At 56.4% G+C, this 68,879-nt stretch overlaps 1 protein-coding gene and 1 long non-coding RNA gene across 3 annotated transcripts; both read left to right on the plus strand.

The window, feature by feature from the left end:
* The first annotated feature begins 11,868 nt into the window (after nt 1-11,868).
* Nucleotides 11,869-18,076, plus strand: LOC105856319 (uncharacterized). 2 transcript variants are annotated; one of them, XR_001147075.3, is made up of 4 exons: nt 11,869-12,003; nt 12,083-12,145; nt 17,612-17,738; nt 17,963-18,076. It is a non-coding gene; the product is annotated as an uncharacterized LOC105856319 (long non-coding RNA). The 2 variants fall into 2 exon arrangements; XR_002221482.2 differs by having other exon boundaries at nt 17,960-18,066.
* A 388-nt stretch (nt 18,077-18,464) lies between these two features.
* Nucleotides 18,465-43,751, plus strand: MAP2K3 (mitogen-activated protein kinase kinase 3). Its single transcript, XM_012737920.3, has 12 exons — nt 18,465-18,708; nt 29,992-30,058; nt 30,371-30,419; nt 31,093-31,206; nt 31,477-31,596; nt 32,772-32,888; nt 33,749-33,800; nt 34,913-35,040; nt 35,534-35,611; nt 41,046-41,185; nt 42,176-42,221; nt 42,760-43,751. The coding sequence occupies exons 1-12, from the start codon at nt 18,660-18,662 to the stop codon at nt 42,841-42,843; spliced, it is 1,044 nt and encodes a 347-aa protein (XP_012593374.2). The 5' UTR covers nt 18,465-18,659; the 3' UTR covers nt 42,844-43,751.
* The last annotated feature ends 25,128 nt before the right edge of the window (nt 43,752-68,879 follow it).

Raw genomic sequence — 68,879 nt, forward strand, 5'->3', positions numbered from 1 at the left:
GCTCCCCTCCTGTGTGCACTGCTCCCCTCTTTTGTGCGCTGGGCCCTCCTGTGTGCACTGCTCCCCTCCTGTGTGCACTGCTCCCCTCCTGTGTGCACTGCTCCCCTCTTTTGTGCGCTGGGCCCTCCTGTGTGCACTGCTCCCCTCCTGTGTGCACTGCTCCCCTCCTGTGTGCACTGCTCCCCTCTTTTGTGCGCTGGGCCCTCCTGTGTGCACTGCTCCCCTCCTGTGTGCACTGCTCCCCTCTTTTGTGCGCTGGGCCCTCCTGTGTGCACTGCTCCCCTCCTGTGTGCACTGCTCCCCTCTTTTGTGCGCTGGGCCCTCCTGTGTGCACTGCTCCCCTCCTGTGTGCACTGCTCCCCTCTTTTGTGCACTGGGCCCTCCCGTGTGCACTGCGGCTGCCAAGGAGGAGTTATCCTGACACTTGTTTTGGAGAGGGTTGAACTGCCACCTTTCCCTAAGAGAGGTAGAAGTGCGGGAAGAGACCTTGGGGATATCTGGACCCATTTCACAGATGGGGAGGCTGAGTCCCAGAAATGGGCAGGGACTTGCTGAGAACACACAGGATTCTTGGGGCCCAAACTTCTTTGAAAGGAGACTTAACTAAGTCCCTCCTCACTCCCCCCACAAAGCTCAACCTCCTATCCAAACTCTTCCCTCTTGATCACCTGAAGCTGTCCCCCCCCCGCCCCCCCCTTGCCCATAGCTGCGCACTGAATCACATGACTACAGGTTACTTTTTTTTTTTTTTTTTTTTTTTTTGAGACAGAGTCTCGCTTTGTTGTCCAGGCTAGAGTGAGTGCCATGGCGTCAGCCTAGCTCACAGCAACCTCAGACTCCTGGGCTCGAGCGATCCTTCTGCCTCAGCCTCCCGAGTAGCTGGGACTACAGGCATGCGCCACCATGCCCGGCTAATTTTTTATACTTATATCAGTTGGCCAATTAATTTCTTTCTATTTATAGTAGAGACGGGGTCTCGCTCTTGCTCAGGCTGGTTTTGAACTCCTGACCTTGAGCAATCCGCCCGCCTCGGCCTCCCGAGAGCTAGGATTACAGGCATGAGCCACCTCGCCCGGCCTGACTACAGGTTACTTTTAACATTCTGTTAATTATGGTGTAAATTTGCTATTCACACCCATTTGACCACCAAGCAAATCGAGATACAGGACCTTAGGGCCCTCTTCCCACCAGGGCCCCACCCTTTGGGGCAACCACTGTCCCTGACTTGTAGCATATTGACTAACTGGGTTTTTCTGGAAAGTCGTATAAATGCTATCATGCAGTATGTGCTTTTTGGTGTCATTTCTTTTGCTCCATGCTGTCTATTGCTTGTATCTTTTTCATCACTAATTTATTCCATTGTGTGCATGTATCATAATTTATTTGTCCATTCACCTGTTGGTGGGCATTTGGGCTGTCTTTGGTTTGGGACTACCAGGAACAAGTCTGCTTGCAGGCATTCCTGGATGTGCCTCTCAGCATCTGCGCTGTGGCACTCCTCCTGGGTAGCTGCCAGGGGTGGACTGCTGCATCGTGCAGTCTGCGTGTATTTAGTTTTGTGAGAAACTGCCCAGACCTTTTCCCAAAGTGGTGCCGTCTCACACTCCTGCCTATAATTTTGAGAGTGTGGTTCACTGTTCAGGCCTTTTCAGTTCAGCCACTCTGATGAACGCCAAGTGACGTCTCGCGGTGGCTTTGATTGGCGTTGGCCTGATGACCGGTGACACTGAGCCTCTTTTTATAGCTCCTTGGCCACTTGGACATTCATTTTTGGGGACACTCCTGCCTGTTTTTGTGCCCATTAATTTTTTGCTTCGTATTAGAATTCTTTTTGTTTGGTTATGAGTCCTTTGTCAGATATATTTACTGTGAATATCCTCGCCTACCAGATTATTATTCTTTTTAACAAGTATGTCTTGTATCAAGGAGTTGTGAACAAAACAAGGCTGGCGAGTGAGTCATCACATACAAGGAGACAGAAAGGGATTCTGGGGTCAAAGAGAGCCTAGATCTCCGTTGAGTCACGGCTGGCTGTAACCCTGAGCAAGCAAGACGTGACTCTGTGTGTGTCTCAGGTGACTCCTCTGTCTCCAAAGCACAGAGGCCAGCACATGTTCCTGGAAATTTCATGAACAGGCCATGCCATTTCCCACCTCTGGGCCTCTGCACACACTATTGCTGAAACATCACTTCCTCTGGGAAGCCCTCATGTCTGCAGTCACACTTATTTATTTAGTGTCTGTCCCCCAGCCAGCCTGGGTCCAGGGGAGCTTCCTCTCTGATAAGTCCCTGGCAGCACCCAGCACACGCCAGGCCCAGATGAGAGCCAGGATCATCCTTTCTTTCTCCCTTGCTTGTGTGTGTGTGTTTTGTTTTTTGAGACAGGCTCTTGCTCTGTCACCCAGACTGGAGTGTAGTGGTGCAATCATAGCTCACTGCAACCTTGAACTCTTGAACTCAAGTGATCCTCCTGCCTCAGCCTCCTGAGTAGCTGGGACTATAAGTGTGTGCTACCACACCCAGCTAATTATTTTCTGTAGCGACAGAGTCTTGCTACATTGCCCAGGCAGGTTTTGAACTCTTGGCCTCAAGTGATCCTCCTGCTTCAGCCTCCCAAAGTACTGGGATGTACAGGCATGAGATACCACGCCATCCTCTGCTTTTAAATGTCTTTAGCTTGTTGGGGTTTTTAAACCTTGCAGATATCCTTTCAGGAACTAGGATAAATAAAAGAGTAAAGTGAGCAATTAACATTCGAGTGCATTTGCTCTGTCTGCGGCCCCCAGCGCTGGTCGTGGAGGAGACCTTGGGGAGGGGTTGCTGAACCAATATGTGCTGGGGCCTGTTGGAGCCACGTGGAGACCAGGTCATGGATTTGGATATCATTTATTCAGTCAGTTACTAATTCACTTAGCAAATATTGAGCACATATTATGTGTCAGGTACTGTTCTAAGAAGACAGCTATGAGCAAAACACAGACCTCCACCTCCCTGCCCTTCAGGAGCTAATGTTCTACTGGAGGGTGAGATATAAGCAAAAAAGGAAATAAATGCCTGGTGCATCAGATGGAGAGAAGCCCCCGGAGGGAGAGTCGGCTGGGAGGGGAGGAGGTTTCAGATAGGGTGGTCCAGACGGACCACAGCTGCTGTGGATCTTTTTATGGAAAACCTGAAGGAGGAGAAGGGTGGCTCAGGAGAGGTGGGGGAGGAGCAGTCCAGGCAGAGAGAGCAGCCCGTTCAAAGGCTCTGGGGTATGTTTAAAGAACACAGGGGGCCCGTGTGGCTGGGGCAGAGAGATCCCAGGGAGATAGGACAAAGCCAGAGGCCCTGGAGGAAGATTGAGGAGACTTTGGCTTTCCCTCCGAGCTGGGAGGGAGCCATGGAATAGTTTGGGGGCCTGATTTTTTTTTAATTGTGGAAAATTTCAAACATATATGTAAATAGACAAAATAGTTCAATGAAGTCCCATGTACCCGTATCATAGCTGAGGGTTTTATTTATTTATTTTTTTCATTAAAAAAACATTAAGGTAGTGGTTACCATACATCCCCCTGAAGGTTTTGTCATGTTCTACAAGTTTTAACAAACATATCTGGTCATGTAACCTCTGCCACTACTGAGTTATAAAATAGTTTGATACCCTAGGTCCCCCATGCCCGTTTTAACTGCGGTTTTGAGGACCCTCTGTTCACTGCGTGGGGTGTGGACCAGGAGGGAAGTGGAGAAGAGGGACTTACCTGACCTCTCCGAGCTGCTCTGGGGGTGCAGAGCTAATTCATTGGGTGACCAGAAGGCTCCCGCCCTGCTGCCCTGCATCCAGGGATTCCGTCACATGTCCCTCTGTCCCTGAAGCCCCTGAAATCTCAGAATCTCTAGCTGCGGCCCTGTCCCAGGCCCACCTCATTACTTTCTCCTCCTCCAGCCTCACCATGGGTCTTTGGGTGTCCTCTCCTGTCAGAGCATCACAAGCTAGACTCTGGCCCTGGGGAATGGCATACTTGTTGCAGAACTCTAGGCAGCAAGAGGTAGTGCACCTGAGGAGATATATGGGACATTGTCATCTCTTATCTGAATATCTTTTTTCCATATTCCTGTTGGCAAACTCTTATTCATCCTTTAAAGCCCAGGTCAAATATCCCCCACTCTGAGAGGCTTTCCCCCATCCCAGTCCAGGTTGGGTCAGGCACCCCCCTTGGCTCCCACAGCCCCTCTGAGTATCACCAGTATGTCGGTGGGGGGTTTGCCTGCCCCGTTGTCTGGGAAAGCTTGGGTCTTGTCCATCTCCACGTATTGTACAGAATGGGCAGCTGAGAGCACCTGCAGTCACACAGCAAGTGCAGGGCAAGAGTCCGGAGGGTGAGCGCACAGGCCTCGGAGCAGCCAAACATCTCTTCCACCCTGGGCTTCCTCCCCGACCTTGGCCCCATCATGTCACGCTCTGAGCCTCAGTCTCCTCATCTGTAATGTGGCAGTAAAGGCCTGACTGCTTATGGTTTTTCCTTCATTGAATGGGCTTCTCTCCTCTTCCTCCATCTTTAATGAGGTTTAATTTACATACAATAAAATTCATCCATTTAAGTGTCTAGTTTGATGATTTTTGACAAATGGATACAATCAGCTGCCCCTTTGCAGCTGATCCCCACTCCCCATCCCCAGTCCCTTGCCACCACTGACCTGTTCTGTTGTCACTCCCGTTTTGCCTTTTCCAGGATGTCCTATAGATGGAACCATGTTGAATGTAGCCCCCCCACTGCTGTTACCCAGCAGAATGCATCTGAGACCCCCATGCTGTTGCCTGTTGATGCACGTGGCTCACTCCTCTCTTGCCACTGAGTCGTATTCCACTGATGGATATAGCAGAATTTGCTCATCCATTCCCAACTTCATAGACATTTGGGTTCTTTTCAGGTTTTAGATGCTATGAATAAAGCTGCTATTAGCATTTGCATACAGGTGGGGGTTTTTTGGTGTGTGTAAACGTAGTTATAATTTCTTTTGGGAGCTAAATGGCAGAGTCCTAAGGAAGTGTGTATTTAAGTTTATAAGAAACTGCCAAACTCTTTTCCCGAGTGGTCAGACCATTTCACATTCCCATGGCAATGTGTGAGAATTCCAGTTTCTACACATCCTTGCCAAATCTGACAATTTGGAATTGTCAGTCATTTTAATTTTCGACAGTTTAATAGGTGTGTAGTGGAATCTTACTGTGGTTTTAATTTGCATTTCCCCGATGACGAGTGGCGTTGAGCTTCTATCCATGTGTTTGTTTGCTGTCGATATATTTTCTTTGGGGAGGTGTCTGTTCAGATCTTTTGCACATTTTTTATTGGGTTGTTTTCTTACTATTGAGTTGTAGGAGTTCTTTGTATATTCTGGGTACAAACTCTTTGAGGTTTTTTTTTTTTTTTTTTTTTTTTGCGAAGATCTTCTCTCAGGGTTTTTTTTTTTTTTCTTTTTTTGAAACAGAGTCTCACTTTGTTGCCCAGGCTAGAGTGAGTGCTGTGGCATCAACCTAGCTCACAGCAACCTTAGTCTCCTGGGCTCAAGCGATCCTAACTGCCTCAGCCTCCTGAGTAGCGGGGACTACAGGCATGCACCACCATGCCCGGCTAATTTTTTCTATACATATATTTTAGTTGGTCAATTAATTTCTATTTTTAGTAGAGACAAGGTCTTGCTCAGGCTGGTTTCGAACTCCTGACCTCGAGCAATCCGCCTGCCTCGGCCTCCCAGTGTGCTAGGATTACAGGCATGAGCCACCACGACCAGCCTCTCAGGGTTGTTTTGAGCATTAAATGACATCATAAACATTCACTACGTGGGAGCTGTTACTATTGTGATTACTGCTATTACCCTGTGACTCCATTTTGGTATCGTGGACAGGACAATCTGCCTTCCAGCCCAGAACAGCCAGGAGCACCTGCCTACGGAGCCTCCGAGGTACCCCACACCCACCACTCAGGTCACCTGCAGGTGGACTGCCCTGAGGGAGCCACAGCCTCCATCAGAGCCCCGGGACACACTCTCTGGGTTGTGTGTTGTTTATAATATTCGTTTATCAAAACCAGCCAGCTGGCTTAGGCTGCTCCTGGGAGGGGCAGTGAGGCCTGGGAGGTGGCCTTACCCTTCCTGCCCTGCCCAGGGGACAAAGTCACAGCCCTCCCCATCTCCTGGCCCACATCCACAACTCAGCATGCTGGGTACGTGCCAACATGTCCCTTGCCTGGAGCCACACCATGGCACCTGGGTCTAGATTCTGGTTCCCATTTGCCAGATGAGACAACTGAGGCTCAAAGAGGCCACATGGCTGCCCATAGTCCCACAGCCCAGAAGGGGTGGCACTGAGGTACATCTGCAGGTTCTCTTGCATTGACTTGGTCACTTGCACACACTCATTCAGCAAACGATCGTCCAGCTCTCACGTGCTGGTAGGCCAGGTACGGGACAGCCAGAGGCAAACGGCAGCCCTTCAGCACCTGGTGGGAGCCAGGCACCAGACTCTGCACAAATCATCTCACATTAGCAAAGGAGTCCTTATTGTGTTGTCCCATTTTACAGGTGAGAAAACAGGCTTAATGAGACCAACTGACTCACTCAATAAACTGAGCAGAATTCAAACCCAGGCATGCCATCTCTTCAGCTTGAGTGCCTGACTGCCCGACCAACCGAACCCAAGGTCTCTGACCCTTCCATGGGAACTGCCCCCCCACCCTGGCGCACAGTTCTGGGGGCACCTAGGCATGGTGTGTGTGCGCCTTTGGGTAGGTCTTGTCATTCCCATTTCACCCCCAATGTCCTCTTTCCTTCCTCCCTTCAAGCTCATGTGGTCTCATCTCTGCACCTTGTCCACACAGGGCTGCTTCCTGCACCACCCTCCTGCCTCAGCAGCCTCCAGGGCACACAAGCTGTCACAGACACTTCACTGGGCCAGCATGTGCAGGGCCATTGGCGAGATCTGTCGTGTTGAGATGCACATGCTCTCTGCCCTAACTGTCCCCTCCTAGGGCCATCTTCCTTGGATACAGAGTACGTGTAAGAGATGTCTGCACGAGGTGTCCGCAGGAATTGCCAAAGCTGGAGTGATCCAAATGCCTCCTCCAGGGCACTGGCTAAGTGCCCTTGGGACAGCCTTCCATGACCACGCTCTCCCAGTGCTGAAGTGGAAGGGGCTGCGGGATGGAAGGGAAGGTCAGGTGAATGGGAAAAAGAAAAAGGATATTTACTGGTCTCTGTCAGGACGCACAAGGAGCTGATGACACTGGCTGCACAGGGGCACCACAGGGGCTGGGGACAGAGGTGGGAGACTGCTTACTCTATAGCTTATCACCTTTTGAATTACAACTGCAAATTTCCCCTCCTCCAGGAAGCCTCCTCTGATGTCACTGCCTGAGGTGTCCCACTGCTCAAGTAATTGGAGCGACTCCAAGGAGGGTCTGCAGCCTCACTGTACTGGGGGTGCCCACAGCAGCCCTTACTGTGTACTCCTCTGTGTCATTCTGGACACCCTCGAGGAAGGGCCTGGCTGAGGCTTGTCCTCCAGGGGAACCCACACATCCAGCTTCAGACCGCAGCAGGCCAGCGAGCCTCATCCTGCCCTGGCCTCGGGACCCGGCTGCCTGAATGGTCAGCCACCGAGCTCTGGCCACATGCCAGCACCGTCCCATCCTCAACCTAATTCTCCAAAGTAAGTGTGATTAAAACCCCCATTTTACAGATAGGAAACTGAGCCTCAGAGCACTTAAATTCCATAGCTCGCTGGGGCTACACACTAGTAAATGGAGGAGCCAAAACTTGATCCAGAGGCTAGTAGTGGCCCCCAAGGGAGACTGGCCAAGGGAGCCCTGTCCTTCCACCTGCTGGGAGTCTGGAGGTGCCTTACTCTTGCTCTGAATGAAGCTGGGAACCCAAAGATGGATCTAACCTGGGCCTGCAGACTTCAAGGGCAGCATAGGGTTTGAAGGAGCCCAGAGGAGGAGTGGTGACCCCACCTGGCACACCAGGGAGGGCTGCCAGCGTAGGTGCTGGCAAGGTGGCATCAAACTCTCAACTCAACACGCCCCCACCAAGCTTACCTCGTCCTCCCACCCTGTTGCTCTGCCTGCTTTTATCTTTGTGACTGATAGGCTCCACACCCCTAATCTAGAAAAGGCTCCATGCCTCCCACTGCCTGGCCTCCTCCTTCAGTTTCCATCCCTCTCCCACCAGCCCTATGGCCTCTGAATCTGTTTCAGGCCCTGCCTCCACACTCCATCCCCACACCCGTCTGTCCCATCCGGACTTGCTCCAGCCTCCCCACTGGAGGAAGCCTCTCCAGACCCCAATCTAGGAGACACGCTGACAGGCTGGGAGCACGGTGGACAGCTCCGTGCGTGGCCACTGGCCAGTACAAACTCCAGAAGGTGTGTGGATGTTTAAAAAAATGGCCGCAAATTCTGCCATTCCTCCATCAAGAGGTGGGGGGCCACATCTCTTCCCCTTAAATCTGGGTGGGTGACGCCAACTGCAAGGTCAGGCCAAAGTCACAGTGCCACAGGACAGTGCCTGATGCAGTGCCACACAGCGTGGCCAGTGCTGTGGGACACTCGTGCTTGGTGCCTGTTGCCATGCTGTGGGGAAGCCTGGCCATGTGCAGAGGCCAGGTGGAGGTGCCCAGGTGCCAGACATGCAGGTAAAGGAGCCATAACCTCACCAGGCAGAGGTAGGCCATCCTGCTGTGCCAGCTGTTTTATGCCCCTGAGTTTAGGGTGGTTTGTGGTACAGCAAGAGATAAGCAAAGAGGGGATTCTGTGGCTTTCCCCATCGCCCGCATCACCCCTTTCTCAACAGTGCCTGCTGGAGCCTGTGCGGGCTGGGCCTGCGGAGGCATCGCCGGGCTTGGACTCAGCGCAGGGCCCAGCCCCAGATCCACTGTTTATGTGAATCCCTGTAAAACAGAAGGGCAGGATTAGAAGCAGGAACAGTTGATATGACTGCTCTGCCACATTCCCAAGCCACCGCATGCACCCAGCCCCAGACTCCATTTGGGTCTGGGCTCTCAGCTCACTCTACGGTATCGAGTCCCTTCTGGCCGTGGTGTCCAGTGAGGACCTCAGTTTGGGTAATCCAGGAAGCCTGCATGTAAGAGGCAGGCAGAGTTAAAATAATTATATTATTTTGTTTATTTATATTAAAATATCATATTAATTTATATTGATTATATCAACATTAAAATACTATGTTCTTAATACATACGGAAAATAATACTTCTTGAAGAAATGTCTGACAGAAAAAGCATACAGAAAAAGAACACATTCTTTGAAATCTCAGTGTCCACAAATCACCATGGCTGACGACGTGGTGCATTCCCTACATTTCCACCAAGAAACTCAGACCAGGCCGTGACCTTTGGCAAACTCTCCTGACAGCTCAGGCAGGGCAGAGAGCGGCTGGCCGACGGGAGAGATCCCACCTCCCGCACAAGAGCCCGCATTTGGGGCACGGCCCCTGAGGAGTGCCCCGCGTGCGTCCGAGCGACAGGCGCCCGCAGAGCGCCCGCCCGCCCCCAAGCCATCGCCCTTGAAGCCGCCCGCGGGCTCCCAGGCCGCGCACGAGGGCGGCCTGCACCCCGGGGCAGCGCGCGTCTGTCCGCAGGAGGGCGGCCTGCACCCCGGGGCAGCGCGCGTCTGTCCGCACGAGGGCGGCCTGCACCCCGGGGCAGCGCGCGTCTGTCCGCACGAGGGCGGCCTGCACCCCGGGGCAGCGCGCGTCTGTCCGCACGAGGGCGGCCTGCACCCCGGGGCAGCGCGCGTCTGTCCGCACGAGGGCGGCCTGCACCCCGGGGCAGCGCGCGTCTGTCCGCACGAGGGCGGCCTGCACCCCGGGGCAGCGCGCGTCTGTCCGCACGAGGGCGGCCTGCACCCCGGGGCAGCGCGCGTCTGTCCGCACGAGGGCGGCCTGCACCCCGGGGCAGCGCGCGTCTGTCCGCACGAGGGCGGCCTGCACCCCGGGGCAGCGCGCGTCTGTCCGCACGAGGGCGGCCTGCACCCCGGGGCAGCGCGCGTCTGTCCGCACGAGGGCGGCCTGCACCCCGGGGCAGCGCGCGTCTGTCCGCACGAGGGCGGCCTGCACCCCGGGGCAGCGCGCGTCTGTCCGCACGAGGGCGGCCTGCACCCCGGGGCAGCGCGCGTCTGTCCGCACGAGGGCGGCCTGCACCCCGGGGCAGCGCGCGTCTGTCCGCACGAGGGCGGCCTGCACCCCGGGGCAGCGCGCGTCTGTCCGCACGAGGGCGGCCTGCACCCCGGGGCAGCGCGCGTCTGTCCGCACGAGGGCGGCCTGCACCCCGGGGCAGCGCGCGTCTGTCCGCAGGAGGCGGGGCGCCGCCTCCCCCAGCGCGCGGCCCGGCTGCCCGCCAAAGGCGTCCGAATCGGGCAGAGGCGCCGAGCCCCTGCGCCCCCGGCCTCGAGCGGCCCTCCGACCGCAGTGCCGGGGCCGCCCGCGGGAAAGGCGGCCGGAGCAGCGGGCGGCGGCCAGGGCGCTTCCCGAGGCCCGTCCCGCCGGCCGGGCTGGCGCGGCGCTCCCCGGGGCGCGGGCGGCGCGCAGCCTGTGCTCGCACCGCGCGCTTAAAAGCGTCTGCCGGGCTCTGAAGCCTGACTCCGGGCCCCGCGGCCCTCTGCGGGCCTGGCCAGCGCGGCTGCCGCTCGGACCTCGGCCCGCGCCCGGCGGCCGGAGCGCTGACCGAGAGCCCGGGCCAGGGCCCGGTCCCGCCGGCTCCCAGCCTGCATTGCGGCCAACCGGGCGCTCGCCCGGGCCGGCGGGGCAGGGCTGGCGTGGCGGCGGGGCGCGGCCGGGTCGGCGGGGCTAGCGGGCCGGGGTGGCGGAGCGGGGCCCGGTCGGCGGGGCTGGGGTGGCGGGCCAGGGTGGCAGGGCTGGCGGGCCGGGGTGGCGGGCCAGGGTGGCAGGGCTGGCGGGCCGGGGTGGCGGGGCGGGGCCGGGGTGGCGGGGCTGGGGGGCCGGGGTGGCGGGGCTGGCGGGCCGGGGTGGCGGGGCGGGGCCGGGGTGGAGGGGCTGGCGGGCCGGGGTGGCGGGGCGGGGCCGGGGTGGAGGGGCTGGCGGGCCGGGGTGGCGGGGCTGGCGGGCCGGGGTGGCGGGGCTGGCGGGCCGGGGTGGCGGGGCGGGGCCGGGGTGGCGGGGCGGGGCCGGGGTGGCGGGGCGGGGCCGGGGTGGCGGGGCTGGCGGGCCGGGTTGGCGGGGCGGGGCCGGGGTGGCGGGGCTGGCGGGCCGGGGTGGCGGGGCTGGCGGGCCGGGGTGGCGGGGCTGGCGGGCCGGGGTGGAGGGGCTGGCGGGCCGGGGTGGCGGGGCGGGGCCGGGGTGGAGGGGCTGGCGGGCCGGGGTGGCGGGGCGGGGCCGGGGTGGCGGGGCTGGCGGGCGGGGCCGGGGTGGCGCGGCCGGGTCCGCGGAGGGGCTGGTGGGCCGAGAGCCCACGAAGGGTTGAAGGTTCTCTAAAATTATGCCATGTTTGGCCTGGGCTGACCTCAGAACCTCCTCTGCTTCACTCGTGCGTCCCGTGCCTGTACTGTGCTCTGGACACATTTCCTTTTGAGTTTTCCTTACGATTCACTGAATGTTTCTATTAAAGCCGTGCACCGCATAGTGCTAAATGCCAAACAGCACTGCCGGGCTCGTAGCAACGCCACGGAGACACGGCAGCAGCGCCCGCTCCCCGGGCCTGTCCCGGCAAGCAGAGCTGAGCGCCTGCTGTGGGGCCGGCCTGGGCCTGGCTCCGTGACAGGGGCAACCCCAACAGACCGAGTCCCACAGCTGACGTCCTAGTGTCACCTCCTCAGCCCTTGGAGCCCCCACGTCCTTCTTTCTCAGTCACATGCCATACTGCTATTTCTTTTTACTGTCTTTTCAATCGTAGACGGTGCCCAATGGCTTCCCGCCGTAGAAGATGAATAGTTCTCTTAGGAAACCCTTTACTTTGCCTCCTGCAAGCTCCCAATCGCATTTCATCACAATTTTTAGGTATATCAGTATTTGGTGTTTACAGTATTGTTATTACAGTTGAGCTTGCAGTACCTTATGACAACATTTTCTATTTCAGGTTATTTGTTTTCCTGGGAGTTCATAATTGCCTGTTCTGTTCTTGCATCAAGCCCGGCACTCGGTAAGTAGATCCTTTTGATCTTTGGCTCTGGAAAGCTGCAAGGCACAGGCGCTCTTCTTGCAAACTCCCAACTTACTTTGTTTCCTTTCCCACCTTCCCCTCCACTTCCAGATGGACTCAGAGGCCTCCCAAGCTGTGTTTCTGGGGTCTGTCATGTTGGTGGTCTGGCCTTGGATTGGCCCCTCTTCCTGAATAATTTAGTTCCAGCTTCCTCCACTCTGCCTAGTTGGTTACTTACTATTCATTTTCCAGCTTCAACAGTTTTGTAGACTTCTCTTGTCCCTGTCATTGACTTGCCTGTTTACTTTGTGGGTTTGTGACTTATAAATTTTTCATTTTACCATCAATTTTAATGGGGTTTTGAGAAGGATGGGAGAAAACTATGTTGTTTTTTGTTGTTGTTGTTGAGACAGAGTCTCACTCTATTGCCCAGGCTAGAGTGAGTGCCGTGGCGTCAGCCTCGCTCACAGCAACCTCAAACTCCTGGGCTCAAGCGATCCTCCTGCCTCAGCCTCCCGAGTAGCTGGGACTACAGGCATGCGCCATCATGCCCGGCTCATTTTTTCTATATATATCTTAGTTGGCCAATTAATTTCTTTCTATTTATAGTAGAGACGGGGTCTCGCTCTTGCTCAGGCTGGTTTCGAACTCCTGACCTTGAGCAATCCACCCGCCTCAGCCTCCCAGAGAGCTAGGATTACAGGCGTGAAAACTATGTTTAATCCATGGTTCACTAGAAGTCCCTCTCACCTTCTGTCCCTGAGTACCTACTATGTGCCACAGTCTCTTTTAAGCCAATCCCATCCCCAGTTTCACATGGCTCTTTCTTGTCACCCCAGTCTGAGTGCATCGCCTGTAGGAAGGCCTCCCTGACCACCCAGTGCTTCTCTGCAACATCACCCTGCTTTATTTTTGTTCATAGCCTTTACTGCTATTTGAAATGATTTTATATATTTACATTCACTGATGACATACTTGCCTTCTTTCTCAAGCTCCCGTAGAACGTTGCTCCACGAAGGCAGGGACCTGTCTTGCCCCTCACTGTGTCCTCCGTGCTTCCCAGTGCCAGGCAAAAACAGATGCTCAGGAAGTATGTGCTGAATCAATGGGTGGGTGTGAGCATAGGATTTCCATGAGGCAAACTTCAGCATAGCCTAAAAAGTGGCTGGTAATGTCTGTACTTCCTGGGAATGAAAGGCCCTGCCATGAGGATGAGAGCCCCAGCACAGGATGGGTGCAGGCCTGGGCTCGGGATGGCTGAAAAGGGACAGAAGCACCGACAGGACGGCCCACACGGTCTGGCTGAGACAAGTCATTGCCTCAAGGTCACTCAACTACTTCCTGGCTCAGATTAGAAAACAGCCCTTTGCAGGCAGATGTACGTTGCAGGGATGTGCCCATGTTGTGGTGTCGACCCCATCCGGAGGTGCTTCTGCCTCTCTTCTCCCTGGTGGTGTAATATCGTGGCATGGTGCTTTATCTCTCCATGTTTGCAGTACTTCTCACCTGTAATGTGATAAGAACACCCCTCCAGTCTTGGGTTCTAGATAACAAGCACAAGCCTTCTAGTGAAAAGCCCTGATGCACAGTAAGCTGCTATGATCATGGTCTTGGTTAAAAATCAGGCTTTGTCCTTCCTGGCAGTGGGAGCTTGGCATGCTGCTTGAAGCCCAAGGCTTCAGTTTCCTGATCTATAAGATGAAGGTCTAATCACACCAGCTTCACCTGGCTGCATGTCAAGTCACCAGGGCTGGCGTGAAACAGGTGCCAATAAATGCTTGGGCAGGAAGTGTCATACCTGAGGACCCCAGGGGCAGAGAAGCACCATGCTGAGACTCTCGGACTCCTGGACTGGTGTCTGGGGCAGCCACAGGGCTATTGTGCAACCACACTGGGAATCAGGGAGCCCAGACCTAAGGACTCTGTTAGAAGCAAAGAGCTGGCATCTTTCCAGAAGGCAGTGGAGGGAGCTCAAGAACAGCTTGTTTTGCACAGCAGGGTGGTTCAAACCATTTTAGGGGAAGTGTGGGCAGGAAAAGGCAGGGAAAACTGTCTCCATCAGACAGACCGGAATTCAAACAAAAGCTCTGCCATTACCAGCAACCTTGGACACATTCAGGCTCCTCTCTCAGTCTTGGTCTTCTCATCTGTTAAATATAGATAATAATATGCACCTTGCTGGGGTGTTGTGAGCTTTCTTCCATTCCATGAGTTTGCTGAGCACCTACTGTGTGCCTGGGACACTGCAGTAATTAAAGCAAAGGCAGCGTTCCCATGCAGCTTGCATCACAGTGAGTCCACATAGGAGCTGTGAAAATGGGACTTGCTGTTTTGCTAGTGGAGCCACGTCACTTGTGTGAATTCATCCTTTGATACTCAAGAGTGAGGAAAATTTCTTACACATACAGCAGTTGAGCCTCTCTCAAGGTTTCCTGCTCTGTACATCATGGCTTCAGAACCTGATCCTGCCTGAGGGATGCTCAGGAAGTTCTTGTTGCCTGCTGCCTGGCTTCCCAAGCAGAAATCCTCACTTTTCCAAGTGCCACCTCCAGCCTGGCCAGATGCTGGGCCAGGAGGAGCCAGCCCGGCCCCTGCTTTGTGGCGGCTGCGTCCCCAGGGAGAGGCAGACAGGGTCACAGCCACCGGCAGAGCGTGTGACCTGTGACAGAGCAGCAGGCAGAGGCCCTGGGCAGGGGCAGTGTCAGGGGACTCCCATCCTGGTGTCAGAACTGCGCCTTGAAGGAGCGGGGAAGACATCAGGCGGGAAGCCAGGGAAGGACCTTCCTGGCTGAGGGAACAGCCTTTACAAAGAAAGGTCCCAGGAGGAAAAGCTTGGGCTGGGACTGGCTGGACTGGGGGATATCTGGAGCAGCCGCAAGTACCAGGGTGTTGGAGGTTCCCCACCTAGGGGGCTGTGGCAAGGTGTGGCGTGGCCAGCCCTGTTTTGGAAGGCTGCAGTCTCTGGCTGCAGTGTGAAGGGCTGGGGGCAGGAAGCACAGAGAGGAGGTGGCCCGACCGCTGTCAAAGCAGATGGTAGTGGATCCTGTGCTCGCCCGGCACCGCCATGCCCAGCATGGTCACCAGAGGGCGCTGTGGGCTAGCAGTCCGTGATGCCCACCTGTGCAGAGCTGCGCGTGGCTGTGTATGTGAATGTACCCGTGCGGCCACTCTGCGTGATGTACACACTTATGCACTCCGTTTGTGATCGTGTGCGTGCATGTGTATTTTGGGTGTGTGGACTTGCACAGATGTAAAGGGGAAACACGGGGTTGAGATTGTGCAAGGACGTGTGGCAAGGATGTCCCAGAGCTACATAGAGAAGAGGCCCCTTGCCTCCCACCACTGAGCCACACTGGCCTCCCAGTTACTGCCCTACAGGCTCTCTGCTTCAGGGCCTTCGCTCATGGTGTTCCCTCTGCCTGGAGTGCTCCTCCCCCCAGGAATCTCTGTGGCTCCCTCTCATTCCCTCACCTCCCTGGGTCTCTGTTTACACGACACCTTCCAGGGAGGCTGTTCCTGGCCTTCTCTTTAATATTACAGCTCTCACCTCCAGACACATTCCTCCCCCCTCTTGCTTTTCAAAATTTAACTTGGGCATTTTGCTTGTCTGGCTTGCCCGCTAGGTCATCACTTCCCCAAGGACAGGGAGCTCTGTCTGTTCAGTGTTCGGTCATCAGTGCTAGGCACACAGTAAGTGCTCAAATGAGTATGAACAGGCTGCCCCATTCTGGCTTTAGATCAGCCCCTCTCTCCAGCATACTGTCACCCCAGGCCCCGCCCCACTCAGCTCACACATCTTGCCTTTGGCTGCACTCCTTCCCAGCCTGAGCCTCAGTTTCCCTGTGTCTGTAGAGAAGGGGATTTGGGCTTTTCTCCTAGGACTCAGGGTAAGAGGCAGCCTCCTGTGACCCATGCCAAATGCCCCTTCTGGTTTTCGAGTGGTCATGGAGTTTCCGAGCCAGACTATGCTGTTTAGAAAAGTTGCTCCAACAAGCCAGGAAGAGACAAGGATCTGACAGCTCCCTGGTGGGGCTCGCCCTCGCCTGACCCTCACCTGTGGCCCTTTTTACACCCTGAAGAACCCTTTGCCTCTGCTGTTCTTTTCTCAGGATGCTCTTCTTGCTTCTCTGCCTGGCAAGCTGCTACTGGCCCTTTAAAGCTCCCAGTCTCAAAGTCTCCTCCTCGAGAAGCCTTCCCTGACCCACCCAGGTGGAGTCCAGCACCCTCCTGAGACTCTTGCTCATGTATCTATTTATAATAGCCGCATGGCGTGTGTGATTCTTGGGCTGTTTATCAGGCTCCCTGACTAACCCATAAACTCCTCATATGCGAGGGCCTGAGTCATCTGGCTGCCTAGGGGGCTGGCACGGGACAGGAGTCACTTCATCTATGTCCCAGGCATGCTTTCCTCCTTCTTTTGCTCATTCCTCAAACATTTATTAGGCACCTACTGTGTGTCTGACTCTGGGTTATGCATTGGGAATGCAGCAGGGAATGAGGGACAGAGAACTGCGTTAAAAACAGTAACAAAGGCCTCATGGCATAAGTGCTGTGCTCAGAATTAAGGCTATTTGGGGGCTGTGAAGAGGAAGGCCTCTAAGGGAAACTCATTTAGGAGGAGGTCTGAGGCATGAGAAGGAACCAGCTCCAGAAGGCTTGGTGGGGAAACAGGGGCCTGGGGAAAGACGCTCTGGGCAGAGGGAGCAGCAAGGCCAAGGCTCTGAGGCATGACCACTGCTGGCACAAAGACAGCACTAAGGCCCTTGAGCATACCAGCGAGCAGAGGGGTAAGGGGGACTACAGGAGTGGTCAGAGTGCTCCACTGGGGCCAGAACCCAGAATGCCCGTGGGACCAGGCCTGTGGTTCTGGTAGAGAGGCAGCTGCTGCTGGGGACCCATTTTACAAATGGATAAGTGCAGGTCACCCGGGTGGTATGGGCAGGATGGAGGTGGCCCACGGTGTTTACAAACTCACATTTCCTCAGCTAGGCACTTCTAAGCCTAAGCTCATGAAACACAGAGGCCTCGTTGTCCCCACTGTAGGTAAGTAAACTGAGGCACAGAGCTGCTTGCTGACTTCTCTGAGATCATCCGGCTAGTAAGTGGCAGAGTTGGCATTTGAACTCATACCTATCTGAGCCCATAACTCATGATTTTCTTTCCCACTGCCTGGAAAGGGTGAGCAAGGACCCAGGAAGGCAATGATAGTTACAAGGTCTTCCCCTCTTATCTCCCCGGCTTCCCCCCACCGTGGGGGCGGGGCCCTGCGGGGATCGGCCTCATTTCGCACACCAGCAAGCAGAGGTCAGCCCCTTGCTCCAAGCGTTTCTAGCAGGTGGTGGAGTCTGCTTCCCTCACGTGAGGTCCCTGACAGGGCACACACTCATGCTGCCTGGAGGACAGGGGCTGACCCCTTGACCTTTGCCGGGTGCCTCCTGTCCTCATTAGCCCTGGCTTTCCACGCAGGGTCACCTGATCCCAGCGCCAGACTGGTCAGAGTTCCTGAAATCTCCCGGGGCTCCACGTGGGAGCAGAGGAGCATCCGCCATCCCGCCATTGTGCAGATGGGCTGACTGAGGCACCAAGAAGACAGGTGGGAACTGAGGCCCAGGAGAGAGCCAGGCTGGGACCTCGGGGCTTGTGGGAGGGAGGAAAATGCAGCGGGATGCCACCTCACTCCCTCTGAGACTCAGTTTCTCCCTGTGTAGGACAGGGGTGGTAACAACCCACCATGCATGCTACCTGTCCTGACTTGTTCCCAGGCACCGCCTGGTTCTCGGCCGAATCGGCCGACGCCTTGTCCGGTCCTCACAGCAGGGCTGCCATGCCGCTCTTTACCCGAGAAGGAAACCGAGGCTCCGGGTGTCACCGACGTGCCCAAGGTCACCCACTGCAGAGCTGCCGAGTCCGATCCGACCGCAGTCTCGCCCGGGAGCGCACCCTTAGTCCCGCCGCGGCACTCGGCCGGCCCGCCCAGCTGGCCCCCGCCGGGCCCCCGGGGACCTCGGCGGGACTTTTCAAGACGGCGCCGACCGGCCGGCGCAGCGCACCCGCGGGCTGCGAGGCGCGGGCTGCGAGGCGCGGGCGGCCCGGCCCGGCGGGAGGCGGGGCCTGCGCGGCGGGCGCGGCGCGGCCGGGAGGCGGGGCTGGCTGCGCCTGGCTCTCGCGGCGGCGGCGGGCGGGCGCGGGCGGGGCCGCGTCCTGGGCGAGGCTTACGCTTGACAGGCAGGGCCAGGCCGGCGTCTGATAGGTAGGGGACGGGCCTGGAGACGGGCGGGCCAATCGGCACGCGGGGCGGGGCCTGCGTCGGCGCCGTGCGGCGGGGCCCCTGCGGCGCTGCCCAGTCTGGCTCCGGCGCCGCCTGTTGCGGACGCGTCTCGGCGCTGCCCCCGCCGCCGCCTCTGCCCCGTCGCCGTGCTCTGGCGTCTGCCCGCAGCCATGAGCTCGTTGGGCCCCGGTGGAGCCCGCCGTCCTCTAGATTAGTCCCCGCCGCCGCCCCGGACCTGCCTGCAGCATGGAGTCTCCTGCCTCGAGCCAGCCCGCCGGCATGCCCCAGTCCAAAGGTAGGTGCGCCGGGCCGGAACCTCGGCCTGACCCCCGCGCCCAGTCCGGGTCCGGGCTGCGAACCCCGACCTCTGTGTGGTTCCACCCCATCCTGTTCCGACCTGGCAGCAGCTCCCGGTCCCAGAACCTCCTCCTGTTCGAGTCCTGTGTCTGATCCCAGCCTTTGGGACTGTACCCAGGCCCGGGACTGTACCCAGGCCCAGGATCTCCCAGGCTTGACCCAGGCTAGGACCTCTCCAGGTCAAGAACCTGACTCTGACCTCATTTAGGTCTTAGGGCTGTAGCCTGGACAGGAACTCTCCCAGTGTTCGGCCCTCGGCTGGCGCCAGGTGGGATTCATGATCATCCCCACCTGGGTCCTTGGGCAGCACCCTTCCAGTCTTGGGCCCCAGGGCTGTATCCAGGCTGGGATATGACTCTGACTATCTGGGCCCCAGAGGTGCTCCTGTTGGGGACCTTACTGTACCCCGTGCGGTGGCCCTGACTGCACCCCACTTCACAACTCCCTGTCCTCTCCCACAACTCTCTCCAATCCTGTAGGCCCTACGTTGCTCTTTCCCTGGCAGGGCTGCACCCTATCCTGCAGCCTTGTCCCCTGGGAACCTCTCTAGGCTTCCCACCTTTCTCTAATGCACAGCCCCCTCTCTGCTGGCTCCTCTTTGTCTGGTGTTTCGAGCTTCCCTGTGCACTTGGGGAGCTCACCCCATCTCGTGCCTCCGTGTCTTCAGGGCTGATTGCCCCCAGGCCTGTCCTTGCTGCTTGGGGTCTGGGCCAGCCGCCAGGGCAGGGTGCTGGCTGTGCAAGGGACTTGCCTGCGTCTTCCCCAGGTTACCAGCCTTCCTGGAAATTTCTGTGTGGTGGCAGAGGTGGCAGCAGCATCTGTCATGTGGAGGGGGAGGATGAGACTTGGAGGGCAAAAGGGGGATTTTTTTTTTTTTTTCAGGAAGAGGAAAGGATGTTTTTGGTGTGTCAGAGTCTCAGTAGGCTGGGTTGTGTGAGAGATTTCCAGACTTGACATAGCTGTGATGAATGGGCTACCCCTGGCTCTCTGAACACGCTGCTGCCTCACCCAGCAAGCCCCTTGATGTTTGTGGTCTCTGTGCCTCAGTTTCCTTATCTGTAAAATGGGAGTAATCACACCTACTTCTGTGGACATTAAGAGTGTGACATGAGATAGTGAATACTAAAGAGCTTTAATTTAATCAAGTGTGGGCGAAGTGGTGAAGAGCTCGGCTTTGCACCTGGCACATAGTAGGTGCTCAGGAAGAGATACTCACTGCATATCCTGTTCCATTTTTCCTGCTGGAAAGGCCTCTGCAGTGCAGGGTCAGGATCTTGCCTCTGTTGGGACTGCAGCTGCAGAGAGAGCAGGAGAAAGCTAGCAGTGGCATCTAGCAGGCCCCTAATCAGGCATCAGCCCCTCCTTCCTGGAAGGCTGCAGGCAGGGAAGCACTTGTGGGGGCCTGGGAAGGGCATTGGTCCTCTCTGGCCCTGCTGCTGGTGGCTGCAGTAGCTGGTGCTGTGGGCTGGAGCCAGGTGGGCAGGGAAATTATGTCTTACATAAGTGGGAGGCCGGATCCCTGACCATTGCCCAACCACTGTGAGTAACTCAGGAGGCACTCGCTGGGGGAGGTGGCTGGGGAGGGACTTGCACTGCACAGACCTCGTGGAGCTTGGGAACTGGGAAATTGGATACTTCTCCACTCTGGAGAGCTTGGGGAAGGGGTTGGAAGCAATGTCTGGTTTTGGAGGCATTTCAGGGGAATGCCTCATCAAAATAAAAGCTTGATTTGCAGTCTTGTGAAGGGAGGGGGGTCATGGATGTGGTAGGGAAGCACAGTGGGGTGCTCTGTGGCTTGTGCCCTGCTGTTGCCCCCTCTGGGCTTCTCTGCAGAGAGGGCCAAGATGAATTTCCAGCTTATAGATCCAGGTCCCAGATGATGTTGTGTGGGCTGGATGGACGGTCAATGGCCTCCTCAAGACCCAGGGACCCTGTAGCTTCTTTGGGGTCTGGGGAAGGATGTGGTGGGAGTGCCACAGTGCCCCTCATCAAAATTCCTAAGGCCTCCCACTTCCCAAGCTTTTCCCCATATGTCATGCACTCTCTTATTTATTTTTCATAGCCCCATTTACAGATGAGGAGACTGGGGTTCAGAGGCATTTAGGTGCCTTGTGTGAGGCCACACAGCTGTGACACATGGAGCCAGGGTACCAGCCAGGACTGTGTCCCCCACAGTGGTCTCTCCGGTGCTACCCTGTGTTTCACTGCTGTGCAGGATGCTTGAGCTGAGCTGGTGGCATTCCCTCCACCCAGCGCCACCCTAGAGGATGCACTGAGGCCTTGTGTGCACACCCATTTACAGTTGGTACATTGCATACTCATTACAGTCTGACGCATTTGACAGATGCAAAACTGAGGTCAGACAGGGGAGTAGCTGGACTGAATCCACAGGTGGGGGTCCTCACCCTGTGCCCTCCCATCCTGGGTGCTGGGCCCCCAGCATTGAGCTCTTCTCTACCTTCTCAAAGGAATTTGGACAAAGCAGGGAGTGGCTGGCACTTGACCTTACTGGAGCTTTACCTTTGAGCTTCCTGCCTTGCAGCGGGTGCCCTGCCCCGTCCTCTGTGCTGCCGGCCTGGGGGATTCTCTGTGGGTGCATGAGGTCCCAGGCCCACAGCCCTGCTGGTCCCCCAGCCTTCCCACCCACATGTCATCTCTGGCTGGAGTCAGAGGCTAAGGGCAGGGGCACGTGTGCTCAGCATGATCCAGGTCTGCAAGCCACATGTATCCTGTTGCTATTCACAGTGTGGCCACTGACCCTGCTGCCCTGGGAGTGCCACCTGTGGGGGCATTTCACGGTAATCTTCACACAGCTCAGACAGTGGTTGGATGGCTCCTGACTGCCCAGCGGGGACGCTGAGGCTGCAGGAAGCACTGTTGTGTCCTGGCCCTGCCTGTTGTGGCTGCTTCCCTCCACCCCGACCCCAGCGGCTGTCGGAAAGACTGGAGGGTGACACCTCAGGGACTTCCCCCACCCTGGCGTGACGCACAGGAAACTCTCTATCAGCCAACCCGTGGCTCAAGGCCCAAAGGGAGCAAAGTTCTCAGTTGGCCCGTGTGAGGAGAGGACCGGGGCAGTGGAGGCTTCCGGAGGGTGAGTCAGCGGGCACTGGGCGCTGACTCACCCGCTGGGCATGCCAGCCGGCTGCTCGCAGCTTAAAGGGGCAATGCCCGTGGGCCTAGTGAGTGGGAGGGGGCTACGTGCCCTGGCCCCACAGGCAGCACCTGGCCCTGAGCTGGGGCACTGGAGGTGGCTCCTTCCTGGACCTCAGGCTGGGCTGGGACCCCTGGGCAGGCTCTCTTGGCCTTCCGCACCCAACCTAGGAACTTCCTCTATTAGGCAAGGAGCTCAGCTCTGCTTCCTCTTACTCACGGAGAAGGAGCAGGTGGCAGTGGCTGTTTACTGTCCTTGGCCCAGGGGACTCCTCAGGCTCAGATGTGTAGCTGGGGACTCAGGGAGGGCGAGGAGCAGAGACAGTGCAAGGTCAGCCTGGTGGGACTGGCCCGGGCTCCTGGAAGGCAGTGATGTTCAGGAGTTAAGGACTCAGGCTCTGCAGCCTGCCTGGCTTCAAATCTCAGCTCAGTCCCCCTTTCTTTTTTTTTTTTTTTGAGATAGTCTCACTCTATTGCCCGGGCTAGAGTGCCGTGGCGTCAGCCTAGCTCACAGCAACCTCACACTCCTGGGCTCAAGCGATCTCCTGCCTCAGCCTCCTGAGTAGCTGGGTCGGTCCCTTTTTTTGAAGTCACATCAGACAAGTTGCGTCTGGTCCATTCTCTGCACTGTGTAAGTGATTTCAGTCCCCTGGGCATGTCCTAGCTTTCAGAGGAGAAACCTCAGTTTCCTGATCTGCCAAATGGGAATGGGGGCCCTGCCTGTCTGGATGCAGACACTCTCATTCCATACTTGCTAAGTGTTGAGTACTGGTCCCAGCAGGCTACCCTCTGTCCAAAAGAATCCAGCCAGCGAACACCTTGGCAAGGGTGGATGGAGCCTGGGCTCTGAAGGGATGGGCCTGGGTTTGAATCCTGGCTCTAGTGTTTCCTTACCTGGGGCAAGTCACATGCCCTCTCTGACCCTCAGTCTCCTCTTCTGTAAGTGGCAGTAAACACTCCTCCCTTGCAGGGTGGTGGTAAAGATCGGAGATAGTGTTTGTCAAAGGAATGGCATCTGTTATTATTTTATCATTGTTATGGTTGTGGCTGTTGTTTGTTGGTAGGTGAACAAACAGGTCCTGGACTTGTAGGCTCTGTTACATGAGGCTGTAGGGTCCTTTAATGCTGGCCGGAATTTACCAGGCATTAGGACCCCTTGCCCCACTGCTCCCCAGACTGGAGCCTGGGGGCTGCCCGTTGCCTCCAGGACCTTCCCGCAGAGGGTGAGTGGGGAACTGAGAACTGGGGTGCCTGACTCTTCAGGTCTGCTCCGCCCCCCAGCTTGGACACGAGGAGAAGCATGGGACAGGGAATCAGGGCCAGCCTCCCAGGCCAGCCCCTCACCTGCAGAGCCGTGTCAGTGCCAGGCAGGGCGCTGGCTGTGGGGAGCGACGTGTTCGGCCTTCCATGAGGCGCTCCACCCAAGGAGCAGGGGGAGGGCCTGGCGTTGTGGTTCTGGGGCTCGGGCCTGAGTCAGGGGTGTCAGTGGATGGCAGGGCCGAGCTGAGGGGCACTGCCGGGTGCAGGGCAAGGCTGGACACAGGGCTTTGGGGCCAGTGTTTCAGGAGGGCCCCGAGGAAGAACCTGGGTTGCAGAGTGCAGGACGCTGTGCGGTGGCAGAGAGCTGCACGACGTAGAAAGGCCCACCCAGGCCCACCGTGCCCCTTGGCTGGGCCTCCCAGTGTTGCCCACTTAAGTCAGGCCTGCTTGCCCGCCAGCTCTGTAGATGCCACCTCCCAGCAGTGGCCCTGGAAGCCCCAGAGAGATTCACGTCAAGGGCGTGACATCCCGACGGGGCCGGACAGAGGCAACAGCAGCTTTCTGGGCCCCTCTGTAACTCGCACACACCAAGCTGGGCCACAGCCGACTCCAGAGAGGGTCACCAGGCTTTCCTCCCTCACCGCTAGTCCCAGGCACAGCTCCCTGTCACCCTCTCCCTGCCCTGGGGGTTCCTCTCTGGGGGTCATGGCTGAGCTGGCATGCAGGGGCCGCCATGGCTTCTCTGGGGAGGCTGTGTCCAGCTGCCCCCCCAGCCAGTCCCCTGTCCCGGGCACTGCCCTCTGCCATCTAGGCCCATGGCTGGGCCTGTATCCGGCTCTGCTGACACCTCCTGGTCAAGCCCCATCTGGGCAGGTGGGCCTTCCATCTCTCTCCTTTTTTAAAAAAATTGTGAATGTATCCACAGACCCCAAAAGGAATGTACATGTAGAATGTACTTTCATGTTTTAAAAAATAGAAGCAAAATGAGTTCAGGGTGGCGCAGTCAGACCCACAGAAATCAAACGTTACTGTGGCCCAGAGCCCCTGGGATTGTCCCTCTCTTTTCTCCTGCAACAAAATCATTCTTGCTTTTTGTTATTTTTACAAACTGAGCTTTAATGGACACAAGGTATCTTTATCTCAGTGCAGACCCCCCAGGCCGGTGTCCACCTCGTGGTCCACGTGGCAGCCCTGGCACGTGGTGGGGGTGAGGCTGGAGCTAGCTGGCAAAGTTGAGGCACGTCTGTTCAACCCACAAGCTGTGTGGCCTCAGTTTCCTCACCTGCGTGGGAGGGAGGTACTAGGACTTGCACTGCAGGGTTGTCACAAGGATTCAGCGTGTTAATGCATGGAAGTGCGAGTGTAGGGCTGGCTCAGAGTTGGTGCGTGGCACTGTGTGCTGTGCTGCTGTTATTAAGTGCATGTGCCCCGTGTTCCTGAGTTGTGCAGTGCTCAGCCTGTGTGGCTGTACCGACAGCCCTGACTTTCCTCATCTGCATCACTGTGCTGATGCCACCAGCTTTGAAGGCTTGTCCTAAGGTTCACCTGTGCCTATGGATGTGAGTTGGCAGGCCAGGCTCCTTGGGGCAGGGCTGCAAAGGGCCTTGGATGTCAGTGGAGGGGTTTGGTTTGGGCGTGATCAGGAGACGTGAAGGGAGCCAAGGAGCGTGCTGCCCCGCTGGCGAGGAGGGCTTTGTTGGGCCGTCTGCTGCTGAAGCGTGCACAGGAGGCCAGCAGGTCAGCTTTGGGCATGGGGCTGGAGACTGTCCCCTGCACCATTGTCTTTTTGTGTGTCTGAGAACTGGCTTGGCCTTCTGGGCAACCCATAGCTTTCTGCTGCTGGCACAGCCCACCACATCCCAGGTTGGGGCAGACCCCTAAGTGGTTTGGTCAGACCCCCGCTGGGCAAGCCTGCAGGGACTGCCAGACCCAGCTCTGCCCTCCTGCCCCCGGGTGACCTCCCCAGCCTCAGTGTCCTCTGAAGGAAGGGATGGATTGCTCCCACCCTCAGGGCTGCTGTTGAGGGTGAGGAGCAGTGAGACTGGGCAGTGCTGAACTTGAACCTGAGCGGTGCACTAGCGTTTGTATCACCAAGAACCCCTTTGAGGTATCTCTCCCTTGACCCCATGCTTTGTATGACTGTTGAATAGTAATGATGATGCTAAAAGCGGAAATGGAATCTGTTAAGCAGAGGTGCCCTGTCCTTGTGCACGGGCAGCAGTGTGGGCCTGCCAGCAGACCCAGGTGGCCTGGGATGGCCTGGCCGGCTCGTGCTGGCCCCATGTGGGGAGCTGTGGGCGCCCTGCCCGCCAGCCCGGCACGCGGAGTGCCCTGCTCTCCTGAGGCTCTGGGAGAGCTGGGCGTTGCTCACGGGGCCGCCCCTGTCATGGGGGCCAACCCACAGACGGACCTCGGTGGCAGCACACCATAACTTACCTGATGGGTCTTGGACTTCTCCAGGAGAAGCACCTGAAATACCCAAAAGTTGGAGTGGGGACAGTAAACTAGGAGCAGGCATCGATCTTGTCATGGATGCCATGTGGTGCGCTGAGTGGGTGGAGTGTGGGGCTCCCTGTGTGAGGGAGGCACGGGGGCCGCACGCAGGGGCTGCCCGCCCCGTGGGTAGGCCGAGGGGAGCACCGTCCAGTCTGTTTGGAATCGCCCTAAGCACGGCGCATGGTGGCCCTGCCTCCAGGCTGAGTCTGTGGCGTTTGTGCAGGAAGCCGACAGACCTGCCTTCGAGTCTGCTGCCCCAGGCGTGCCGTCCACCACCACATGCCGCCTTCCTGCAGCCCGCTTGGTGCAGCAGGCCCTCGCTGAAAAGCCTTCCCAGGTGGAGCTGCGGAGAGGATGGACGGGTCATCTGGAGCGGGGCCTGGCCTTATCTCTGGAGCTGCAGGCTCCAGGCCAGTCTCGTCTCCAGGGTCAGGCACCGCTGATCTCACAGGGAGGCCCTGACACCCAGAGCTTAGGGCACCTGCCTGAGGGTCTGCAGCCAGGAAGCGGCACTTGCAGCTGAGCCCAGGCCTTTGGCTCTGGCTGGGCAGCGAGACTGTGCACTGCCTTTCTGAGGTGGTGACTGCAGACCCGCCACCCTTGAGATGGACAGAAGAGAAGCCAGTAGGCTGCAAGGACAGCTGGTCACCAGGGGCCCGGCAAAAGGCAGGGCTGGTGCCAGCAGGGAAGAGTGTCCTAGGCAGAGGGAACGGCACGTGCAGAGGCCCTGAGGTGGGAAAGAGGCTCACTGAAGCAGTGGCGAGGGTGAGTGGGAGGAGATGGGTGCTGGGCCATTGCACCTGGCAGGAGCTGTGTCCCTGTCAAGGCATGCCTCTCCTCACCAGCCTCAGTTTCCTTATTCCCTGCCTGGGGGCTGCTGTGAGGCTGGAGCAGGCCGGAGGGCTTGCCGTGGCACTGGGAGCCGAGGTGGCAGGCTTGTAGGTTGCCTGTGGCAGCCTGAGAGCCTCTGTTTGTTGTGGTGACGGGCAGGCTGCACCGGGGCTGCCTGGCCATCTGGGCTGAGCCCTGACGTCTGTGGCGGACAGTGACAGCACAGGCAGCCTGAGGCCTGTTTCTGGGCTGTCTCCATGGCGGCCTTTCCCGCCCTCTCTGACGGCTGGTGTGGCTGCCCCACGGAGCTCATGCCCCTCCTGACACAGGCCTGGAGTCCTCGACAGGCAGGTGGGTGTGGAGGCCAGGCCACCTGCTCCCCAGGCCCGGAGGAGGACAATCCTCAACCCCAGCCTGTGCAGGCACAAAAGTGCCCTTGACAGATGGGGAAACTGAGGGCTGGTGACTGGGGGAGGAGCATCATTTCATGTCCCCAAATCCCAGGGCATGAGACAGGTGGGAGGCTAGAGCCAGAGGAAGGTGAGGGCGGGTCATGAGCAGAGATGGGGGTGCTGCTGCAAACCCCAGAAGGAAAGGGTTGGGTCTGCAAGGGCTGAGAGCAAGGCCTCAGGGCTCCACAGTTTCAATTCTTTTTTTTTTTTTTTTTTTTGAGACAGAGTTTCACTCTGTTGCCCCGGCTAGAGTGCCCTGGCATCAGCCTAGCTCACAGCAACCTCAGTCTGGGCTCAGGTGATCCTCCTGCCTCAGGCTCCCGAGTAGCTGGGACTACAGGCATGTGCCACCATGCTGATTTTTTTTCTATATATTTTTAGTAGGCCAATTAATTTCTTTGTATTTTTAGTAGAGACGGGGTCTCGTTCTTGCTCAGTCTGGTTTCGAACTCCTGACCTTGAGCGACCCGCCCGCCTCTGCCTCCCAGAGTGCTGGGATTATAGGCGTGAGCCACAGCGCCCGGCCCAGTTTCAGTTTTTGACTTAAAACATTTTATATTCTGGTTACAAAAAGGCCCAAGTGAAGAGTAAAAGATACCTGCATTTGTCATTACTTAGGATGGATTTTTTTCACACCTGCAGAGAGGCTGGTGATAACCCTGGTGTCCATTTATGGGCCACAATAGGGCCACCACCTGCTCTCCAAGCCCTGTGTACTTGGGGGCCAGGGCCCTGGGTTCAGGCCCATCTAGCCCCTCACCTGGCTAGATCCCTGACATCTCTGATCCTGCTTTTCCCACCTGTCAGGCAGCGGCTGTGCCTTCTTCAGAGGGCAGCCGTAAGTAAGGCAGCTCCTTCCGTGTGCCCGCCTGCCTGCCCAGAGCCCATTCATGCTGACCCCATAGTACTGAGTGCCGGGGACCTGGCCACACTCCCTCAGTTGGCCTGAAAGCTGTGCACACTGGGCCCCCGGCCTGTCCCCAGGGATAGGGTTGAGGGAGGGGCTGCCTTAGGACTCCGGCCTGCCCAGTTCTGTGGGAAGGGGAGAGGGCAAGACCTCTGCAGGGGAGGAGAGAAATGGGCACCAGGCATTAGCTCCAGGGAGAGCAGATCACGGCAGAGCTGGCCTAGAGGCAGCCTTGGGCGGAACCGGCCTGTTCCACCCCAGGGCCTGGGTGTCCTCCTTTCTAGTGTGCTGTGAGCCCCGCCCCTGCCCATGGCCATGAGGCCCTGGATGGTGCTGGCTGCAGGTGCCGGCTGGCCCCTGCTCCCGTCTCACTCCTGTTGGCAGGGCTGTGGGGGACACTTCACAGATGGGGACACGGGGGCCCAGGGAGAAGGCCCCAGGGGCCAGCTCCGGGCCTAGCTCTGTCCTGCTGTGCCCATTGTGGGGTAGTGGGCCTGTCTGCCCTCCCCTGTGAGGCAGGCCCTCAAGTACCCCCACCTCGCACAGCCTGGCCGGAAGGGCAAGCTCCCAGCTCGGGCATGGCAGAGGCTAGTGCCCTTGGTGGTGGAATTGTCAAAGGGATGCTGACAGTGTTGGGTGTGGCTGTGGGCATGGGGTGCCTCAGTTTCCCCATCTGCACTGTAGGGATCAAACAGCTCTGCCCTCAGGGCCCATGCTGAGGGCTGAGCAAGCCGACACTGAGCAAGGCTGGGCATGGTAGCGGTGAGAGCACTGTGGGGCCATGAGCTCGCTGCTGTCACCTGCACTTTGACCACAGCGAGCAGCTGCCCAGCGCCCTCACCTCGCGGACAGGGATGCCATCCTGTGCGTCCCAAAAAGTAGGGGACTGTGAGAGCAGTGGGGCTGGGTTCATGTGCTGCTTCCTGCTCACTGGGGGCCTTGGCTCCGATTGCTTCTCTTTGGGCTTAGTTTCCTAATCTGAGCAATGGGGCACTGGGGGCCTCTGGAGCAGGCAGGGTCATGGAGGGAAGGAAGTTGTCCACCCGGTCCTGGGCCCCAGGCTTCATGCCTTACTCTCCTCATCATATTTTTTCCGTACTTTTCTTCCCACAAGAGCCCTTTTTGGAGTCGGCACTGCTGTTGCACAGATGGGGAGGCTGAGGCTGAGGGTAGTGCTTGCGTGCGCGGACGCAGGGGTCCGCACAGGCCTGTGGGAGCCATGCGGGGGCATGCCTGGGACCTGGTCAGTGGAGACCCCAGGCCAGGCTGGTACATCGCCCCCCCGAGACCCAGCTAGGGCCCCCAGCCCGCAATGCTGCAGACGTGGGCATCTGTGCTGCAGAGTGACAGATGGGGAAATCAAGGCTCAGAGAGGCGATGGGCCACAGAGCTGGGACCTGGAGAAAACTCGTCTGCCTCGGGCAACCTGCCAGATCAGCACGGCAGGTTGGGGCAGGGACCAGCAGCACCCACAGGCTGGGCTCCGGCATGGGGAGTTGCTGTCCCACGGCCCAGGCCAGGGGGTGTCAGCGGGGAGTTCCCTCTAAGGGCCGTGTGGGTGGGTGTGTCCCGCTCCTCCTCTTGGTGTGTCGATGGCTGTCTTCTCCCCGCCTCTCGTCACCTCCTCTTCCCTCTCTGTGTGTCTGTGTCCCAGTTTCTTCTTTTCTAAGGACACCAGTCATACTGGATTAGAGCTCACCCTACTGACTTCATTTTAATTCAGTTACTCCTGTAAAGACCCCATCTCCGAGTAAGGTCACACCCTTAGGTAATGGGTCCACATAGGAATTTTGGGGAGACACATTTCAGCCCATAACAGAAACTTAGGGCATAGGACTTCCGCATGTGCTAGGAGTGCCAGGGCCCGGTGAACACCTCAGCCACCCAGACCTGGCCCTGCCTCCAAGGCAGTGTGACCTGGGCCGCCAAACTGCCCCATCCCCATCTGCAGGTGACCCAGTTTGCCCTGGCGGGCGCCAGGCCATATATGGCCTCAGGCAGGTGAGGGCAGGCGGCTCTGGAGTGGAGGCGGCCGGTGGGGTCCCGGCTCACCAGGTGCCGGCTGGCTCTGTTGTGGGAGCAGCCTCAGCTCAGGCTGGCGCCTGCCTTCCCTCCGTTTTAGGAAAATCCAAGAGGAAGAAGGACTTACGGATATCTTGCGTGTCCAAGCCTCCTGCGCCCAACCCCACGTGAGTATGCCTCAGCTTCTGCCCCAGCGCAGCATGGAGAAGCTTCCTGAACGGCAGGTGGGGGGAGACGGCAGGGGCGAGAGGAAGGTGGGCCCGCCTGCTCTGCGCCCTCGGAGCCAGGCTGGGCAGCTGGCCATGGGGCATGCAAGTACTGCTGACTGCCGTGTCCCCCCGCCCTGTCCCCCTCCGCCCACGGCCACCTGGCAGCGAGGCCTCGGCCGGCTCCCAGCAGATGCTTGGCCTCGGATGATGAGCCTCCCCGGCAAGGACGCCTGCTCCTGGGGGAGGCTCACGGGTCTGCTTCCTCCACAGACCCCCCCGGAACCTGGACTCCCGGACCTTCATCACCATCGGAGACAGAGTAGGTGCCAGCCCTCCCCTGGCGGGGCATCCCGCCGCCTGACAGTGGGACGAGCTGGCCCCGCAGGGCCCTGCCCTCGGCCCCTGTGGGATGGCGTGCTGAACGTGCAGACTCCTGGGCCCGCCCAGACCCTCAGCCAGCGCCTGGGGCTCTGCACCCACCTCCTGTGCCCTGAAGGGCCCCAGCCATCCAGAGCCCTGGCCTGCAGGGGTCCCTCCCGGCACTCTCGCCACTGCTGCCCAGTTCGCCTGCTTGGTTCTCTTCTGTGTCTCTCCCAGTGGAAACTCCTAAGGGCAAGACTTTGTTTTCTGGATGTGTCGCCAGTACCTGAAACATATAATAGGTGCTCAGTAAACAGCAGCTGAAAAACACGACTCCCTCTAACCAGCGCCCGTGCTGGAAGGGTGTTTACAGGCCCCCTCATTTCCACCTCACAGCAGCCCTTGGGTGTTAGTGTTCTGCCTGTTTTAGAGAGGGCAGCATGAGGCTCAGAGAGTTTAACGACTTGTCGAGGGTCACATAGCAGTGAGGGGCTGGTACGAGATTTGAGCCCAGATCTGACCAACTTCATCCTCTTCTCTTTCTGCTGCCCCAGCTGTCTGCACCAGACGAGGGCTGAGGACCTGCTCCTGGCTTGGTAGCCACTGAACGTCTCTTTTTTCTGTTCCCCAAGAACTTTGAGGTGGAGGCCGATGACCTGGTGACCATCTCGGAATTGGGTCGGGGAGCCTATGGGGTGGTGGAGAAGGTGAGGCACGCCCAGAGCGGCACCATCATGGCCGTGAAGGTAAGCAGGGCCTGCCCCGCCCCACCTCGCCCTACCAGGGAGGGGGCACCTGGGGCCTGCAGGCAGCTGGAGGGCTGCCTGGAGGCAGTGTGGAGCTGAGCCTGCAGGTCGACTTCCTGGCTTGGGGCCCGTCCCTCTTTGTGTCTGGTGGTGAGCCCAAGCTTTTCAGGGCAGGCTGGGCTGTGGGCTCCTGAGCTCTGGGCCCTCGTGTCGCCGTGAGGGGTACTCACCGCTGGCACGGCGGCCCCTGAACCACAGCCCTCCCTGCAGCGGATCCGGGCCACTGTGAACTCGCAGGAGCAGAAGCGGCTGCTCATGGACCTGGACATCAACATGCGCACGGTTGACTGCTTCTACACCGTCACCTTCTATGGGGCTCTCTTCAGAGAGGTGCGGCCTGGTGGCGAGTGTGTGCGGGGCTGGAGGGTGGGGGCTCCCCAACCCATCCGTCGGCTGGCAGCCCCCCCCCCCGGGTGCCGGGTGCCAGGGACACGCGCAGTGTGGCGAAGCCCCTCCCTGCTGCCTGAGGGCAGCACACCAGGCTCCTGGGAGCACGGGCCCAGCCAGACCCACTGCGTCCTGGCTGTTCCCACCCTGCTCTGGGCCTTGGTTTCCTTGTGTGTAAAACGGGGCCAGCGAGTGTATGTGCCTTCTGCAGTGGATGAGGTTAAACGACGCGGCCCCAGGCCAGGCGTTCAGCCAGGGCTGCACTCGGTTCTGCCTGAGTGAGCATCTGTCCCTGGCAGCCATCCAGGGCAGTGCGGCTCTGAGCAGGAGTGGCCATGGAGGTGCGTGAGACTCTGGGTGAGATTCTGGGTCTCTGAGGTAGGAGGTGAGGTGAGAGGAGAATTGAGAGCTGGAAGCATGGAGCTGCCTTCCGCCGAGCCGGGCAGGTGGCGGGCAGGGCTGGTGGGGTGAGTGGTGGGGGTCAGGAGCCCAGGCTGGATGCCACAGGCTGTGCCAGGGATTTGCCCCCTCAAGGCGCTGCGGGTGGTCTGTGGGCATCTGTGCTGGGTGAGGTCAGGGTTCATCTGCCCCAGCCTCGGTCACTGAGCACCCTCTGCATGCCAGGTCCTAGTCGACGGGCCCAGGGCCCTGTGGTGCCTCTAGGCACCTCTAGGCCTCTTATCCCGCCTCCCCAGCGGGAGGACCCACAGGTGTCTGCTGGGGGAAGGGGCGGGTCCTCACAGGCAGGGAGCCTCTGCTGCGGTCAGCTGGCAGGAGGCCATCTGCCGGGGCAGCGGGCTGGCTCACGGGGTGGAGCTGGCTCCAGCACATCCTGGAAGCCCCTGATGGAGGAACACAGCCAGGCTGTTGTGTCCCTCCTCCCTGGAAATGCCACAGAATTAGGGGTCAGATAGGGGTGTCCAAGGCAGCAGAGCCCGGGGAGGCTGGCGTGTGCCCTGGCGGTGTGGCAGTGCCGGAGGTTGGAGGGAAGCAGACGGGCAGAGGAGCAGGTGCTCACGGGCGGTGGGCTGAGCGCGTGGGCACACGCTGGGCTGGCACTGGGAAGGCTGCGTGGCCAGGGGGAGGAGCACCTGGCCAGGCTCTGGATCCACCCACAGGGAGATGTCTGGATCTGCATGGAGCTCATGGACACGTCTCTGGACAAGTTCTACCGGAAGGTGCTGGATAAAAACATGACAATTCCAGAGGACATCCTGGGGAAGATTGCCGTGTCTGTAAGTGGCCAGGCCTGGGAGGGCTGTGGTTCCAGGTGTGTGGTGAAGGCCCAGGCCTGCCTAGGAGGCACAGAGCCTGTGTGTGATAGTGTCTTGGCAGAGCTGGGCCCCTGTGTGGCCCCTGGGTGACTACTCCTCAGAGTCCACCTCCTTCACCCCAGACTAGAGCCTCCTTGCTGAGGAGATCCCAGAGCCTGGGGCTCCTGGAGCCCCACAGGTTTGGCAGATCCAGGGCTCTAGGTCTTAAGAGTGCAACTCTCTAGTTCAGGCTACTTTTAATGGGAAACTTAGTATTTATTGCGGGCCTCATACTAAACACGCCCTGGGGCAGCTCACAGAGGCACAAGCTAAGTCAGTGACAATTAACACCCACAGTGTTTGCTTTTTGAGTCTTAACTGGTTCTAGAGAAGGGCCTGTAACACTGGGCTTGAGCATCCCAGCAGCCAAAGGAAGAAGGGAAGTGGAATCAGTGATATGAGTGGTCTCAATCCTGATTGCATCTGGAAACATGTAAAACATACCCATGCCTCGGGCTCCCCACTGAGCTTCCTGAGGGGATAGCTCCAGGCAGCAACAGCCAGCCAGCCAGCCAGCCAGCCTAGCCACCCCAGCCAGCCTAGCCACCGTAGCCGGAAGGGAGGGAGCAGGGCATTCCAGGGAGGGGGAGGGGTGGCTGCCAAAGGGTGGGGTTTTAGCCAGGAAGAGCCTAGTGCTGGGAGGGGGGGAGGGAGGAGGCCAGGTGTGTCTGCACACAGCCTGGGGTGGGAAGGGCTGGGCGCGTGTGCGGGAGCAGAGGGCTTGCTGCTCTGTCACGGTTGATCTGACCAGGAATAACAACAGTCCTGTCTCTCCTCGCCAGATTGTGAGGGCCCTGGAGCACCTGCACAGCAAGCTATCGGTGATCCACAGAGGTGGGTCCTCAGTTGGCCCACGTGGGGCGGGGCCCTGCTGGCCTGGGGGGCGCCTCTCCAGGCAGGGGGTTGCACACCGCTCTCCGGTTTCCAAAATGAGCAACGTGAGGCTCTGGGAGGTGATCGGTTGTGACATGCTCGTGCGGTTCAGGCCATGTTCTACCTGCTTTCGTGGCCGCCTCCCCTCTGTTTGCTGGTTCTGGGAGCAGGGGCTGGGTTGCCCTCTGTCTTGAGAAAGACTGGCTGGTTTTGTTTTGACGTATAGTGGACAAACCACAAAACGTGTGGAGTCGAGTACGCCCCACGAATCCTATAGTCATAACGCTGGAACCACCTCCCTGCCAAGACACAGGATGCCTCCCCTGTCCCCGTCCCAGCCCAGAACGTTCTCTCGGGTCCCTGCCCTCATGCCCTGACGCAGCCGCTAGTCCGGTGCTCCCACAGCGGGTTGGGCTTGTTGGCCTTTCCTCTGGCCTGGTGGCTCTGGGCTCATCAGGCTGCGCGTGGGTGATTCTCTCTTCTCTGCTGAGTCCGCTTTCCGCACTTACTGCTTTTCAAAAAATGAGTTGGGTGAGTCCCCGTGACCACTGTGTGCCATCCCAGCCCCTGCCCAGGTCACTGCAGTTGGCAGCTGGCATGGAATGTTCAGCCCTTTTTCTGCGCATGTCGGCCTTTATACTTGTCCGCATAGAGAGTGTGTGGCCGCTGCGTGTCGTGTGCACATTCTCAGGAGATTCCTCGCTGGGCTGGCCTTCTGCCGGGAGTCTGGGGAGGCTCCCACCTCTCGGACCTTAACCGCCCTGCTGCCTGCCTGTGGGTCCATGACCCACACACGCCGCTCGCTCGCTGGACCTCGGGTGCAGAGTGGCGGACACAGGCTCTGCTCCCGTGGTGGCAGGGCCGGGCGTGTCCTGGCTGTGCCCAGCGGGGCAGCCGTGGGCTGGTGCAGCAGCTCTCGCTATCCGGTTTTCTTGTCCAGTCCTTGGCTCAGGTGCGACCTGCACAGTGGGCGTGAGGGGGGTACATGCGGGTGGCAGCAGGGAGTGGGGCTGTGGTGCACCTCCATTCCGGACCACACAAGCACGGGCTGAGAAGCGTGTTCCGCCCGGCAGACGTGAAGCCCTCCAACGTCCTCATCAACAAGGAAGGCCACGTGAAGATGTGCGACTTTGGCATCAGCGGCTACTTGGTGGACTCCGTGGCCAAGACAATGGATGCTGGCTGCAAGCCCTACATGGCTGTGAGTGGCCCCACCCCCGGCTCAGGGCAGGACAGGGCCTGGGGAAACTGCCCAGCCTGGCCCAGCCACCATTACTGATGCAGGGCCCCTCCCAGCTGCGTTTCCTGCCATAGTGGGCGACCTGAGCCAGCTGCCCACACAGCCTCTCCTGTGGTTAACTCACCCCACAGTGCCCCATTTGGATGGTGCCTTTTGTGGACCACCCCTGTGGAGGAGCCTCGAGGTCTGGACAGGCCCCACTCCAGCCCTGTTGTCACAAAGATGGGGACCCTTGGGCCCTCCCCTGAAAGGGTAGCCGCGAGGCAAGGATTAGGCCTTTGAAACATGACCTTGGCCCTCACCTGCCTCAGTTTCCTCCCGTTATGCAGCAGGTGGGACAAGACGAGCGTCAGTTTTGGGATGTGGAGGCAAGGGCTGGCCAGGGGAGCCTTAGATGGCCCCCACCTGGCCTCACACCCTGGGGTGGGCATTCACACCCTGATCCCTCTTGCAGCCTGAGAGAATCAATCCAGAGCTGAACCAGAAGGGCTACAATGTCAAGTCCGACGTGTGGAGTCTTGGCATCACCATGGTACTGCCTGGGACTGGGTCCAGCCCTTGCTGGTCGGGTGGGGCTGGGTGGAGCCATGTCTGGGGCTATGAGCTTTTGGTGAGCCCATCAAATAGTTTAGGTCCTGGACAGAAGTGTTGGCTTCAAAATCTGAGAAGAAAATGTGCCATCAAAAATCACTTATTGGCCTGTCACGGTGGCTCATACCTATTATCACAGCCCCTTGGGAGGCCAAGGCAGGAGGATTATTTGGGCCAGGAGTTGGAGACCAGCCTGAGCAACATAGTGAGGCCCTGTCTTTATAGAAATTAGAAAAATTAGCCGGGCATGGTGGTACATACCTGTAGTCCCAGCTACTCAGGAGGCTGAGGCAGGAGGATCCCTTGAGCCCAGGAGTTTGAGGTTACAGTGAGCTATGATGACACCGCTGTGCTCTGGCCCAGGTGACAGAGTGAGACATTGTCTCAAAAACCAAAATTATCATCTATTTATATAGTCTTGCCTGTGGATAGCCACAGCACTCCAGCCTGGGCAATATAGCAAGACCTCAAGACCCCTGTCTCTAAAAAGAAAAACAAATTACTCTCTCTTCGGGAAGTGTCTGTAAGTGACACCCCCTCCCTGATGGTTAGGTTACTTGTCATGTAAGTTCTTGATATTTTGTGGCAAGTCAGCCACTAGACTTTCTCCCAGAGTTCTTCAGGTTTGCCACAGCCAATCCCAAATTAAATGAGCTCCTAGTATGCAAATTATTCAAAAGCGAAATGGTAAAAATCTTTCAGAAAACTTTTCACAGCAAGAAGTGTGTTGCCTGTGGGGTCCTGGTGTATTGCCTTGGGCATGGTAGTGTGGGTGGGTGGGAATTCTCAATCCTGGGCCTTGGAGGCTGAAACCCCCCTGGCTGGGGTAGGGTGGGGTAGGGACAGGCCCAGCTGAAGTACAGGTGGTGAGTTGGGACCTCTTGTTCTTTCTAGAACAGCACAGCAGGACCCCCACCCCTTCCTGTGTCTGTGGGTCAAGGTTTGTTTGTTTATTTATGTTTTACATTGGAGCTTCTATTTTAGAAAGCCTCCTCTGGTGCCTGTGTGGAGAATGGGTTGAAGGGATAGAAAAACTGCTAGGATGTGTTCCCCTAGCCAGTACTAGGAAGTTGTGCAAGAGACACGGGCACACAGAAAGATAATGGCCCTCACAGTGGTCACACCCATGTGTGAGTCAGTCCAGTTGACTTGGCCGACCCGAGTGGGCTTCAGCCCCACTCCCCATCTCACCCCTAGGGACTAACGTGTAGCATCCTGGGTGTCAGCACCTTCCCTGCCCAGGGGAGAGCCTGGCCCAGGGAAATTCTTGCCTGCCCCTAGTCCCTTTGGCCATTCAGTGTTGCAGGGACAGGGGAGTCTGACAAAGTCGATCAGTAAGAGATGTGGTGAGAAGGGTGTTGGGGAGTTTCCAACACCAACAACCCGGTTTTAGATTCTCCAGACACTCAACCAGATGCCCCGCAATTCCATTTATTTAGTTAGTTTTTCCATTTTTTTTTATTTCAGCATCTTATGGGGGTACAAATGTTAAGGTTATGTATATTGCCCATGTTCCCCCTCCCCCCTCAATGCAATTCACTTTAATTTGTTCACTAATTACCTGGAGTTAGCATAGACCCCAACAGGTTCAGGACTCATTCCCACAAGACTGCCTCCACTCCCCCCACCTACCAATGTCATAGGCCGGTCAGAATTCCTGGACCTCCCGTACTACTGACCTACCGGATGTAAACCAAGGGTCCCCACAACCCCTGCTAAGGTTTGATAATTTGCTAGAACAGCTCACAAAACTCAGGAAAAATACTTGTGTTTACTGGTTTATCATAAAGGATGTAACTAACTCCAGCACAGCTGAATGGAAGAGATGCACGGGGCTCAGGGGCGGAGCTTCCGTGCCCTCCCTGGGACCACCACACTGCACACCTCCACCTGCCCACTGCCTGCACGCTCTTGAAGCTCAAGCAGAACTCTTACAGGGCTTCCTCTCCAGCCCCTCTGGGATTGGCCAATGAGGCTGAGTTCCCACCTTCTGAGCACTGGGCCATTTTGGTGACCAGCCCCATCCTGAGGCTAAGTCACCCCAAGTCACCTCATTAGCAGGAACTCTGGTGTCTCCGAAGGGGTCCTTCATGGATAACAAAAGATGCTTCTGTCACTCGGGAAATTCCAAGGCTTTTAGGAACTTTTTTACTATGCCTCTAGGGCAGAGAAGAGTCAGATAGGCAGGGGTGGCTCTGGGGACAGGAAGAAGGGCCACTGTTTCATGTGTGGGGTGTGAGGCCTACTGGCCTGTGAGGAGGGCACCCTTCGGGCTCTGAGGCAGAGCAGCCCAGCAAAGGGAGGGCAGGAGCAAAGGCTGGAGGTGTGTGTGTCTGGGGTCCAGACCAGAGGAGAGATGGCCAGAGGGAGATCAGAAGAGGATTGGGGTGGAGTATGGGGTCAATATAGGCATTTTGGATCTTGCTGACACTGCTGTTACACATTGTTATCATAACGTGTAATGGCTGTAACTTTATTAACTGTGTATCTGCAGATAATGACTAGGGAAGAATCAAAACCATAATTTTGTCAGAGAGCTGGAATTAGGTGATACCTTCAATTTTCCTTAATACTGGTGACATGCCATTTTTTTATGAACCCCTTTTTCTTTTTGAAGTGGAGGTAAATATTCAAAGTCTAAAGGCAGGTAGCATACCTGCAGATCAGAGTTTTCCAACTCCTGAGTTAGAAAGTAAACAGAACAAGTTCTTGCTGTAGTTACAGTCTACACAGGGCTGGTTGGTTGTTAGAGACCCCCCCTTGTAACCACCTCACACATACACCCCCTGTGCCCCCTCCATCCCTTTCTCCTTGCATTCCTTTCATCTGTCCATCCCATCATCATTATTGGGGACCCACCATGACCTGTGACCTTCTGTTGTCTCTGGTGGAACTTGGACAGTATGTACTAAGTGAACATTTCAGTTATCAAATACTGCATAGCAATACCACCCTGGAACCTAGTGACCTAAACCAATAGCAGTTTGTTCATTGCTTCTCATGTTTCTGCCATCTGGGCTGGGCTCAGCCAGGTGGTTCTTCGCTGCACCTGGCAGCTGGCCTGGGCTAGAAGGTCCAATAAGGCCATACAAGTGTGGGCTCCTCTCTGTGACTTCTGAATGTGACTTCCTCACATTGGGCTGCTCATTGGGCTTCCTCACAACATGGTGGTGTCAGTATAATTTTTTTGTGTGTTTTGCATTGGGGCTTCCGTTTTAGAAAGCTTTTCATGGTGGCTAGCTTCCTTCCTAAGCGAATTCCTCTTGAGTGATAGGCCTGGAACTGGCATAGCATTGCTTCTGCCTCATGGTGTCAGAGCCAGTCAGAAGGCCAGCCAAGTTCAAGGGGAGGGCATTCTGCCTGCCTAATGGGAGGGCTGGCGGGCACACAGGGAGAAGTAGTGATGTCCCTTTGCAGACGGGCTGCTGTGGTGCAGGTTAGGTTTTCCCCTTACCAGTTATAAGAGTAATGGAAAACCAGCATAAAAATATGGACGCAAAGTTGGGAGTGAGGCATGACCATAATAGTTCCATGTGACGACATACCTCTTCTGTCCATTGCCAAGGCCAACACTGTGCATCTCCTTGTAGACTTGTGTGTTGCTTCTTTTTTAAAAAAATACATATTTTTTATTTTGGCATTTTCACTTAGTATTGCATGGTGTTCATATTTCTCTGAATTATAATAAACCCTTGTAGGCATCCCTTCCAAAGATTCCATAACCGTCTGCCACTGTGTGCTCACCTAGTCCCCTGATGTGGGATGTTTCACTTGATTCTGATTTTTTCTTTTCATCTGAAGTCCTCGGCCATCCTGGGGGAGCGACTGGCGAAACAGGGTTAGGCATGTCCCTCCAGGAGGGCTGTGGTCTCAGTCTCCCCATCCTTGTGGATAGCCCCTAGGAGCTGTCTGTGGTGCTGGACTTGTTCCCACTTACTGCGCACGGTACAGGACACCAGCAGGAGTCGCCAAGACAGGCCTGGGTCGTGCTTGGCAAGGCTCTGTCCCCGTGGTGGGGCTGGTCCCTGGCGCAGACATCTAGGCTGCTCTTAAGTATTCCCTGCGACAGATAACACTGTATGGCACATCTTTGTGTCCAGAGGCTGTTTTTGTTTTTCATTTTTTGATCTCTTTATAAAAAAAAACTTCAGAAAAGGGAGTACCAGGTTGAGGGTTTGGAACTTTTCTGTTTTTCTTGTCATAAACTCTGGTAGCTGGTCCTTCTCATGTAGCTCCTATGGGGTCGTCATCCTGCATGTTGGAGTCAGTGAAGGCCTAAGAGCAGCACCCTGAGTCCACGGGTTTTGTCCTGTGAACACCACGCCCTGCATCCAGCGTGTCTGTCTGTGGGGTGTGGGCCTGGCTGCAAGGGCCTGTAGTCTAATGGGAAGGCCCTTTCTTTGCACAGTAATTTATGATCTGTTTGGGTGCCAGTTGCCAACCCGAAGCGTGCGTTTGAGCTAAAGTCTCTTCCGCTCATTATGAGGTTACAGCCTGTTAGTGAGGGGCCTTGCACCGGAACCGGATTTCTCTGCTGTCCCAGGCAGGGGCCTGGGCTGACCTGATTTGCTTTTTCCATCCAGAAGTCAAAATCAGCCCAGACTGGCTGTGATGTGAGCCAGTCTCCTCCACAGCTGACTCCCCACACCCTGCAGGCGGGCATGGGCAGCAGCCTCGGGTGGGAGCAGGGCGGGTCTGCCGATGGCCCCCGTGGGGACAGTGGTGGGAGCAGGGCGGGTCTGCCGATGGCCCGCGTGTGGACAGCGATGGGAGCAGGGCGGCTGGGGCTGTGGCGCTGGGCTCCACAGAGGAGGAGGCCCGACGCACGGCTTGGCGAAGCAGCCCCACGGGCTCCGTCCTCAGCCTTGGCTAGAGGCGTGTGCGAGGGCTGCTTCCTGCCCGCCGCCTCTGTAACGCGCAGCCCACGTGCACGGCAGCGCCGGCCGGGCAGCAGCTGGTAGGGGTGCTAGTGGCGACGCTGACCTGACACCTGTCTGATCGAGCTGCTCTGCCAGCTGCTGCCTTGCGGGAAGGCGGCCCATGGCTGCCAGCTCCCGAGGTTTTTCCAGATCTGCTGCAGCCTGGTTTGTTATGTAAAGTCTTCTGAATTCAGGTTGTTGGGAAGCCTGGCGGTGGTCAGCGCATCCCAGCCTGGGCTGGGGCAGAGCAGCTGAGTGCTGGCCCTCCTGGGTCTCATGGTCAGTCTGCCGTGCTGGGTCGGGGAGGTCAGCCTCGGCTGCCCCTGGGCCTGCCCCTTGGCCTGGCTCTAGGCGCCGGATGGGCAGGACCCCTCACCCCGGCTCCTGGGTGCAGATGTGGGTCTGTTTGGTGGCTGGGGCCTGCTCGGCCCACTGCTGCCGCTGTCCCCGCTACAGATCGAGATGGCCGTCCTGCGGTTCCCTTACGAGTCCTGGGGGACCCCGTTCCAGCAGCTGAAGCAGGTGGTGGAGGAGCCATCCCCCCAGCTCCCAGCTGACCGTTTCTCTCCTGAGTTTGTGGACTTCACTGCACAGTGGTGAGTTTCTGGCACCTCTGAGCCCACTCAGCACCCTTCCCTGCCCTGGGCAGGTCTCAGCTCCTTCCTAGGCCTCGTCCCTTCTTCTTCAGCAAACAACTCCAAACAGCATGGCATCAGAATATGAAGAAAATTTGACAAAACTGTGGACTTGGTGAGAAATTTTAATGCTATCCAGAAATGGACAGATTACGTAGATTAAAAAAAAAGGCATGTGGAGGATTTGAGCACATAACAGCCAAGTTTACTTTTATTGATGTCTAGAACTTTGTACCAATTTAAAGAATGCCCATGGGAGCCCTATAAAACTTAATCATGTTTGAGGTTACACAGGAAACGAGGAAAAAGGCGAAGTCACACAGGCTATGCTCTTTGGCCATAGTTAAGTAGAACAAGAAATAAATAACTAAAACGGAAAAAGCTGTGTGGAAATTAAAAGCAAATTCTTCTAAAGAGCTCTTTAGGTACAAAAGGGATTTAAAAATTAAAATTACAAATTATTTAGAAGGGAAAGATAATGAGAACATAACATATCAACATCTGTGTGTTGTGGTCAAAGATACTGAGAGGAAATTTTGTGGCCTTTGTTTCTTTTAGTAGAAAATAAGAAAAACTAAAAACAGCTGAGCTCAGCAAACATAGTTGCTGGCCAGCTTGGCCCATTTTAGTGGCCCCCCAGAAGTCATGGTAAGGAGTCTCCGCTTCCAATCAAGGATGCCAGTGCATGGTGGTTAGGGATTGCGTTTCGGTAGTGTGTTTGCGTTGGTATCATGGAAGGTCCCTGGACCACTATGGAGACAAGAAAACTAAGATCCTAGAGCCAGAGAAATTGCTGCTGCCTCCACCCTGGGAGGCCCCTGGGCAGGCCCTGCCCCATCTTCCCTGAGCCGTGGGAGCACTCGTGCCCTGCTGCCCAATCCGGGGCAGCCTGGAGAGGCTGGGCCCTCTTCCTCATGCCAGCCCGGCCTCACCTGCTCTGTTCTGTCCTAGCCTGAGGAAGAACCCTGCGGAGCGCATGGGCTACCTGGAGCTTATGGTGAGTGCAGGTGGGAAGGCGCTTGCCAGGCGGCTCAGTGGCGCTCCCGGCAGGGCTGCATCCCAGCATGTGGTTAGCTTGCTTAGGACCTCGGTCGGTCGCTTGTTCCCTCACAAACCTGGTCCCTTCCTGCTCTATACCAGGCACTTGGAAGGGTGCACAGGCAGCGCTGTGGCGGGATGGGAAGGAGTGGCGAGAGTGGCATGGGGAAGGCTGAATGGAGGAGCCTGAGGGACAGACAAGCGCTATCTGCTGCTGGAGGGCAGGTGGAGAGGGCATTCCAGGCGGAAGGCCCAGCGTGGGCAGGGCCAGGCACAGTGGGGAAAAGGGAGGTTGGTGGCTGGAGGGTGACTGCAGGAGGGCCAGGGAGGAGCCTGAACGCCATCTCTCAGTCATGGAGGGCTTCCTGGGAGTGGAAGTGTAGAAGGATGAGTAGGATTTTGCCAGGCAAGAGCAGCACTTGGGGGCTTGGGCTGGCTGGGGAGGGGGACACCGCTCCCTCCCCCACCCCACAGCGGCTGCCTTCTGTCGCCCCCAGGAGCACCCTTTCTTCACCTTGCACAAAACCAAGGAGACAGACATTGCTGCCTTCGTGAAGGAGATCTTGGGAGAGGACTCATAGGGGCTGGCCCTGGGACCCGCAGCCGCTCTGCCGGGACAGGGCTTGCCCACACCCACAAGCTACTGCCATCCTGGCCCTGGGTGCCCGGGAGGAATCCAGCAGCTGCTCCCGCCTGGCTCTGCAACAAGCCGTTTGTCCCAAGTGCCAAAGAACCAGACTTTTGGGGGCTCGGATCTCACCAGTGCCTCTGCCCTGATGCCCCGAGGACCCCAAGGCTCCAGCTGCTGAGACCCTGGACTTAGGGGGCCTGGATGCCTCCTGCCGGACACTGCTGCCCCTCTCAGAGAAGCAGCCGGTGCCTGTGTGGACAGGCTGCTGCCTTGCCCAGCCTGGATGCCACCCAAGTTGTACATTTTTTTAGCTTTCAACTGAATAGACTTTGCACACTTTGGCCCAGGGTGGCCACACCTCTGACCCGGCTTTGGTGCAGGGGGCACAGTAGGGGGTGAGCCACGTGAATACCCCCAACACTCCCACAAGGGAGATGCCGTGAGCCACCCAGCCTCCCCCAGCATTGGCAAACAGGGCCTCTAACGGTCACCTAGTCCTGCTCTACTCTAGGGGCATTGTTTCAACTTTTGTTTGTTTTTGTTTTTTGTAATTTATCCTCTGGTTTTTTTCTCTTTTGCTTTGTGGGTGTAGCTGGTTTTTCTTGCGTGATTTGGAGCTGATCACTTTCCCTTCCACGGCCCCAGCAGGCTGAGATTTGCCCTCTGCTTGGGCTGGGGCCAGGGGACAGGCCCAAGGTCTCTGCTTGGAGAGGCGCCGGGGGCCTTCTAGGCTCCCCCTCCTTGGGGACCAGCTCGGCAGGGCCTATGGATTTGCTTTGGTTGTGGTTTAAAAACAAACAAAAAAAGAAAATATATTTTTTTGAAGAAAGGACTGCCCTTCCTGGGTCCTTTCCCAGATGGGTGGGAGCAGTTTCTTGGTTGCTGTTTTAATTTAAAAAAAAAAAAAAGTGGGACAAAAGGATGTGTGAGATTGTGTGACGGTGCAAGCCCCAGCCTTTGTCCCCTGGAATTACCCCTTGGCTCTGGGCCAGGGCTGTGTGCTCAGGGTAGCAGGTGCCACTGGCCCCAGGGCCTGCATCGGACAGGTCCTTTTACATCTGGGGACACTGAGGCTCCTAGAGGGCTGTGACCAGGTAACATTCTGTGACTATAGGCACCAGACCTGGTGCTAGAGACTGATCAGAGCACACAGGCCCAGTTCCCTGGTGGCAGCCACCTGTCCCACTGTCCTGGAAGGAAGGTAGCTCAGGGCTGAACATGACCACCACATTGAGGGTGTTATGTGACCCCCCTCCCCATTTGCAAGTGAAAGAACAGGCCCAGAGAGTTGAGATAACTTGCCCAAAGCCCCACACTCTATAAGATGGGGAAACTGAGCCTCAAGGACAGGTGGTATCCCCCTGGAGGAGGCTCTGAGGGGAGTGGAGGCAGCTTGATGAAGGTCCCCTTGCCAAGGTCCAGTCTGGCACTGTGACCTTGAGGTGTGGGCTGGGCAGAAGCCCTCCATCAGAGGCGGGCGAGGGAGCTCGCTCCTGTGAGCAGGAGTGTGTGGTTTCAGGTCCCGCTGGGGTCGGGAGCTCGGTCGTGTCTTGAAAGACTGTCCACCATAGTTCAGTTTCACGCTCCCTGCGTGGGGACAAGTCAGGACCCAGGGCTCCCACCAGCCCAGCACCTTGGCCAGAGCTCCACCCAGAGTCCTGGGGCAGGATGGGGATGGGTCAAGTGCTCGTGTGGCCAGTGAGGCTCAGATCCACCAGGGGTCAGCGGGTGCTCCCATGTCGGAGAGCAGGGCCTTGGCGGGCCTCCGGGAGAATTAGGGTGTGTTCCCAGGAGGAGGGTGCTGTCTCCAGGAGTCTGCCTCTCCCAGTCTCCATCCAGCACTCTTCCTGTCCTCCAGCCCTGTCTGGGCCTGGCCTCTGCTGGCTCAGCCTGCCCTGGCACAGGGCTCAACAGTCTCAAGGAGCTTTGTCTCCCTCCCTCGGGGCCTTGGTGCTGACTGTACCCTCTGCCTAGGACACAGCTCCCCTGGTCTCCCATGCCACCTCCTCAGGAAGGTCTTCCAGGACCGACTGCGCCAATCTAGCTAATTACCCTGCGTTATCTGGACAGATCTGTCATTGCGGTGTCCCCGGGGCCCAGAATACTGCCACACATGGGGAGTGCTCAGTCAGCCTTTGTTGGGTGCATACCCTAAAGCATGAGGGAGGGAGGGAGGCTCCCCCAGCCCTGTGAGTAGGCGCGCGCGCCCATGCGAGGGCGCAGGTGCGCGCAGGACCGGACCCGAGTCTCGGGCGCGGCCGCCAGGGGGCGGCAGGGTGCGCGCCCGAGGGCCCGGCAGGGCTGGGGTCCCGCTCCCGGGGCTCTGCGATCTGCGGGGCGCCGGGCAGCTGCGGAGCTCGCCTGCGAAGCGCTTTCGTGCTCCAGACCCCAGACGGGGCCGCGCGGCGCCGGAGTGAGCCCGGCGCTGGGCGTGAGACCGCTGCGGTCCCTGCGTGTCCCTGCGGACGCGGCGGCGCTGCGGGGGGTGCGGGCCGGCCCGCGCTGCTCGGGCCTGGCGGAGGGTCGCTGGAGCCCGGGACGCGGGCGCACGCCGCTCGGTCGGGTGTCTGCAGGGCCACCTTCCGCAAGCGGGGTCGCCGGGTCGCCCCAGCAGGGGCGGAACGGCGCGGTCGCAGCCTCCGGTGCTGTTCGCGCCTGTGGGCAGCCCCGCGCTCCCACCTGGCCAGCGCCGCGAAGCCGCGTGCGGGTCACCTCGGCATCTGCAAGCACCGGCCAGTCCCGGGCCCTGGACAGTTTGCACAGCCCGCGACCTCAGCGGAGGCCCCTCCCGGGGGTCAGGCATGGGCCGGACCCCGTCACAGGGGCCACGTGCCCCACTGCCATCAGGCAGCAGGGTCCTGGCAGGTGCCTCCCCCAGGCCCAGGCCTGAGCGCGGCAGAGGCAAGTGGCCTTTCTGCTTCGATGGCAGCGCGGAGCCTCTTCATCAGGCGCATTAAAAATGCGGCGGCCGGCCCGTCCTGGAGCAGGGAGGCTGCCTCTGAGGGCGGTTTGGCAGGTCCCTTCCGGAGGCCGGGGAGGGCACCTCCCTTGTCACGTCCAGCTCAGTCTCTGCCTCCTGCGGCCCCCACGCCCCCGCCGCCGTGGAGCTGGCTCCCCACCAGGCCGCCTCCCTGCGGCGCCCCCGCTCTGCAGCCGCGCGCCGGCCTGCGGGCCTGCTGTCCGCCGCGCCGAACGCGGTTCCCCAAGAAGTTCTCCTGCTCGGGTGTCTTCAGAGCCCTCCCTGCTGTACTTCCTCCATGTTTACTTATGTGCGTTCTTGTCCATGGACGGGGCGGGTCTGTCTTGCTCAGAGCCTGGCTCAGTTGGGGTCGGACAACAATAGAGGAATCAGGGCAGCTGCAGGAAAGCTGTCCCCCAGCCCCAAAGCTGGGCCCAGGAACCAGGCAGCAGGGCCCAGAGAGCCAGGCCCTGCCAGAACTGTGCCAAGCTTTGGCCAGGGCCAGTGCTGCAGCTCTGTTCATGGGGCAGTCCCGGGAGGGCTCTGCAGGAACCCCAGTCCCCACAGTGCTGACTGAGGACTCTGCCCAGCACATGGGAAGGCCAGACCGCAGGCACCACCAAAGCCCCAACGAGTGCACGCACTGGGGCTCTCCCAGGTGGGCTGCCTGGCTTTGCTTCTGAGGGTGGGGTCCAGCAAGGCCTGCCCCTCACCTGGCAGCAGGGGTGCCAGCGTGGCAGGCCCCTCCTCTCCAGTCTTTAAACCTGCTGGTGAACTCAGGTGGGGGAAGGGGTCAGCCAGCAGCTCTGCTGTAGTTTGAACTTGTCCTTCGAAGTCTGCGTATGGGAAACTGGATCCCCAGTGTTGAGGGGGAGCTGATGAGAGGTGACCAGGTCCTGGGGGCTCTGCCCTGGCAATGAAGGAGTGCAGTTATTTCAGCAGTGGGTCACTGCGCCAGGGACTCCACGCCCCCGTTGCTCCCTGGCCCTTCCTTCTCCTCATGGGATAACACAGCAAGGCCCTTGACAGATGGTGGCGCCTCGATCTTGGACTTCCTAGCCTCCAGAACCATGAGAAATAACTTTCTTGTGTTTAAATTACCCAGTCTGTGGTGTCCTGTTACAGCGGCACGGAGCGGGCTGAGACCCCCACCGCCAGTCTGACTTCCTTGGGGCAGGGGCTGTGGCTGGACAAGGAGGGCCAGCCAGAGTCATCTCATCTCCCAGCAGGGACTTAGCCTCTGACCAAGCCTGCAGCCCCTCCCAGCCACACCCCGACCAGGGCTCGCCAGCCTCTGCTTGCATACCTCCCCTAATGGAGAGCTCAATTCCATACAGATGAGCTTCCTGGAGGGACCTGAGATCCATCTTCTTGTCCCTGTTTTATTTCCCAAGGCCTGTGACGTGAGGGCCCCATGTGTAAACTCTGGTTCTCTCTAAATGCTCATTCCTTTGCCTCTTGTGGCTGTTGCAGATCCTTTTGGAAACCAGGTGGGCGGGTTTATATATATGTCAGCCATACTGTGTTTATCAGAGTGTGTTTATTGCCACACCGAGGGCAGCAGGTTCTGCTGGAGGTTCCGAAGGCTCAGTGATGGCCTGGCCCCACCCGGGGCCACTAGAGAGTAAGGCAGAGCCAGGGCAGCCCAGAACCCCAGGTGTCCTGCCCCCACTCCCTGCCCCTGGCCAAGGCTCTGCCCTACTCCAGTGAGCCACATGCCAAGCCAGGTTTAGCTGCAGCCACCCCCTCTGTCCTTGCAGAAGCTGTGGGCTGCTCTATTCCTGATCTGGGCCAGCCTTATGGGGACTTGGACTGGGAAGGCCTGGAGAAGCAGCAGCAACTGCAGTCTCTGGTCAGGGATGGGAGAGTTGCTCCGTGCACCAGCCCAGGAGATTCTTCCTTTCCCTGGCTCCCAAACCCTCCAAGTCTCCCTATTACCTACAATGTCCAGGGCAGAGGAGGCAAGCAGGGCCTTGTCTGGGTTGTTCTCTGCAGAGCTTGGCACATGGTGGGTGTTAGCTGAGCACCTACTATGTGCCAGGCAGTGTTCTAGAACTGCAGCTATAGCAGGGCAAAGACGGACCTGGGCCCACGCAGTGAGGGCATCAGACACTGAACGCAAACTCACCACCGCCGAGAGCAGCACGTCCACCTTCTCCCATTAACACTCCCATTATCACTCCCTAAGGAGAAACAGCTAGTTAAATTAATTAGCTAAATCATTGAAGCTTAATTACAATTAAGCGATTAAATTTGAGTAATTAAATTATTTAAACGTGGATTTAAGAGCCCCTGAGGTGGGCAGGGACTTGGTGCCCTCGGGAGGCGGGGCTGGAAGGCAGGTCCCAGGCCCTGCAGGCCACAGCGGAGAGGCCGGGCAAGCCTCGCAGGGTTTCGAGCTGGCAGAGCTGGGGTCTGGTCTCTGATGGCATTGGCAACAGTAGCAACAGGACCACTCTGTCTGCAACATCCTGTCTGCCTGGCAGATGCCTTTTGCTGCCACAACCCTGCTCCTCACCTCCTCACCCTGTCCCCAGCTCTTGGGTCAGACAGCCTTGAGCCTGATGCTGTCACCCCAGGTTATGTGACCTTGACGATGTTACAGCACCTCTCTGAGACTTGGTTTCCTCACCTGCAGACTGGGGCTCCTAACAGTGACCTTGTAGGGCTGGGGTGCTCTCAGTGCAACCCCATGGAACACAGGGGCCCACGGCGGCCCAGCACAGAGCGGGCGTGCGGCTAGCGAAGCTGCCCCGCGGGTCCCTGCCCCTCTGCCCCTCCTGAGCTAGGTCCGAGTCCAACCTTCTTCTCATAGTCACCTTTAAATCACAACACGTCCCCTGTGTACCCCAGGGACGTATGCATGTCCATGGCCAAGCTGGGCTTGCCCTTAAACCTTGGTCTCGGTGGCTCAAGTTGTCTGTCCTGGGACTGTAAGATTGCATGTGCTGCTCTGGCAGGCAGGGACAGACCTGCCACTTGGGTTCTTGGAGCACCTGACTGAAGCCAGGGCAGAGCCTGGCCAGGTACCCAGACCCTCCATAGGGGCCTACTTGGTCCCCTGTATCTGTGGGTGACCTTAGATGAGTCACCACGTCCCTCAGGCTCAATTTGGCCCTGCTGCCTTCCTGGGGGCTTTCAAGGAGTGTCCCTGGGGGAAGAGCCTAGGGGACGCCAGGGCAGGGAAGGGCCTCCCAGGAGGGCAGGGCTGAGTCACTCCTGCTCTGCTCCCCCGTCACCACCTCACTCTGGCCTTCCTGCGGGGATGGCCTTCAGAACTCTTGATTGTGAGCAACAGAAAGGGACTCTGTCCCCCACAGGGGAAGAGGGGTTTTTTTTGGCTCAGCCAGGGCTTGCGGAGTGGACGGCAGAGCTTTCAGGACCCGGGGCTGCAGGGCGTCCAGAGCAATCTGGCCAGCACTGTGCCATGGCCTGGCCTGACACCTGCTGCACACTCCCCGCAAGCCGAAGGCGGCCCTGCTGCCTCTGCAGCAGGAATGGGACACTGCCCGCCTGGGCCCCACACAGGGACCCTTCCCACATAAGAAGGGTTGGGGCTGGCAGCCGCCCACTGTGGCACACATGTTCACTAAACCCCTCCTTTGCACTGGTGAACTCCTATTTATCCCTCAAAACTCAGTTCCACTGGCTCTGCCTTCATGAGGCCTCTCCTGCCCCCACCAGGAAAGAGGTGCCTACCTGCAGCAGGTGCTACAGTGACTCCCCTGCCCGGGGAGCCCTCACCCCTTCTGGGCGTGGCTGCCCAACCCCCAGGACCTTTCTCCTGGGCAACGCTTCTTGCATGGGTCTGAGGCCAGCCAGCTCGAGGCTTAGTGTCCTCAGTGACATCCCTCAAGCAGTGACAGGAGACACCGAGGTGCATGTCCTGTGCTGTCCTCTGAGCCTCCCTAGCTGGATTGAGCACCAGTGCCCCCAGGGGTCACATGGGATAACATGCCCTATACTGGCTCCTGCCCTTCTCCTTCGCACGTCTCCACTTCTCTGGGAGAATTTCCTGGGATTTACTTGCACCCAAATCCTTCTGTGTCTGAGAGTGTAGTGGGAGAACCTAATGAAATGGCGTCTCCTCTGAGAATCACTGCAGGGAGTTCAGGAGCCAGCTGTGGAATGCTCAGTAAAGGGCACTCGGTGTTCTTGCAGGGATCTTGCTGCCTGCATACAAGCTCTCCTGGCTCCCTGCAGAGTCTGGGGGCTGCTTCCCCAGGTTCTTGCACAACTTTAGACTTTTCTATAGCATTGCTCTTCCCTTCTCTCACCCATCCCAGCCCTTCCGTGCTAGCTGTGTGGTGTTGGGCAAGTCACTGCACCTCTCTGATTCTCCACGTTCTCAGCTCCATGTGCTGGGATCGCCTGCCTTCTCAGAGCAGACGCCAGCAGACTTTAGTGGGCAACTGAATCCCGGGTCACGTGGGGCCTGCCAGAACTCTCTGGGAGGCGTGGGATGAAGGGCAGGGGTTTGTGTGCCCCTGAGGGTGCCAGGGATGAAGGCTGGCGGGGTGGGGGTCCTGCATTACTTGGTTGAAGTTCCCAGGGGAGTTTGTGGGGCTTTCAGTTGTTCATTTTGTTGGGCCAAGGTGTGAGGAAGGTGGGCGGAGGCAGGTGGGTGGAGGCTGGCGAGTGAGGGAGTCAGAGGTCTTTGCTACAAGGAGTCTGGGTCCCCCGTGTGTGGAGCACTGTCCAGCCTTGCCCAGAGCCTGCAGACCTCCCCACTGGGACTGCCAAACCAGTCCCTGCCTATTCTGGGCTCCCCCTGCTTCAGAGAAGTGTGCGGCAGAAAAGCCTGGCCCTTGCCTTGGGGGAGGACAAACCTGGAGGGGTGGTTTGCAGAGCAGAGCTCCTTCAGGGCCAGGCTGTGGCTGGCATGGGAACTGCAGCCTTGCCGGCTTCTCCGTTTCTTCCCTGTGTGGGGCACTTGGCAAGGAGCCCATTTCCCTGGCTCCTTTATTGCTTTCTGCTGGGAGAGCTTCCTCAAGGGAACATTCGCATGCATCGGAATCCTTGCCTCAGGCTCTGCACCTGGGAGACCGCTGGCCTTGGGTGCCATAGGCAAGTTTTAATAGAGCCAGTTTACTGGTTAGGATCTAGGTTTGGCTACTTATTAAAAACCAAAAACAAAAGCAAAACTGAAAAAGCTAATGATGCTTTGAACAGGACAGGCGACACTGTCTGTCCTCGCACGGCAGCCAGGGCAGTGCCGTGGTGCCAGTGCCGTGGCTCCTTCCATCACCCGCCCCACCCTTCCTAGGGTGTCTGGCGCCTCCATCCAGACAACCCAAGGGGTTCCCCAGGCGCCAAGCCCACCTGCTGGGCGGCAGTGTGCCGGAGAGGAAGAGGCAGCACACCCCCTTCCCTGCAAGGCACACCCCAGAAGTGGCCCATGCAAGCGGGCCAAAGCCCACTGGCCGTGTTTAGTGGTCCTGGCTGCAGGGGAGGCTGGGAAATGTAGTCTCCGTACAGGCAGCCAAGAGCCCCCTGGATGCCAAGGTGCCTGCTGCCAGCAGCAGGAGAGGGAACAAAAGCAGGAGAGATTTGTGGGTTCCCACTACAGGGAGGGAGGGGAAAATGCTACTTTTAAGCGGGAACAAAATTCTTCTTTTAGAAAGAATGGGCTTTGTTTAAGAAAATACACTGAAGCTGGGCACCGTGGCTCACGCCTGTAATCCTAGCACTCTGGGAGGCCAAGGCGGGAGGATCCCTTGAGCCTAGGAGTTTGAGACCACCCTGAACAAGAGTGAGACCTCCATCTCTACAAAATAATTTAAAAAAATTAGCCGGGCATGGTGGCGCATGCCTGTAGTCCCAGCTTACTCAGGAGGCTGAGGCAGGAGGATCATTGAGCCCAGGAGTTTGAGGTTGCTGTGAGCTAGGCACTCACTCTAGCCTGGGCAACAGAGCGAGACTCTGTCTCAAAAAAAAATTATATATATATATATATATATATATATATATATATATATATATATAGAGAGAGAGAGAGAGAGAGAGAGAGAGAGAGAGAGAGAGAGAGAGGATTCTGAGGGTCTGTAAAAAAGTCTCTTGCCAGGGAGGGCTCTTGCCAGGGGAGATGCAGGAAGCTGGGGATTTTCTGGAGGTGTCTGGTGGTCCAAGGCATCTGGGGGCAAGGAGGTGGGAGAGGAAGGGCCGAGAAGTGTCCAGGGAGGAGATGCCTGTGGTGAAGACACCCTTCTGCAAGTTTGAGGCAAAGCCTAGCACACAGCAGCCCGGGGGTCAGCGGGTGTTGAAAGATGGAGGGAAGGAGCTGGTGCAGACAGAGCCCCTGAGGCAGGGAGTCTGACGAGTTGCAAAGGCAAGCTGACTTGAGGGTGTGGCAGACTCGGGGCACTGGAGCAGGGCTGGGGGCCGCTGGGGGCAGGATGTAAGGGATCTGTGAGCCTCCTGAGAATTTCTGGAGAAGTCCTGAGGAGGCCAGATCTCCCCCACGAGAACTTCAGGGCATTTAATTTTAAATATTAATGAGGTATCTCATGAGGCCAGTAACTGGATTCCGTTTATTTTCCATGTATATTTGCAAAACTGGAATCACATCAGGTGTGTAGAGGCACACCCTTGGCTCACACAGCGGAGAGCGCGAAGCGCTCTGTTCGATCTCGACCATTGCCGACGGCCGCTCAGATTGCGTCATCGTGACGCGCCGCACGCGGCGGGACAGTCCCGTTGCTGGACTTGGCTTCTGACCCAAGTTTTCACTCCAGTAAATAGCCCTGATGTGGACATCCTTGCACAGACAGCTTTGCTGGCATTTCAGACTTGAGACGATTCCCGAGAGGGAAGGGGGCAAGGGGGAAATGCACTCGCCTGTAGGGGCCGTGGTTTTGCAGACGAGCGCCGCCTCCGGCCTGGACATGCCGATTTCCTGGTCCGCCTGCAGAGCCTGGGAGAAACCTTCCCCAGCAAGAAGGGTGGGTAGTTTGGTCTCATCTTCCTCAGATTTTTTAAATACTATAGAATATATTAAACAATTTAGAAAGAAAACTTACCTATAATCCCATCTGCCAGTGTTATTTATGGCTAACATTTTGATTCATATCCTTCTAGGATTTTTTCTACATTTACATTTTTTATTGTGTGAAAATTTACAAATCCAAACCTTTTATTATGAAAGTTTCAGACACACACAAATGCAGAGATAGCAGTAAAAGGAAACTTCAGGAAGCTCCCACCCGGCTTCAGCAGTGATCAGCACACTCGGTCAGGTCTTGTTCCTGCCCTTTCTCCTCCCTCCCAGATTATTTAGACATTCATCCCGTTCATCCCAGACACTGTATGATTTAATCCACAAATATTCCTGAGTGTTTTTCTGAAAGATTAGGACTTGAAAAAACAATAACAATATTATTATTTAGTATTTACACATGTAACAATAATTCCTTAATATCAGCAGATACCCGGTCTCTGTTCAAATTTCCAATTGTCTCATAAATGTCAGAATTAACAAAAGAATGGTTTGAATCAGGATCTGAATAAGACCTCACATCTTGATTGGCTGATGTAGCTCCTCTGTATCTTTTATCTAGTGATTGCTCCTTCGTGTCTTCTTCCCTATAATGTATTTATTGAAGAAACTGGGTTGTTAGATTGTAGAGTTTCCCACAGTCTCTGTATTTCCTGTAAATTGCTAGCTGGGACTAGGGGTTTGATCAGATTCAGCCTGGATGCTGTTTTTCTTGGCTGGGACACGTGGTCCAGAGTTCTCTGTCCCTGTGTCAGGAGGTGGCGTCTGTTGGCTCTTTGTGGCGTTAGCAGCTGCTGACGTGCCTCGGTTCACTAATTTGTTAGTGATTACAAATAAATTTAAAATAAATTAGTGGTTTCAAAATGATAATATTCTAATTCTATTGTTCCTTCATTCATCAGCTGAAACGTTTCTGCAGAGAAGCTTGCCCTCGGCCGAGGCAGGCAGTGCGGCAGGGCAGCGGGGATGTGTGCTCGCCTGGCCGCTCACAGCACTCCAAATTGAGTTGTTCTTTCAATGGTGATTAAATGGGGAGTAAAAAAATAACTATGGGTTCATGAATTCAGTGATAGTTTATTTGTTTTGATTGATTGTGCTAATTGCCCTATTGAAGCTCGAATTGTCCCAGCCGCACTTGCTGGCTCCTGAGTCCTTTTGATCTGACCCCCGTGGTCTTTGAGAATGCACCTGCTATCTGGTTGGCAAGGTATTGTGGATTCACTTTGTCCGTTTCCTGCTCTAGACCTGGAGTCAGCCATTTCTCTAAGGAGCCCAAGGTCCTTTTAGTGAGAGATGGTATTTAGAAACTATCATCTGGGTGCTAGACGTGTATAGTGTGTTACTGCAGCCATTATTTCTGTGTCATTAATCATTAATTCATACTGATACTTCTGATTCAAATTGAGGACTTGCAGGGATTTTACTTCTATCATTTATCTGTATCTCCTTTCTCTAGGCAAAAGTCTGGTTCTCAGTGATACTGGATTAATAGAGTTGGAAAACCATTTGCTTGAGCTCACTGTTTACACACAATGATATCAAAACAATGCCAACACTACAACCAACAATATAATGATTGAAACAGTTTAAGATGATTTTTTCTGGATTTCTTTTTGTCTTTAGGGCATATTGCACTAGAAACGTATAGTCAGATTATGGTATCTCAAAGTTCCTTGGAATAGTTTCTTTCTATGTAGTTGCAAAACCTGGATACACAGTTAGGTTCATTTCTTTCCTTTTACTTTCAACGTTTAGGAAATTTGTAAAAATTTTGTCTATAATTATGTAACACAATACTTGCATGGTTCTAAAGTCAAATCTACAAAACACATTACGTCCAGAGAAATCTAGCTTCCATCCCTGTCTGTTCCACCCTTTCCACATCCCCATATATAACCATCACACATACACATGCGGCTTCTCCTTTGTGGCAGCTGTGAAGCATGGCCATGAATCTTGGCCGTTCCTCCCGCTGACAGCTGTGCTCCACATCCCTCCCCTCGGGTCTGGGAGCCAACAGGAGCCGACAGCCCCTGCGGCAGAACTTCCGAGCTGGGCTGTGGGATGCGGTCCCGCCTCTGCCTGGCTCCCTGGAGCACTCCGGCCGCTCCGAGTTAAAAAGGCCACAGTAGGCACCCACGGCCACAGTCCCAGCTGAGCCCAGCCTTGGAGACGTCCTCGCCAAACACCAGTCATGTGAGTGGAGTGTCCACGTGCCGTCCAGATCCACGCGTCTTCCAACGAGTGGCCTTCCTCAGTGGTGTGTGGGCAAGAAAGGCCACCCAGCGCCCTGCCTGAATTCCGGTCACAGAATCATCCATTTGATAAGATAACTGTTCGGGCCAGCCAGGAGGCAGCTTGTTGTGCTGCAACAGTCAGAACTTCCTTTTCTTTCATCTCTAGTATGAGTTGGTTCATGTATGTGTGCGGGTCCTCCGCTTTCACTAGAGAGATGGCAGCAGTCGCCGTGCTCTGCCCCACGCTCCCCACTTGGCAGTGCGTTCTGGCCTCACTCCAGAGGGACTGAGTGGGAGGCTGGACGTGACTTTGCTAGCCCATCTAAAATCTTTTTTTGTATTAATAGGTAAATTAAGACCATATGTTTAGCCTTAATTATGTTGTATGGTTTTATGTTGCATTTATACCTATGTAAGTCTTTTGAATAAAGTGTTTTTTAGTATTTAGTATTTAGGTTTTTATCTTTATCTGTCTCTTTTACCATGTTTTTGGGTACTTAGGAAGGATCATATTTTTGTTCAAATGGTTCCTTTTATGCTCATATCTGCACATAATACTTTCAGTCCCTCCTTTTTGTCTGTCAGTTCCCAGCCATGAGCAATATGGAAACTTGCTTGTATCTTCCCCTCTTCACTTTATCTGCCATAGCATCTGATTTGAATTAATACCCTTTTACTCCCAGGTAGTGACTCTGCGGCAATCAGCAAGACTTCTCTGCTTTACATATACTCTTCTCGTTTTCCCCGAATAGCTGAGACTTGTACTGTATCATCTATGCTTTGTTTCTTACGACCATTTTTGATCCTAACTGTACGAGTGACTATGTGTTCTGCATGTTTGGTGCTCACCACCAGCCCTTCCATGCATGCTTCCCTGGCCCTTTCGGTTGCTTGAAGCTTGTTTTCTAATAGGGTCCTCAGAAGGTGCACACGGGAGCAATATGCTCAGAATTTTTGCATGCAGATAATAGTTTGTTTATGGCCCTTATATTTGAACATCAATTTGGCTAGAGATATATCTTTCTTGGATCATACTTTACTCACAGATATATTGTAGATATTTATACTAGTCCCTTGGCTTCTGGCATGAAGCGTCAATGTAGGGAAGTCTGATGACAATCTAAGTTTTCTGGTAAGTGACTTAATCTTTTCCCAAATTCTCAATAGCATCTATAGAACATGTCATAGGATGCCATTTTATGGGGCAGTTCTGGGGCAGTTTTTTCAGGTATAAGATGTTTTCAAAGTTTTATTTATTTCATGTTAGATCATTTGCCTGTCATCCGTGTAGTCATTATCTTTCAATCCTAGGTATGTCTCTTTTTTCAGAAAATTTCAACATTTTATCTTCTTTTTTAAATTTTATTTTCTAATTCTCTGAAAGCATCCCCTGTTACATTTATTTGCTCTTGTGTTCCTTCTAGATTCGTCTTCATTCTGAAATGAGAGCTTTTCTTTTATTCCTAATTATTTCCTCTGTTCTAGCACAGCTTTTTTGAAGTCTTTTAATTGTTATTTGTTGTTCTTTTGTTATTTTCTTGATTTCTGTTGGCTCGTTTCTAAGTGAGTGTTTGCGTCTGGGGCGAGCATGCTGCAGCGCCCTCCCGGCCCCACTTGCTGCGCCTGCTTTTCCTGCGCCTGCTTTTCCTGCGCCTGCTTTTCCTGCGCCTGCTTTTCCTGCGCCGCCTGTCTGTCGCTCATCTTTATGTAAAATGAGCTTTCTGAACTTTCAAGAGGAAGGGTGGCCAGAATCACTTTTCTAGCTTTATGGCCCTGTAGTTCCCTCTTCTGTTGTTTTCACGAACTGTTAAAAAAAGTAGGGTCTCGTATTCTGTTCCCCTCTTCTTTCTACCCAGCCGGAGAGAAGTGCCGGGGCCTGAGGGAAGGCCCCTTCTCCCCCTCCAGGCGGGGACGGCCCGCAGTGTGCCTGGTGCACTCGCAGGCTTGCTATGAGTTGTGGGATGTCTAGACGGGTTCCAGATAGAAATGATTCTGTAGTCATGCATCACAGCACGTGGAGAGCGGCAGGTGGACAAAAAGGGCTGTCACAGCACAAGGACCCCCACCACCCAGAGAGCCTGCACCTGAGCTGGGGGCGATGCCTGGATGGGACAGATTTTCCCTTAAGGGAGGGTGGGTTCTATGTGTAGGAAACAGGGAACAAAGGTACATTTGGTGACTGTCAGGGAACACTATGGTGGAGATAACTAGCATTCACTGAATGTCCATGGACCCTTCCTTTCTTAGCCTCCCTTGCTGTGGAGTTGGGGCCACAGACTGTCAGCAGAAGGGACCCGTGCTGATTCCAGTGGAGACAGTTGAGAGCTGGTGGACGCAACCACTCCCGGCCCTTCTCTCTTGTGGTGGTGGAACGAAGAATGAGGACGGGTGGTTTGAAGAAAAGGAAAGAGAAGTTTATTAATTTGTTGGCAAGTGAGGAGGATCACAGACTCTCATCTTCAAGAACAATTGTCCTCTCTTTAATCAGAAATTCAGGGCTTTTGAGGGTTTTTAGCTTCTGGCTATTACTGTTTAAGTATAGCATCTGCTGTAAAATGCTCCTGTGGCAATTCCTGTGGCTTAAGATACTAGAAAACAGAGAACAGAGAACACTCCCCCCACCCCACTTGGTTACTGTGGCAACTGTGGGAATCGCCTGTTGAAACGGTGGAGCCACAAGATGGGAGCTGCTTGGATGCCAGTGTCACTGTGTAGAGGAAGCTGCCTTGGACGGGCCCCCGATTTATTTTAGACTGGGACGTGATTAGGAAGTGAACCTCGGTTTGGTTAAGCCATCAGGATCGAGGCGTTTTGTTACTACAGCCTGTCTTAGCCTTCCCTGACCAACACAGCTAGGTAGTTACTTTTACACAAAATTGACACCCTACCAACTATGTTGTTTTGTAATATGCTTTAAAACACTGCTTTAAAAAATCAGCTTAATTGAGGTATAATTTATAGCCTTTGTTAACTGAAAAAAAATAATGAGGCTTATAGTTTGGAAAAGGAGAGCTTTACTTCTCTTTGCAGCCCACATTGGCCTTTCCCGCAGGCTGGGAAATGGCTCCGGCCACAATCCTGGAACGCACGCTTCAGGGGAGGGACAAGGGGGACAGGACTTTATACCGAGCAGGGTGGCCACACACATACTTACCAGCTAGAGGAGGAGCCCTGAGTTTTATGCAGTGAGAACCCTGCACCTGCGCAGTGGGCTGTCTGTCCTTTGCGGGTCCACGGTCAGCAACCGCCACCCTCTACGTCAAAAAGGTGACATCGGGACATGAAACCCTCCCTGTGCTCGCTCTGTAGCCTGTTGAAGCCACTTCGGGGTTGGTGGTCTTTTATCAGGAAAGAATGCTGACCTGGGCCGTAGGAAACAAAGCCTGATGGCCTTAGTGGGTCCGGCGACGCGCGTCCGACCTTCCCAGGGCGCTCAGCGTCAGGGTTTCTCTGGGGTCGCCTTGGCCAGAGGGATCCATTCAGTCGGGTGGGCGCCTTAGGATTTTATTTTTAGTTTACAGCTTAAAGATTTATAGACTAATAATTTATAGATTTATGAGTAGAATTTATAAACAAAATCTACCGATTTGAAGTGCCAGTTTAATAAACGCGGACAGCTGTGTGGCCACGGCCACGCCAAGACACGGAACACTTCGTCACCCCGGAAGCTGCCTCTTCCCCATTTGCAGTCGCCCCATTCCCACGCTCGCCCCCACAGACAGGGATTTGTTCTCGTCACCATGGCGCTGCCTCCCCCGGATGGCCGTGGGAGCCGAGGCCTGCGGCCCAGCTGGGCCCGCGGGCCGCGCGAGGCCGCCGCTCTGGTGCTGCGCGGCCTGGGGCGGCGTGGACGCGCCTGCTCGGGACCCACGCGCCGCTTGGCGGACACTGGGGTTGTTTCGGGTTTTGGCTGTTGTGAATAAAGACACTGAACATTTGGGTGCAGGTTTGTGTGGTCACATGTTTTCATTTCTCTTGGGCAAATCTAAGCATAGAATTTTGGGGTTGTGTGATAAGTATATACTTGGCTTTAGAAGAAACTGCCAAAATGTTTTCTGAAGTGGGTGCACCGCTTTTATTCCAATCAGCAGTCTATCAGTGTATCGCTTGCTTTTTAATAAAACTAGCATCAATATTTCCCTACTTAAGGACACATTTTTTTGGAACATGCTTTCAATAGTTTTGATAGTTCAAACTACCCCATATTGTTTAAAATTTAGGTCACTTCCGTTTTTTCCTGATTACAGTTATGATTGTGAAGGATGTCTTGCACATGAATTTTAGTGTACATCTCTGGCTACTTCTTAAGGCAAAATTCCTAAAAGTGGGATTACTAAGTTAAAGAGTGAGCTTTTCTTTTGTGTCTGTGTATATGTGTATATCTCCTTCTTAACCCAATGGTACAGACTTGCGTTAGGACCCGAGTGCGGTGGGAGTGTCATCATTTTCCTGTCTGATTCGTGTGACCTCTTCAAACAGCTTTAATCTTTTCTATGTTGTATTTTCACTTTTTTTGTTTTGCCTTTCCAATTCTGCTTAGGGTGTGTTTTAATCCACAGATGTTTTAAACGATTTTGTCATTAAACCTGTCAATCTATTCTTTTGTGACTTCTTTGACTTTGGTGTTTTGCTTGGAAAAAGCTTCCTCATCTGAAGAGTATAAAAACAGTCACCTAGATTGCCTTAGTCTTAATTTCTAAGGCTTCAATCTTTACATCCAGCATTTTATGTATTATTTTTTTTATTTATTCTTCTTTTCTTGAAAGCCTAGATCCAATGTATTTATTTTTAACTGTAAACTATTTGAGCCATACTCAAGAGTATATGGCAGATATTCAAGTTTAACAGGTAATAATAAAAATGCTCACCCTCAAAAATATTCAGGTAGAAAAAGAAGTCACAGAAAAATACTGTTTGCTTTAATTCTTTCTTTTATGCAGAAGTTAAAACAGGCAAAATTAAACTATATTATTGCTCAAGAATATTCCTGCAGAACTGTAAAAGAAACCAAGGGAGTTTCTCTTGGGGGAGAGGCAAGAACGAAGCCAGGCAGGAACACAGGGCTTCCAAGGGGCTGTGACGCTGAGGCAGTGGGGTCCATGCGGGCTCATCGTAGCATTCTGGTTTCGACTGCACGCAGTCATTTTACATACCTTTCGTGTGTGTGTGTCCCTCTGTGGATATAGGAAAAAACCCAGCTGAATGCTGTTCCTATCCTCTCACTTAACGGTCAAGACAGAAGACTTCTGTGACCAGGTGTGGGGAAATTTCTTCCCTCCAGCAAGCAGTCAGGGAGGGGTCATCAGCGGTAGAGCATTTGACTGCAGAGAGCAGTCACCTCTGTGGTGGATACCAGCCGGGTGTCCTCCACACCAGTTCTGACACTGCCTACCTGGGAATAGGGACAGATCCCACAGATCAGCTCAGTCCTCAGAACCGCACTCTGCCTCCACTCCGATGCCCGTCGCAAGCCCCAGGTGCCTCTGAGCCCCTGGGCTATAAATCAGAGATCCCATACTCTCCCTTGGCTTTGGTTAATTTGCTAGAACAGCTCACAGAAACCAGAGAAGTACTGACATTTGCAGCTTAATATAAAGGGTGTTACAGAGGATGCAGACGAAGAGACGCACAGGGCAGGTGTGAGGGGAGGTGTATGGAGCTTCCGTGTCCTCCCAGAGCGCCACTGTCCAAAATTCCATGTGTGCAGCCACCCAGAAGCTCCCTAAACCTGTCCTTTTGGGGTTTTATGGCATGATCATTGGCCATTGGTGATTGATTTAACCTTCAGCCCTTCTCCTTCCCTACCCCCACCCCTGCCAGGTTGAGGGGTGAGGCTGAGAACCCCAACCCTCCGATCCTGCCTTGTTCGTGGTGACGAGCCCCATCCTGAAGCTGCCTAGGGGCTGCCAGCCACCAGGCAACCAGTAGCACCCAAAAAGACCACTTTGGAGACTCTAAGGATTTTAGGGGTTGTATGCCAAGAAATGATGACAAAGACCAAACATATATTTCATAATATCGCAGTTCCATACAGCACTTTAAAAAACTTTAATTGTGTAAACTATGCATAATGCAAAATTTACTATCTTAACCATTTTTCAGTGTGGAGTTCAAAATGTTCACATTTTTGTGCAACCATCACCGCCGTCTACCGTTGCAACTTTTCCACCTGAATTAAGCACTAATTCACCACTTCTCCTTCCCCAGTCCCTGACAACCACCATTCTGCATTTTTCTCTGTGAGTCTGGCTACTCTGTGTACCTCGTGTGAGTGGGGTCGTACGTATTTTTCTTTCTGAGATTGGCTCATTTCATTTAGCATAAAGTCCTCAAGGTTCATCCACACTGGAGCATGTGTCAGCATTTCCTTCTGCTTATAGGCTGAATAATATCCCACTGTATGTATAAACCACATTTTATCCATTCGTCTGTCATTGGACTCCACGTAGAGTGTGTGTCTGTGTGCGTGTGTGCGTCTGTTGAAAGAAGGCTGGGTCTGATCCACGTAGAATTTTAAATAAAAAAATTTAACCCTTTGCTTCTCCATCTGACTCTTTAATTTACTAGCAGGGTGTGTGGTGTGTGGTGTAGGGTAGGGCTGGGCAGCCTGCCTTGAATTCCTGCACTTCTGAGAGCTGTGAGAAATTCACTCCATCCCACAAGCTTTTGTGCAAACCCATTTTGTGTAGGGCACAGTGGAGGTGCTAAGATAAAACGTGTGTTCTTGGACTTGCCAAATGTGAATTGCACTCCCCAGAAATGTTGCTAGGGCCTGGGGTGCAGCTCCATGAAAACAGATGTAGACGCTGCCCTCACTGGTGCCTGGGCTGGGAGACAGGACAAGTCTGCGTCAGAGGAGGGAGTGGTCACTTCCAGATCTGTGGGGGTGTGTAGAGAAGGATTTGCATGGACAGTGCCTGTGGTCTGGGCCCCCAAACATGGAAAAGCTTTAGCCAGAGGTGAGAGGCTGGGCATTGCAGTAAGAGGACCAGCTTACTCAAAGGCCCAAGAGCTGAACATGGGTATCCTTTTGAGGTTTATCAGATAGATAGTGTTCAGCTGCAGGTGGCAGAATTCCTCAACTACAGCGGCTTAATAATAAAGACATTTGATTATCTCATATAAAGCAAGCTTCAGAGGTAGCTATTTCCACAGCTTAGTGGAGCCCCAGGCTCCTTCCAGCCCTGTGTGCTTTTGGCCTTATCGTTTCAAGGTGGCTGCCTCAGCTCCAGCCATTGCATCCTTTCATGGCCTTTAGAGGCCAGATGCAAGTGGGGCAGCCAACGTGTTGAGTCTGCTGCTCCCACGTCTGTCTGTTTGTACCAGGGGGTCCAGCTCCCCCGTCCCCACCCTCCCTGACGTCTCATTGCTGGAAGGCCAGGAGGCAGCTGCAGACCCGCCACCGTCAATGAGGACTGGGGTTCCTTGACTGGTCTGAACTGGTCAGGATTCATCCTCCAGAGCTGGGCTGCCCAGGAGGACTCTGCATCCATGGGAATGTTCTAGGTCTGTGCTGTGCAATGTGGCAGCCACCAGCCACCTGGGCTCTGGAGCACTTGAAATGTGGCCAGTATGGCTGAGGAACCAAATTTTATTAGAGGCTATTTCAATTAATGTAAGTTTAAACATGTGGCTGGAGGCTACTGCAGTGGCCAGGCTGCCCTGGAGGCCGGGCCCTTCCCCTCTGGCTGGGCGAGGTTGGTTCTGCCCACAGGGAGAGAGGTTGTCTGCAAGGACGCAAGCAGGCGGTCCGCCCAAGCCGGCGGCACGCACGTGAGGAGCCAGGCGTGTGGGGTGGGGGCGAGGCAGCAAAGGGAGGCGGGTGCCCTCAGCACCTGCAGATCCCTCCCACCCCCGAGAGGTGGCCAGTGCTGGGCTCACAGCCCCGTGACCCTCAGCGCTGCCCTGAGCACTGCAGGAAGCTCAGCCCGCCCGATGTCTCTGGCCACCCTCGGGCTCTGATTTCTGCCCGGAGCCCTTTCGGGGCCCCAGCTCCCTCCTCCTGCACAGCGCCAAGGACCGACTCGCAGCAGGTCCCAGTGTCCCGCATCGCACTGCCATGCCCACCTTCCTAGGGTGGGAGGGTCTGCGCCGGACGCGTGGAGGCGTGGGTCGGGGCTGCTGCCCGTGGGAGGGTGCGGGCAGCCTGCTCCGCAGGGGGGAGGCGGGCTTGTCCCTGTAGCTGGAGGTGGCCCGGGGCCTGCACTGCCTCCTCTGCAGCCCAGGCCCAGCCACGGCTCGGGCAAGGCAGGGCACAGGGTCGGGCGCTGGGCGGCACCAGCGTCTGTGCGGTCAGTGAGGGTGGACGCTGCGGGCCTGCCGGCTGGCGCTCACCTGGTGTGCCCATGGTCCTGCGGTGCCTGCCGGCTGGCGCTCACCTGGTGTGCCCGTGGTCCTGCGGTGCCTGCCGGCTGGCGCTCACCTGGTGTGCCCGTGGTCCTGCAAGGGAGCCGGAGGGGCAAAGAGCCATGACTCGAGGGCGAGGAACTGAGGCTCAGAGGTTGGTGACATGGCCAGGGTCACAGAGAGTGCTGAGGGCCAAGCAGGAAGTTGAAGGAACTGTGGACACCAGTGCTCCTCCTACCTTAAGGAGAGCACTTGGGCTCTGGGGTGAGGACTGAGTTTGAATCCTGGCTCTGCTTCTTAACAGCCGTGCAACGTTGGACCAGTTGATTTACCTCTCTGTGCCTCACTTTCCTCATCTGCAAAACAGGTATCATAGCACTGACTCATGGGGCAGGTGTGAGCCCCACATCTGCTCATGGCAAATGCTCAAAAACAACGACTCACATTGGTGTGGCCAGCTGTGGTCTAAGCACTTTCTGTACCAGCCCACAGTGAATCTCCATGGGCACTGCCCGAGCAGCCACCGCTGTCTTCACCTTACGTTTGGGAAACCAAAGCACAGAAAGATAAATCACTGCCGTCGGGGCTCACACAGGGATGGTCCCAAGCACAGATCTGCGCCCAGGTTTCCCAGGTGAGGCTGGCTTCTAACGCCCGGCTGGCATGGGTGGCACCGCACCCTGGGATGCTGACTCATCTGTGGCTCCCGCTCTCTGCCGAGGCCCAGGCCCTCACCCAACCCTCATGGTGTCGGTCTCCACCTCTCTGCCTGGGAGACTCCCACTGCGCCTGCAGGCCCAGGAGGCTGAGTGGTCGAGTCCATGTGTTCAGCTGTCGTCTGCTCATTGGTTCCCAGCGAGGATCTGCGCCCCCGCCACGGGTGGCCCCTGCTCTGCGCGCACGACCTGCCCCAGGGGCTCAGTCTGGTGGGCGGCAGACATCAGGGGACCTGTGTCGCAGTGGCAGTCCCAAGAGGCGCTCGCTCGTGGGGAGTGGCGAGGGAGGGCTTCCTCAAAGGAGGTGGATTCTACCTGGAACCAGGGGACAGACAGCAGGGACAAAAGAAATTACCTTTGAGGGCTGCCTGCGAGTGAGCGGGGCACTTTGAGCAAGGAGAGAGGGCGCGCGCGCGCGCGGAAGGAGCTGCAGTGGCAGAGGCGTGGCGTGTGCGGAGGACACCAAGCAGCCTGGCATGCTGGGGCTGCGGGAGCTGGTGGGGGGGGGCAGCCGAGCTGGCTCTGAGCTGCCTCTGCCCCTCCCTCTGCCACCATCCAGGCTCAGCTGACCTCCCTGGCAGGGGAGAAGCCCCTCCTTGCAGCTGCATCCTGGGAAGGAGGCTGATGCCGGCCGGCCCTCTACTCTCTGGCGGGGCCAGGCCACCAGCAATGAGCAGCCGGTGCAAAACTGTCAGTAGCAGTTAGACAACACCCTTGGCATGAGCTTTATCTGCAACAATACGTCTTTATTAATGATGCTTTTAATGGTGCAACCGAAAGTGCTGGCAGAAACTGTCAGGGCCATCTGTCCCTTGGATGTGCACTTTTCATTCACTGCTACAGCCCTAGCTGCGGATGAGGCCTTGTGCTTTGCCTGCTGAAGCCTCAGTCTCCTCCCCTGTAAAATGTGAATATGGTGTGTATCAATTAGGTCTTGCACCACAACAAACATCCCCTAAACTCAGGGCTACGACTTTGTTTGGGTTGGAGATTTGGCTTGGGCTCCCCTGCTCTTCTGTCTGACCTCAGCTGGGAGGTCTGGGCCTTGCTCCCTCCGAGACCTGTTACTCTCCACGAGGCTAGCCCCGGCTAGCTCACGCAGTGGCAGGAGAGTCCCCAGCACGAGAATGGAAGCTGCAAGGCCCCTGACGCTAGTCTCAGAACTGGTGCAGCGTCACCTCTGCCTTGTCCTGTTGGCATTGTAGTTGCATGACTCAACAGGAGAGGCAGTCCTCATTTAACGGAAGTTGCTTCAAAGAATTCGCAGTCATATTTGCAATTTACACATGGTGAAAGGCAATCTTACACTCTGTCAGTGAGCATGCTCTGAGCTCCCCTGATATGCCAGGCCTTGTGCTGGGAGTTGCTGGGGCCACACAGGAAAACCTGATTTGCTTTTTCTCCCCAGGAGCCTCTGATTTGATGGGGGGGAGGGCAGATGCAGTCAGACAGGGGCACGTCCAAGGTGCTAGAAGCCAATGGAGGGTTTGGCCTAACAGAGAAATGAGGTCGCAGAGGAGGGGTGTGGGGAATTAATTCTGAAGGGCTTTGTACAATGTCCTGTGACTTCAGGGGACAGGAGCTACCATTGATTCTGCACTGACCTTTCACCAGCCGTGTTTGCGGTGGCCTTGTTGGCTCTGCGTCACTAGCTGGGTAAGGTCACACACCTGCTGGATCAACTAGCTTTGGCCCTGATGATTCAGTAGGTGTCACATTCCCAGGTGAGCCAACGACGCTCAGGCCCCCACATGTAGGCATGCGCGCAGGGTAGCTGGGGGGCAGCTGGAGCCCGGGGCGGGGTGGCCAAATACAGGCAGTAACAGGGTCTCCAGGAGGCACACCCTGTCCCTGGCCAGGGCCTGTTTTGTGGGAGCCACCTGCTTCCAGCCCCTACTCTGCCCTGGTCTTGACGCCAAGTTCTCCGACGGGTCTCAGAACCTTCCTCTCTTCTGACGTGTTTGTCGTGTGTCAGTCTTGCTGATAAGGGAACGAGAGAGGCTCATCTCTCAGCCACTCCTTGTCACCTGGAGAGGAAGTCCTCAATGTTGCCAGGCTGGGGCCCGCCCCAGGCAGCCACAGATGGGCTGCAGGCACCTTCTGGATGGCAGGGCTGATGAGAGCAGCGGCAGCAGCAGTAATAGCAATGTCCTTGTTTGCTGAGCCCCGTGCTGGCTTCACCTCCTTTACTCCACATGGCAGCTCAAGGTAGGGGTTATTAAGCCTGTTGTGCAGATGAGGAAACCGAGGCTCAGAAAGGTGAAGTGGCTTATCCAAGATTATGCATGCGCCATGTGGCCTCAGACATGCCCACTCATCCTCACTAAGCCGATCTGCCTCAGGAGCTGGGACATTGAAACCACTGGGGACCAGACCCGCTGCCTTGGGTGTCATGGCACTGAATTTCTACCACCAGCTCTGATGCAGGGCTGCTGCCACCCACCGTCTTGGAGACAGGGAACTAGGGCACAGAGAGGCAATGCAACCTGCCCACGATCACACAGTTGGTAAGGGCAGAGCCAGGAATCGGTCACAAGCAGTCAGGACTCTGAAGAGTCCTGGCGCTCAGCTGCCATGCTGGGAATGTTCCAGGTTCCGTGGGCTGTGTGGGGAGCCAGGGTCGGAGGGGCCAACCCACCTTTCCCCTTTGGGATGGCCCATTTCCTGAATCTTTGCTTCCTTGGGGTCCCTCCAGACCCAGCCAGAGGACAGAGGAAAAAGCCCCACGGAGGTAGGTCTGGCAGGCGGGAGGCCGGGGAGGATGGAGGGGAGGGTCATGGGGCCAGATCGGCCCACTCTGAGAGCCGCGTGCTCCCGTAGCTGCCCGCAGGCCCTGGGAGCCCCGTCCTCCAGTCTGAGGTCTCAGAAAGCGCTCACTTTATGACAACAGCAGCAACAGTAACAGCTCAGGTGTCATTTCCCGAGTACTTGCTAAGTACCAGGTGCTTGCCTAAGAGCTCAGTCCCGGGAGGCAGGAGCTGTGACTGCTCCCATTTCACAGAGGAGAAAGCAGGCACAGAGAGGCTAAGAACCCACCTTCTCAGCTAGCAAGTGTAAGGGCCAGGGCCTAGACTCTTTGCATGCTGGGCCCTTCACTGCTGGGGAAACTGAGGCCTGGGGAGAGGAAAGGACTCACCCTGGACTCCCAGTGGTTAAACAAGATCCAGGATCAAACACACAGTCACCGTGAATGATGGGGATGTGGAGGCCCCGTGCCCTGCGCATATTCCTTCACCTCCCTGGGCCTCGGTTTCTCCATCTGTAAAATGGGGCTGCTAATAGCACCTGCCTCAGGGCATCAGTTTGAAGGTTCAATGAGTGAACACGTACAAAGCATCTGGGGCAGTGCCTGGCACATGACAGGTGCTCAGCAAAGCTGGCTGTCACCATTGTGTGAGTCACTCACAGATGCGGTGCGGGGTGGCAGTCTCGCAGCAAGCCAAGGGGTGGCTGGCACACTCGCCCCGGTTTGCAGATGTGTCCGCTGAGGCCTGGAGGCTGAGGAGAACCTGGGATCCCTGAGCAGGGGTGAGGAGTGGGGGTGGGGGTGATGCCCGCAGAGCCCATGGGGGCAGGCCAGCCCCGCAGCGCTGGTGTGTCTGAGTGTCCCCTCACTGAGCTCCCTGGCCTGGCCGCCTGTCGTGCGGGCTCTGCCCGGGCGAGCCGGCCCGGAATGAGCTGTGTGCCTCAGACCCCTGGGGTGCTCGCTTGTGGCGGGTGGGGCTTCCCAGCAGGGACTCTCTCTCTTTAGGGCAAGGGCCTTTCCGTCTCACCGACCGAAACGCCAACAATGACGACAACGCTGCGGGCCGCTGCGCCGCGCAGTCCCTCGGTGCTTCGCCGGCCTCTCCCACGGGCGGGCGGGCGGCGCCGGCCACTCTGCAGGCGGGAAGGCCGCCCTGGGAGGCGGCTCCACAGCGGGCAGCTTGCCCACCGCCTGGCGGGGCGCCTCACCGCGGCCAGTCCATTGCCGGGGAGGCTGAGGTGCAGGGAGGTTCTGCGTCTGGTCCAGGGCCACCAGTCAGGCTGTCCAGCCGCAGAGGCTGTGGAAGTCGCCACGGTGCCAGCAACCCCACCTCGCCTCTCCAGCCCCTGCCCACACCTGCGGGACCTCATTCTCTTCCCCCTTCTCCGCCAGCTCACCTGGAACCCTCAGCCTTCACCATTGTGGGCCATTGTGGGCCACCTCTGAGGGGACAGTGACTGTCCCAGGCCTCAGTGTGCCCATCTAAGAAATGGCCTCACAGCCCCATCTCAAGAGTGAGGGTCTCCAGGTGGGCTCAGGCATGGTCCCAGGCTCCCAGTGCCCCTCTCCCCGCCCCTGCCACATCCTTCTGGGGCTGGTCTTGGAAGCACTGTCGGGGCTGCCAGGCCCTGTGGGGACCTGGTGGAGCCTCCCCTCCTGGCCTTGGGAATGCCTTGGACATGAGGGTCCTTCCCGTGCTAGGTGTCCTCGTCTTGCCCACTGTCTTCCCAGGGCCAACGTCTCCAGAACCCAAGCTAGGGATTCGGGGTGCATCTTGCTGCTCCTCCTCCCTGCCCCGGGTCCTCCTCCTTCCTTCGAACTGTCTGTCTTGCTGTGGAGGGAGCTATTCATAGCCAAGATGATGCAAAATTTATAAAGTGTGACTGACAGGGCTGAGTCCGCCTCTAGCGCATAGCCATGCTGCACCCCCAAGCCCGGGCGGCTCTTCTGTGTAAGAGTGTGTGAGTGTAAGAGTGTGTGAGTGTGAG

This window comes from Microcebus murinus, chromosome 18 (genome assembly GCF_040939455.1).
Source record: "Microcebus murinus isolate Inina chromosome 18, M.murinus_Inina_mat1.0, whole genome shotgun sequence".
Classification (NCBI taxonomy): Eukaryota; Metazoa; Chordata; class Mammalia; order Primates; family Cheirogaleidae; genus Microcebus; species Microcebus murinus.

Excerpts from the sequence above, each read along its gene's own strand:
- MAP2K3 (XM_012737920.3), top strand. The coding sequence starts at position 18,660 with ATGGAGTCTCCTGCCTCGAGCCAGCCCGCCGGCATGCCCCAGTCCAAA. Across the intron at positions 30,420-31,092 it reads TCATCACCATCGGAGACAGA|AACTTTGAGGTGGAGGCCGA; the intron begins GTAGGTGCCAGC and ends CTGTTCCCCAAG. Across the intron at positions 41,186-42,175 it reads GTGGACTTCACTGCACAGTG|CCTGAGGAAGAACCCTGCGG; the intron begins GTGAGTTTCTGG and ends GTTCTGTCCTAG.